The sequence below is a fragment of the Humulus lupulus genome, chromosome 4 (assembly GCF_963169125.1).
Source record: "Humulus lupulus chromosome 4, drHumLupu1.1, whole genome shotgun sequence".
In the NCBI taxonomy this organism is placed as follows: Eukaryota; Viridiplantae; Streptophyta; class Magnoliopsida; order Rosales; family Cannabaceae; genus Humulus; species Humulus lupulus.
Window position 1 is genome coordinate 63,004,427 of NC_084796.1, and position 72,089 is coordinate 63,076,515.

A 72,089-nucleotide genomic window follows, 5' to 3' on the forward strand; every position below is an offset into this window, starting at 1 on the left:
CTAAGATCCAGACTGCTCGGAAGGGATCGCAATCCATGGTTGACTACCTTCAGCAGATGCGTGTGTGGGCTGATATTCTCGCCCTTGCAGGTAGTCCCCATCCCGAATCTCACTTGGTCACTAATGTTCTGAATGGCTTGGATTCAGATTACCTCTCGATCTTGGTTCAAATCGAGGCTCGGCCGTCTGTTAGCTGGCAGAAACTTCAAGATGTGCTCCTCCGCTATGACAACCGTCTTGAATGACTTCAAACCTTACCTTCCCCTAAGCTTCTCAGCACCATCACTGCTAATTTGGCCACCAAAGGGGACTCCTCTTTTCCTCCTAAACGCCATTCCTTGTCCTCTCCTGGCTCGTTTCCCTCTCGGGGTCGATTTTCTTCCTCTGGGAATCCTCGTTCTGATCGTGGTCCTAGTCAGCGCTCTCGATGAAGAGGTGGTAGAGGTCATGGATCTAGACCCGTTTGTCAAGTTTGTGGGAAGCTGGATCACACTGCAGTTGTGTGCTACAATCGATTCAATGAGGCTTATATGAGTCAGATCCAACTATTACTTAGTCTCAACCACATTCTCCTCACACGACCTTTGTTGCATCTCCTGAGGTTATTGACAATGCCGATTGGTATGTAGATAGTGGGGCAAGTGATCATCTTACTTCAAATATGGCCAAATTAACCACATCATCTGGGTATAATGGAAAGGATTCAGTGATTATTGGCAATGGTAAGGCACTACCCATTGCTCATGTTGGTGGTTCTGACTGTTTACACACTTTTTCCTCTAATCCCCTTATCTCAAAAGCATGCTTCATGTCCCACAAATTACAAAAAATCTCATTAGTGTTTCTCAGCTAACCTCTAATAACAATGTACTCATAGAGTTTCATTCTGATTTATGTTGTGTGAAGGACAAGGTGATAGGGGTGATGCTACTCCAAGGTCAACTTAAGGATGGTTTGTACAAGTTTGATGTTCCCACTACCACTTCTCAGTCATTCTCTCCTCCTCATTCCAATGATGGTTCTTAGTGCCTACTTAGTTCAGTACCTAAGAAACGTGTAGCCCAACACTTACGTCTCATTTGTATTGTATTTCCAAAAGTGATGTATGGCATAGAAGATTATGCCACCCTTCTCTTCGTGTTTTAAACCATATTTTACAATGTATTAATGAGAAATCAGTTGTTCATACTCCTGTGCAATTTTGTGATGCTTGTCAATTGGGAAAATCTCATGCACTTCCTTTTAAGTCATCAACAACTAGAGCTTCACCTGCATTAGACTTAATCCATACAGACCTTTGGGGTCCAGCCCCTGTCCTATCCAATACCAAATACAAATTTTATATCCACTTTATTGATGACTTTAGTCATTTCACTTGGATCTATCCTTTGGGAGCCAAATCCGAAGCTCTTGAAACCTTCATTGAATTTAAAGCACTTGTTGAAACTCAGTTTGATAGGAAAATTAAGACCCTCAGATCGGATTGGGGTGGGGAGTATCTCTCCTTCTCTTCATTCTTGCATGAACACGACATTGTTTTTCAGCACTCATGTCCTCACACTTCCGCTCAAAACGGAAGAGCCGAACGCAAGCATAGACACATTGTGGAGATGAGTCTCACCTTGCTTGCTCAAGCCATAATGCCTTTAAAATTTTGGGTTGACACCTTTCAAAATTCTGTCTACTTATTTAATAGACTTCCAAGCTTTGTGTTAGGCAACAAATCTCCCTTTGAAGTGTTGTTTCCCAAACAACCAGACTATGGGTCACTTGGAGTATTTGGTGCAACTTGTTTTCCTTGCCTTCAGTCATACAACACTCATAAATTCCAATTCTGCACCCTTAACTGCCTTAGTTCCACGGGCAGGGTGTACATTTCTTGGCATGTCACCTATAATGAACTTAAGTTCCCTTTTTGCATGGTTTTCTTAACACTCACACCACTGAACTTCAGGCAGACCCTACACACTCAGGGTGGTCCTATCTACCTCATATTGTGCCTGAACCCATCAGCCTGAATGCCACTCATGTTGAGAATGCCACTGCAGCAGCATCACCTGCTGACCACGCCTCTCCTTCTCACACGCAGGTAATCTCTCACACTTCACCTAGTACATCTTGTCCTTCGAACTCTATTTGTGCATCACCAACTGGTTCTCATTCTTCCTCTAGTCGCACTAGTTCCTCTCCTCCACCTGCTCCGCCCAAACCATCTCATCCTATGGTTACCCGCTCGAAGTATGGCATTTACAAGCCCAAAGTTTATCTCGGGCAAGTTGTTTGGACCTCCAGTTGTGATGAACCAACCACTGTGAATGATGCCTTACAAATTGATGGGTGGCGTGTTGCTATGAATGAGGAATTTAGTGCCTTAACAGCCAATGACACGTGGTCCCTTGTTCCTCCTCAACCTCATTACAACTTGGTTGGTAACAAATGGGTCTTTAAGGTCAAAACCAACTTAGATGGTTCTTTCCAGCGCTTCAAGGCACACTTAGTGGCCAAAGGCTTTCACCAACGGCCCGGAATTGATTTTGGAGAGACATTTAGTCCTGTGGTAAAAGCCTCCACCGTTCATATGGTACTCACCATAGTTGTCTCTATGCAGTGGGAAATCCGATAGCTTGACATCAATAATGCCTTCTTAAATGGAAATCTTGAAGAGGATGTTTACATGACCAAAACACAAGGATTTGAAGACCAAGATAAGCCACACCATGTGTGCAAACACCACAAGTCTCTATATGGACTAAAACAGGTGCCTCGTGTGATTCGATAGACTCAAACAGACACTGCTCACTTGGAAGTTCATAAATTCAAAGGCTGATAACTCACTCTTTTTCTACAATCACAACAAGCTAAATTTTTTGATATATGTGGACGACATCATTGTGACAGGGAATAACTCCAAAGTTGTCCATGGTTTTATAGTAGCCCTCAACAAGAGTTTCACCCTCAAAGACCTAGGGCCTTTGAATTTCTTTCTTGACATAGAGATTCACAGAGATGACACCAGTTTGTATCTAACACAGAAAAAATACATTGAAGAGCTTCTGACCAAATTTGATATGAGGAACTTGAAGTCGGTACATACTCCTATGACTGTAGGAAGACCACTATCTCAGACCGATGGAGACCCACTGAAAAATCCAACTCACTACCGCAGTCTCATTGATGCTCTCCAAAACCTCTGCCACACACGGCCAGACATAGCATACTTAGTCAACAAACTGAGTCAATTCCTTCAGAAACCAACCACAACACACTGGAGTGCTGCCAAACAGATTCTGGGATACTTGAAAGGTAGTGCAAACAGTGGTCTTCACATTGCTTATAGTGAGAGACTGAATATAATAGGGTTCTCCGATGCCGATTGGGCTTGCTGCCCAGATGACAGACGTCCAGTGGCTGGTTATTGTGTTTATCTTGGAAATACATTAGTGTCATGGTCATCCAAGAAACAGGCTGTTTAACGCCCAAATCGTGACAACCACTAAGCGGTGGTTGTAGTATAATCGGGCGGTCGATCCACAAAGAGGTAACTTAAACTCAAAAGATTAGTAGAAAATAACACAAAAATTAGTAACAATAAATAAATAAAAAGATGGAAATGAAAAGAGATTTGAGATTTTGATGCTGTCTTTTTGATGAAATGATAAAATGAGATATGTGAAATAAAAGTAAGATGCAATCAAGAGTTTGAGAAATGGAAAGGTTTCAAGAATCATCCATATGCTTGCTTAGTTACTTGGTTACTTGATTTACAAAAAATACACAAGTAAATAGTTCACATCCCAACATTTACTTGGAAAATCTAACATTAAAGTCCATATTCTTTTCTAACAAAAGTCCATTTGAGTTATAAAGTTCTTTACTTTAAAAGCACAATATTAAAAGAACAATAGTAAATAGTTCTGCTCGATATAGTTCGATTATAGCTCGATAGTTTTAGGTTCTGTTGCTCAATTGTGCTCGATGACAACTCGATAAGGGTTCGATTGGACCCTAGAATATTTAGTGTAGTTGTTTTCTCGATATGTGCTTGATAGGAGCTCAATATGGTTCGATGAAGGTTTTGGTTAGGTTTTATGTTCGGTTTAAGAAATTTTAGCTCGATACTAACTCGATAAGAGCTCGACTATGGGCTCGATGGTAACTCGATAGCATTTGATTATAGCTCGATAATGTTCTTTTTTCATGAATTTCTGAAAAATTGACAGTTGACAATTTCAATGTTTTTTTTCTTTCTAACACAGGTTCCATTGTCTACGTTTTTGTATCCTACAATGGTGTTTGGAATTACAAGGGAATAAGTGGATTTTCAAGGACCCTCAATGCATGGTGATACCGATGGAGGATACTGTAACGTACTTGCAACTTCTTGACATATTGCACAAGGAACTTAAAGTTGATAAACAGATGTATGGGTTGAAATTGGAGGTTTCTTACACATGCGGCGACCAACCGTTTTCACTCGTTCATGTTGAAAGTGATCTTGGTGTCCGTGCATTCTTAGGAGTATCATCTAAAGAAAGGTTAGCCTTGTGTGTCACTCCTGTTAAAAAGATTGTCATTGCAGATCCATATTCCACTCCCAGACCTGAGGGAGTAGCCAGTACTTTAGGATGTCCTATTGGTGACCTAAGGGACAACCAACATGAGTACAACCCCTATGTGAATGACGATCCAATAGCTGAACATAATACGGACTTATGATACAATTCAAAGGCATATTATAGTGCAGAAGTGTCGATTGACATGTCTGATGATTTGCAACTAGAACAAGCACAAGAACAGCCAGTTCGTCCTATTGCACGGGCGAACCCACCAAGTCAAGGACGTCGAACACCTGGCACCATCTCTAGTCGTCCTAGTGGAACAAAATATAACTATATAGGGAACGTTCCAATATGTTCAACAGAAGATCACAGAAAATGAAGTGCTCCCATGTTTACAAAAAAAGATATCATGGCTTTTAGTCGTTCTGAATCACCCTCATCCGGTGTATCGTTGGGAGAACTACACCTTGGGAAGACTTTTGAGAACAAGATGGAATTGAAAACCAAAGCGGCTATCTTCGCAATGAAGAATAATTTTGAGTTTATGGTTAAGAAGTTTGGTACTGATGTGTTGTATATCATCTGCAAGGATCTTGATTGTGGTTGGAGAATAAGAGGGAAAAAAGTAGCGCGATCGGAGATGTTTGAGATCACTGTTTATAATAGTGTACATACTTGCTCACTCGAATTGCGACAAAAAGACCACCGTCAAGCAGCACCTTAGGTCATTAGGCACCTTATCAAGAACAAATATGCTACTAATGGCACTAGCTACCCAGCAAACAGTATAAAGAATGATATGAGTTATATGATGGCTTGGAGATGCAGAGAGAAGGAACTTGGTCATGCTCCCATGGCCAGTTTCAAATAATGGGTTACCCTTGTGTTCATGGTGTGGCTGCGGCCATCCTGTGCGGTGTCAACATTTACTCACTGTGTTCCCCATACTACACTGCTAAGATGTGGAGGGAGTCTTACAAAGAAACAATTTACCCAACTGGCAACGAGGATGATTGGGAAGTTCTCGAGAACATAGAGAAAATGCAAGTTGGGGTTCCCGTTGAAAAACAACCAGTTGGTTGACCGAAGAAGAAAAAGGTGGACCATCGAATGGCAAAATCATTCGCAAAGAGCGCAAGTGTAGCATGTGTGGTGGTCTTGGCCACAACAGGGCTACATGCAAAGCTAGGCTACAAACTATTTTTTCCCATTTGGACTTGTTGTATTCATAACCTAGCTTGTTTTCCCTTCTGTTTTCTTTGATTTTTCTTAAAAGTTATGTTAAGCTCGATGTAAACTCGATGAGCTCGATTTAGCTCGATATGAACTCAATAATATGTATGTTAGCTTCTAAACTGACTTCAAATCGTAGCTCTATAATAGTTCGATAATGTTTCAATATAACTTGATAGTAGTTCGATAATGGTTCGATATGACTCGATATTAGTTCGATAACAACTATATAATGGATATGAAAATGATATTGTTCGATTGAAGCTCGATATCAGTTCGATAACAATTCGATATAGCTTGATATTAGTTCGATAATGTTCGATATAGCTCGATAACAACCTACGAAAGTTATACAAAAATGTGAACAAGAAACTGTACCTGTAAAGACCCTACAATCATCAAGGTAACAAATTTTGATACCACAAGTCTGTGGTCCACTTATTCCTAAACACATCTATATTTTCATCGCAGATGGTTTCCAATGGAAGGCTGGCCATGAGATGCTCAATATGCTTGACAACATACACATCACAATCCCCACTGTAAAAGAAAAATGTAAACATTAAGTATGCAATACTATAATTTTAGTTAGAAACAAATATAGTATGAAGATGATGTTTGTTACCTTCTCTTTGACTGAGCGAGCTCGTGTTTCTATTTGCGACGCCGTGTGAACAGATGCGGCCTCTTTCCTACTGCATGAATCTTCAACATCAAGCTATCAGTGAACAGTTTACTCTGCATCAACAGAGAAGGAAGCAAAAAGCACCATGGATTCATAATTTCCTCCTTCTTTGTGTCACTAATCACCGAGTTGTCTGAATCATAAACAGTGAGAGTCCAACTAGAAATAGAAGCCTCAATGGCAAACCAATATTGTTGTTCATAGTTCTGGCACCAATATACATCCTCAACTCCTCCCCAAGATGCCAGAAACTGCTTCTCGATGCCGGTCAACATGGACATAACGTCAGAATCCCACGTGAACTTTGTTTTGCCGACAATTTTCTTGTATTGATCATATCGCCCAAATATCACTTGTGAGAAATAAATGTTCATCACAACTGCATTCTGTCAATATGTATTGGGAAAATAGTTGCGACGCGTACGAAGCATGTGTTATGTCGCATCAATATGCTACAAAGAGAGTACGGTATAAAAAGTTAGCAAAGACCATTATAAATGGCTAAAAAATGATGCATAAATGAATAAATTGAGTTCTCATCGAGAACTATCGAGCTTATTTGGAACTAAACATCGAGCTCATCGAGTCCATATCGAGCCCCATCAAGCTCATATCAAGCTATTCTCAGACGGTAAACAACACCCCTTTTGTAACGACCCAACTTTACTAATAGGGCTTAAGGGCCTTGATTAGTGTGTCGAGAGGGCATAACTAGATTATATGTGATTTAAATGATTAAAAGCACGTTTATATGACTATTTGAATATCTGTGACGCATGACTATGTGTATTAGTATGCATGTAGGCCCTGATTAGGTTAGAATGGCATATTTGTAATTTTGGCCCGTTGAGGGAATAATTGTATATATCTGTGATAAATTTTTGAGACCACATTATTATGTGGATATATTTGTAACTTGTGACTCGAGGCGGTCCTAGTGAGCGGTTTAGCGAAAAAGTCACGGCGGAGATTTATACCCGGCTCGGGGCGAGCCTGGGGGTAATTCTGGGAATTTAGGAAATATACTGGAGTCTATTTTGATGTTGAGGAATATAATTGGTGATTAGTTAGGTGTCGGGAAGTAAGCGGTAAATATTAGAGACATTCGAGGAATTAGCGGGAATTGGACGTAATGACCAAAATGCCCTAAGAATGATTTAATGGCTTAGGATTTATGGGAGGGAAAATTGGTCATTTGAGTTAAAAGCAGGGATAGGTATTAAAATGCTTTATGCTTTAGTGGGATGTGTAGAAAGTGGTAGAAGTCTGAAGTAAGAAGAAAAGAAAGAAGGAGAAAAGAAAGAAGGGAAAAGCAGGAGTTTTCTATCTCACGGTTTGGGGTTTCTTCTTCAATTCTTGGGGTTTTTTGGAGCTAAAATTGAGAGGAGCTCTTGGCTAAGGCTTTGCACTTGAGACCTTGATCAAGTTTGAGAGTTCAGCAGGGGTTAGGCATCCAATTAAGGTAAGGTTTTGAGGTTGTTACTCAGTTTCTGGTTATTAGTGTTAATATGGATTTTGAGCTGAGTTTCGGTGGGAATTCTAGGGAATTGAGGCTGAAGTTTTGAGGAGTGAAAGTTAAGGAAGAGTTGAGGATAGCCTAAGGTTGAACTTCTCTGTTGAAGGTAAGAAGTTCTGAGCTTGATCACTTGAATTTTGTGGTTTCAGTTGTTTTTCTTGTTGAGTTTTTGAGCTCTAAGTTCAACTTTTGTGATTTCTTTGTTTTGAGGTGCATGTGACTGAGTTTTGTATGGTTGGGACTTATGGGGTGAGATATAGATGTTGGTAGGTTTGTTTTGGAGTTTGGTTAAGGTTTGGAAGGATTTTGGAAGGTTTTAGCTCGAGGAAGTTCGAAGAGGAGAAGTCTGGGTATTGTCTGGTTGTGACTAGCACTACACCAAACACCCATTACCATAACACATCATTATAATAGAATTTAAAAAGAGTTATTGTATGTGAAATTTTTTTCAGGCGGCAAGTTAAAATAAAGTACCGCCAAATGACTTAAGTTTTTTCAACCCGTGTACCCATTTCCCCTATACCCATTTCCTCAATCTTTCTTCAGTCTTTCCCTTCTTGGTCTCTCGGTCCCTTCCTGGTCCCTTCAATCTTCAATCTTTCCCTTCCTGGTCTATCTCTCTCAGTCTCTCTCTCGGTCTCTCGGTCTTTCCCGTAGCTTGCTCTTGCAGGTCAGCCCTCTTCGGTTAGTTCTTTTTTGTTTTGTTTTTGTTATTGCAGTGTGGGTTTTGTGTAGAATGTTGCTCTGTTTTATCGAACATTTGTTTCTAATTTGCATTTCTTCTGGCAATGAAGGTCACCGTTAGAGCCTCTTCCTCTCTTTGTACCAAGTTCTCCTTTGCTCTATCAATGGAGGAGCCTCTTCTATTATGAGAAATACCTCAAACCCACCAGCTGTTTCACTCATTCTCAGGTACACAAATTAGGCACCTTTACTGTATTTTTTAACATTCTGTTTTCATGTAGTTTGATACTAGTGCTTCAGCAAAAAACAATTTTTATTAGCTTTGATGCTTTAGTTTTTTAGGTTATTAAGCTTATGGATGAGTTTTCTATCTTTTGAGTACGTATATGAGAAATAAAAATTATGTTTTTTGTTTTTTTAATATCCTCCGTGTTTCACCATCTAACATCTTACCAAGCAAACTAGGATAAAGTTGATACAAATCTTTATTTTATATTTCATAACATGCCTCCTGCTGGTTATCAGAAAATTACTACGGAATTTTAATAGAAATGAATATTTTTTTTAGCAAATCAATCAATTCATTTAATTTTTTTTTTTTGATCAAGAAGGAAAAAACTTCATTGAAACAAAACAGACAAATACAACCCAGGCCAAAGCCTAAAAACCGGAACCAACTAACAGACAAGATCTACCCTCACATTACATACAATTGAAGCTTCTGTAAGAAGAGCTTAAACAGAGGGGAATCTGTCCTGGTATGAACCAAATACAATCTATACTTCACTAGTGTAATAATTTCTTTAGCTATACAATAAGCAGTCAATGAATAACCTTCATGTAAGCATCTATTCTTATTTCTCCAAATACTATAAACCACAACAGCTAGAATCAAGTTTAAAGTGAGAGTAAGACTATTACTAAACCCAGCATGTAAATTGACTGTCCAAGCCGAGTACAAATGGGACCAAGCAGGGAAACCAATCCAGGTGAATATGACCTCCAGCACCTTTAAGGAGAAGCAGCAGTCAAAAAATAGATGCTGGTGGCTCTCCAAATGATCAGCACAAACCAGACACAGTAAGCTAGATAAGTGCATATGAACTTTGGCAAGATTATCTCTGGTCAATAGGTAAGAATTGAGCACCATCCAAAGCATAAATCGATGCTTAGGAAGAATAGACCGATGCCAAATAGTTCTTTTATACTCTGCTATTTCCTGGTTTAAACCACTGATATAGAGTAAGGCTGGTTTAAACTTTCCAGAACAACCAACAGCCAACACCTCATTTTTACTAAACTTATTTCTGAGATGGCACAATTTCCGCCAGTACCAACTAGTGTCCAACTTCAACCCATAGCTCCAAAAATCAGCCCCCTTCAAATAGACGTGTTGCACCCATTTGACCCATAAAGTATCCTGTTTATTCGTGACTGCCCAGATATACTTAGCCAACAAAGCTCTATTCCAACTGGACCCTTCTCTAAGACCGAGGCCTCCAAAAGCCTTGGGACGACACACCTGCTGCCATGAAGCAAAATGAAGCTTACTGCGAGTCCCCGAAGCCCCCCAAAGGAACTGTCTACACAGTTTATCGACCTCCTTAATAATGCTCTGAGGAAGAATGAATACATTCATCCAAAAATTGCATAAACCGAATAGAACAGATTGGATGAGAAGCAGCCTACCTGCATAAGAAAGGTGCTTGCTAGACCAGGAGAAAAGTTTAGTTCTAATTTTTTGAATAATGATCTCACAGTCCGAGTGCTTCCACTTCGTAGGTCTAAGAGGGACCCCTAGGTAATGCAGAGGAAATGATCCTTCAGTGAGATTCAACAGCTGACAAATCCCTTTTTTATCCTCTAAAGGAACTCCTCCAAAGTATATCAAAGACTTCATTAAGTTTAATTGAAGCCCAGAAGCCTCACCAAAAACCCCAAGAGCACACTTAAGAACATTAACAGCCCCAATATTGCCTTTGCAAAACAGAATAATGTCATCGGCAAAACAAAAATTAATCAAATTAATGCTCTTACACAACGGATGATATCGGAAAAGAGGGGATCTGGAAGCCCACTGAATGCTTCTAGTCAAGTATTCCATTATGATCACAAATAAGAGCGGAGACATAGGATCCCCTTGCCATAATCCTCTTTTTCCCTTGAAACTGCCCTGAACCCGGCCATTTAACATCAAGAAGTAGTTAGTATTTCGGACACATTGCATCACCCAACCTATAAACTTCATAGGAAAACAAACCGCCTTCAATAGGTTTTCCAAAAATAACCAATCAACGGTGTCGTACGCCTTGCTTATGTCTATCTTTATAGCACAACGGGGAGAAGTATTCACTCTACCATAATTCTTAATAAGATCTTGAAGAATCATGATATTATGAGCAATGGTCCTACCATGAACAAACGCTCCTTGGTTAGACTGAATAAGAGAAGGAAGCACCAAGGCCAACCGAGAACAAAGCAATTTAGCCATGACCTTATATATAGTCGAACAACAAGCAATGGGCCTGAAATCAGGCACCTTAGCCGGATTAGACACCTTAGGAATCAGAGAGATAGACGTTTCATGAAGTTCCTTAGGTAATTTTCCTGAAGTAAAACCATGATTGACAGCTGAGCATATGTCATGACCAATTTCCTTCCAAAACAGCTTGAAAAACCCTGATCCAAAACCATCAGGTCCAAGAGTTTTGGTGCTAGGAATACTGAAAAAAGCCTTTTTTATTTCCTTGTTAGAGAAAGGAGACATGAGAGACAGTTGTTGATCAATAGACAACTTAGGACCCAAATCAACACAGCACTGATCCACTACACCAGAGGCCGATCTGGGGGATCCTAAATGATTCCTGAAGTGCTCTACAAAATGGTCGATTACCAACTGAAAATCATCAATGAGAACACCATTATCATTTATGTAAGAAACGACAGTATTTTCAGTCTTACGCTTCTTAAGGATAGCATGGAAAAACGCAGAGTTCATATCTCCCTGCCTTATCCAGCTAATCTTACTCCGTTGAGCCAGAAAGCTATGATACATTTTTTCGTGGACATGGAACTCAGAGGCCTTCCTCTTAACCACCTCCTGTAAACTGATATCAAGCGGATTAGCTTGGGCCTGAAATTGGGCATCTTGGAATTCCTTCGAAGCTAGCTGGTAGCAATACCCCACATCACCAATACACTCCCTGTTGAACCTCTTAAGCCTGTGCTTCAATCTAACAAGTCGAACAAAAACAGCTCTAAGACCAGTAGCTTGAACAGGAACCTCCCAGTTACTTAAAACTGTCTGCTTGAACTCAGTGTGGTTAGCCCAGAAATTATAGTACTTAAACAGTTTAATTCCCATAGTCACCACTGGAATATTTGACACAATACAAGAGCAGTGGTCCGAAACAACCTCCCAACTAAACTTAGCCAAAGTCTGAGGGAAAAAGTCTAATCACTCCTCAGTAATGAAAACATGATCTATTTTCGAAAAAATCCGGGCTGTTCCATCTTGATTATTAGTCCAGGTGAAAAAAGACCCTGTAGCTTTGAGACTTTGAACATTAGCTTTCATCTTCCATTCAATAGCATCAGCCAGCTCATGATCAGTAATTGCATTACCCCCCGATCTATCACCACCTGAAAAGGGAGCATTAAAGTCTCCCAACACAATCCAAGCCTTAGCTGAAAGCGAAATACGAGTTAAATCCATCCAAAGGCTTCTTCTCTTCTCTACAGTGTTGAAACCGTAAACAAAAGTAACCCAGAAACATCTCCTATCGCCAACCAGTTGAACTTGACAATGAACATGCTGAGGAGAATCTTCCAACACAGTCAATCTAGCTATCCCCTTTCTCCACAGAATTAATAAACGCCCTTCTATACTCGGACTGGAGTAGAACTCCCAATTAGGAAATCTAGTATCCATAAACTCCCCAACTTTATTCCCTCGTAATTTTGTTTCCAGTAAACCACCAATTCCAATCTTACTACTTCTAACTGTTTCTTGAACTAACTTCTGTTTGTTGACATTATTCAGACCCCTAATATTCCAACTCAGACAAGAACACTTATCCATTAGCTAAAAAACCTCCAGAAGATTCAACCCTCCTACCTTGCACCTGCTCTTAAAGCACATCATATTTATTGTTCCTGTGATGTTGTTCCATAGCCAGTTTAGTAAACTCAGTAGCACCCAATCCATGCTTGCTTAGGGAAGCAGTACACTTAGGGGTATGCCAAATATCATCCAAAACCCTTTCCTTAGCTTGATCCACATTAGCCTCCTCTTGACTAGAAACCTCAGTAGTACCAATGACTGAGACATCCACTCCTTCCCTATTACCCACTTCCTGAGCTGGTTCCTCTGCAATCTTAATCTCTGAAGTAGTTCCCTGTCCTTTAGTAGAATATACCTTAGACCTCACTCCTTTTTCCACCCAAACAGGCTTAACACTCTTGCGGCAATCTGCCATGGAATGTCCAAAACCAGAACAAGTCTTGCATTTGGTAGGCAACCATTCATACTCTATCCCCTGCTCAACAATCTGACCATATTCATTGACGAACTGTAAACTTCGGGGAGGGTCATCTGTTATTTCCATCTCCACTAGGACCCTCGCAAACTGAACCCGAGATCGTTCCCTAGTGAATTTATCAACTAGCAATGGTTTGCCAATCGTGCTCACCAACACACTTAGACACTTGCTTCCCCAATATTGTAATCCCAGGTCTTGAAGACGGACCCAAAGGGGCACCGACTGAATCAGTCTAATGGCACTCAAATCCGTTGTCCAAGGTCTAACAATGACAGGTTTCCTATCGAATTGCAAGATTCCATTATCTAAGACATGATCTCTAGTCGCTTCATCATTAAATTTCACCAAAGTTAACCCCATAGTCATTCTAGAAATTTGGGCAATCCCTAGATGGCCCCAAACTCTCTTTATGAAGCCCTCAAAAACTGCCATTGGAGGATTCGCTCCCATCACCATGCAAATGACTGCAGCAGACCAGTTAGCAGACTGAATCTTAACCTCTTCTATGTCTACTTGTGCCAACTTCTGACCATTCTTGAAAATGGGTTCAGTGAATTCCAATTTCGGCTCAGAGAATGAGAGCTTACTAGACCTGAATTGTTGCCAATGATGTTGAGATTCAGATTGAAAATCATCGTCTCTACCTTTATCATTATCATATGTCCCATTCACATAAGACGTAGATCTAACATCTGGTTCCGAATCTACATCCTCCACTCCGATTTCCTGATCTCTCTGACCCCGATGACGCAAATCGTCGTCCTGCGAAGACCCAAACCCAGGAGTTTCAGAAACCTTCAATCCATCCTGCTCAATCGCAGAAGCCGCACAAACCTCTGGCTCATAGACCTCCGCCTCGTTGGCCACCGGAGGTAATATCTCGACTGGATCTCCATCATGAATGACTGGCTTACGACTCGTCTTTTTCCTCTTCGCCATGGGAGAGAAAAACCCGAACCTCAGCCTTTTCAATTCATTTAATTTTCACTTCTTAAAATTCGTCTGTTTTAATGCAGCCTATTAGAAACCATTAACATTCCAAAAGATCAAATCGTTAGAAGATATATATGAACTAGTTTCTTTATTTTCATAAAATCTCCTTATAGGTGTCAGAGTATAGACAAACATACACACAAGGACTAGGAGAAAATCAAGTAAACAAGCAAGGCATGTATATGATAAACTACAAAAAATTACCCATTGAAAGAAAGAGGAATATGTAGAGTATTTTACCTTTGGGTGAGATTGAGCTTATTAGCTCATCATCATCACCAAGTATATATACTTTGAATGGACAACTTATGCAGTTCTTGGCCTCAAGTGCTGCAATAAAAAGATTTAAGATTGTGAATTAATATATGGACAAAAATAATTGAAAGAAAAATAGTTCTTCTGTATAATAAAGTGTACTTCACTTATCAATCAAGATTTTTTCACCAGTCAATAGAAACTTATCACTGAGACAACTAATATACAAATTCTCTGACAGCTTGAGATTGAAAAATTAAGCATAATACCACCCCTTAACTATATAAAATTATAAATCAATTCCAATAAACCAACTAACTTAAAAATTGAAGAAACACTTTGAAGTTAAAAAAATCTTCCTGTAAGAAATCACAAATAATATCAAAATGAGAAGATGGATGCCTAAAGAAAAAACCATAATGAAAAAAAAAAATTGCTTCAAAGAATGATCTCGCTTTAACAAGCTGCTTGCATTTATCCTCCATCCTCATAATGAGTCACTTTTCTGGTTGTAATTCGATGATAGGATATTCTTTTCTGTATTAGATAATGAATGGCTTCTTACATTGTAATTTGGATGAAACCTTATTGTCTTTCTATTAATATAGAGTCTGTGTTTCTTATATAATAAATGAAAAATTATTTTAGATCAAACAATAAGAATTACAATGAGGCAAAAAGAAAATGAAAAGAAAATTTGCATCTGTCATAAATGTCATAAATGGAAGGTATGACTGGCATTAACTCTGTAATGCTTATGGCTATATATCAATTCTAATTTGTTTACCATTTTCAGAAAGAAAGTAGGATAAGGCACTAGTCAAAACTATTTGGTCCTCTTAATAGACCATGAGAGTTTGATTGAGAGAAAATAACTTATTATACTGTAAAGAAGGCACTAACTTTTTGCAATCCTTGAAGACAAGACACTATGCAGTGTTTTATATGAAAGCCCTTGGCCTCTTACACAATACGTTATGACGGAACATGGAAACAAAAGAATAATTTAAATTTATACTATAAATGATAAGTACCGCCAACGCAGAGACTTACAAAACTAACAAGTTGATATATTAAATAAGCCAGTATTAGGGGAATGTAAGAAAACAGAAGGCATTTCAGCATATAAACCCATCTTTGAAAAGAAATTTTGATCCCTAACTTGTTATGCGTATTAAATCTCCAGTCGATGACATAACCAAACACATTAATATTGACTTGTACAAACACATTTTTACGCAAATATCTTATATTTCATAAATATCTAAAACTCAAGTAAAGGGAAATGGCAGTATGAACGATCAAGAATAATATAAATATTGACCATAAAACTATAAATTGTTGAATACTTGTAATTAGCAGCTTACATGATTAGCAGCTTACATGTTGTAATCTCTGTATTCCTTTTTGAGCTATGGGAAACATCTCCATCCTCCATCCCAATCTGTAGTTTCATAAAACAATACCTGGTCATAATCATATTGGAATAATCTTACTACATCAGGAGTACAGCTGATGGCATCATAGAGCAGAGACTGAAGCTCAAATTTACATAGAACCTTCCAACTGAAAGACATATAGGAAAATAATGTGACATGATATGGTGCTTATGGTTAAACAGTTTGATGACATTTCATGTTGATCAAGAATAATTGAAATTAGAGCATATGCATACAGTCCCTGATTTATTACATGAAGATCTTAAAATAGGTATTTTAAAACACTATTGCTGTCTTATGCCAGCAAAATAGTACAAAATGCCCCATAATAGACCAATTGCAACTGAAATTGTGAAAGGCAAAAAAAAAAAAAAAAAAGTTTATAGCCTCTGCATTTGGTAATGCTTACAGTAGGAAACCTCTGCATTTGCTTTTTAAAGGGACACTCCCGGAGTGTTCCTTAACTAACTAAGAAGCGCATATTTAGTATACTGTTTTACTTTTATGTTCTACAACAGCTATTAAAGAGCATTTTTTCTGTTAATGAAATGATAGGAGTGCAAGACATTTAGACATAAAAAATGATAAATTTAATGCATGTTTCCTTAGAGATTTCTATCCCCAATTTTTCTAATAAGTATTACCAATCATCATGTACTTTGCTGTAGTGATAAAGGTCATGAAAAGTTAATACAAAATAATATGTACCTTTAATCTTAATTTATAGGAATGATGATCTAGACTAAACCCAACTTTGGGTCTTTCTTTTTCTTTTTCTTTTTTTTAAGGGGAACCCAACTTTGGGTCTGCTTTACACTAAACACGTATAAAATTACCAATTATACTCATATGTTGTACCATAACATAAAGTTGTAAGTTTTGGAAATTCAAAATTTCTATCTTCAATCTCCTCAGATTCTGAAAACAGTAAGAAAAATAGAAAGTCCAATATTTCAATGCAATATCACTCTTGTAAAGTTTAAACCCATCCACTGAACAGTTAAGGCGGGAAATCACTATTCCAGTTCATAATTCAATTACAGAAATTGAATCGTCAGCCTTATTCTGATTGGTCATATTCCAACTTTTATTTTTGGTTGTTTGAGCTTGCTTTCCATGTTGTTTAGTTTGTTAGTTTATCATGCATGCTTGTTTAATATCTATTGACAAATTTTAATTTTGTATTAATCTTTTAAGTATTGATTATATTCTTTAGGTTGGGGATTGAATTGACAAAGAGCATTGCAAAGGTAATTTGTAAGAGGTACGGAATTTGTTCTTTTAACTCTTATTATTAATATCTTAAAAATGTTAGAGGAGTTTGAATATCTTAAATATTCATCCATAGAGATTAAAATTGTGTGCTGCGGTGATAACGGAAGGTTGAAAACTTGTGTGTATTAGAGAAGTAGGTTCTGGAAAATTTGTTTGTGTGTTGCAGTGATATAAGGAAGAAAACTTATTGTGTGTTGTTTGAATTTTTTGACTTGGTATTGATAGATGGTTAGGTAAGCTTTTATATGTATAGATTAGATTTTTCATTATATGTATAGATTAAAATTTTCATTTAGTCATATTGTTTTCATTATTTCCATATGTATAGATTAGATTTAATTGCCACAACCCAAGCTAAAATCTTGTCTTTGATCCAAACCCAATTAGTTAGTGGCTACCATTTTAGAATATGATTTTAAATTAAAAACAACACTAGAATCTCTTGAACTATCCTTTTATGCACACTTAACAAAAGTTAAGAAAACAGAAGTAACAAGACCTTTTATTTGGTAACTGATTTCAACAAGCTTCCTTCAAAGTGTTCAATTCTAATGATCTTGCACAAATAGTTCCACTCTTAGAGTCTCAGTATACATAAAGCCTGTCAAAACAAAGTGAGCCATATTAACCATAATAAACCATACACATTAACACCATTTTGCAAAAGAAAAAAATTAGGTTGAGTTCAATTTATAATTTATCTGTTACTCCTCTTATTGTACAAGGTGATTGTTTGATTCATCCACAGCTGCTGAATTAATGCACATTCCATAAATAAATGAGTGATGGTCTGCAACACACACACCTAGAGATAAATCAAATCATATCGAATTTCACTGACACTTAATCCACTAATCTAATCAATGAAAGTAAAACTCAACATTTCAAACTTCCTCTCTACAATTCTAAAACTCACGGAAATCTTACTTCCCAAATTCCCTTCTACAACTAATACATCAATGACTCATAGCTGATAAATTATCTCTATTAATTTTTTAAAGCTTAACACTAAATCCATTAAACCAGATTACTTATTTAAGTTATTTTAGGTTAATTTATAAAGTACAAACTCTTACATTATAGAATGCTTAAAATCACTTCTTTCATGTTGTGGAAATTATCTGTGTAAATACATAAGAATTTACAAAAAATACTCTCATTGATACAAATAATGTAGGCTTATAATTTCGCAAACATACTTAGATATACATAATACAGTCTGTCAAAACAAAGTGAGCAATGAATAAGAATATCAACCACACAAACCATAGACAGTAAAAAAACATTATAATTATGTTATGAGGTGATAATTATTTGATTGAGATAATATTGCTCAAATTAAAAGACAAACTATACATATACCAAAACCCTTTTCCTTAAAAAAGTAAAATGTCTACATGTGCTGAAGCTTTAATGAAAAAATCACACCTACTTTTGAAAATATAGGCACTCTAAAGTCTAAAGTATTATGATATATGTAGAAGAAAAGCAACAAAAATATCTTAAGATGTAAAGAAAATCTAAATTAATTAAAGAATATACATTGGTTAATTAAAGTGTGGTGAAGCTGGATGGTAAATGCAAGCTCAAAAAATTAATTACATTAGCAATATGTTTCCATGTCTATATATATAAAACCAAGTCACAGTCCTGTTCGACAAAAAGGAACGGTAGCTTTGCAATTAGCAAACTAACATAGAAACCAAAACAAGATAAATAAAATAACCAGCCATAAGAATGTTCACAGTGTAGGGATTCTGAAAGAAAATAAAATAAAATGCAGTTAAACGAGTTATCTATTGGTTTCACTGGCCAAATTCAAAATGCAGCTAGATGAAACTAATTAGCATATTAAGCTTCAATCTTGCTATTGAAGAGTTATCCCTTCCAATTTGGGTGGCTAGACATTGAACTTATGATCCTATGACCATTAAAATCCAAGAATTTTATAAAAATAAAAAATTGATCGTTCTGTTTTACAGCTTAGTAAGTCAGAATATTCTCAGAAACAAACTTAATGAATCAATACACAGAACAAACTAAGAGCACCATAAGGCATTTAAACGAGCTCAAAAGATGGTAAACTTGCTTAAAATTTCTTAGGGGTAATCAGGGAATCCGCATCTTAATAACTTCAGTATATTTTCCCTTCTTATATATATTTCCTTTTATTCTAGGTTGTATTTATCAAGAGAGGCTGCCTTATCAATAATCAAAACATAGCAAATGTAACTCTCTTATTTGGACAGGTTTCAAAGTTAGACTGAAACCAAATAAATTTAGGATGTTTATAATTAAGTTAGAGGTAACAAATAAAACCACTAACTAGATGAATCAATAGCACTAAGAAGAAACAGAAGAAATGTTAGTCATAATATACCACAGATAGTACCTAGTCTCAATAGCACCATAAACTAGCAACCTGTCTTTCCAGACTTGTACAAGAATCCCAAAACACAACACTCAGCACAAACACTCAACATTTTGCTACTTTTCCCAGATCCCCATCCAAAGAACTAATAAAATAGAGAGGATGACTCCAAAAAAATTATAATTTTAATCTCATATAATGGCATGGAAGCCAGCTACTAATATATTCAAGAAAAATTATTTATTTGCTATAATTTTTCTTGAATATATTACACATTTTTATTTTTATATATAGGTCATTTGATCGTAAAAAAATCGTGTAACGACATTGTTTCTAAACCATGAATTATAATCTAATGTTTAAGATTAAAATATTCCTTTACTTCTTGAATAAATAAAAATTATTTATTTTTAGGCTTTAAATGATCTTCCTATATATATTGACAATAATAAATAAATACACCCTAAATTATTAGTGAGAATGAGGAGCACTTGTTAATTTAAAACTCATTATAGCAATATTGTATTCCATCTTGTATTACAATTTATTATTGACAAGTCTAAAAAGAGAACTGTTTCAATTTTTTCTATCACTACTAATATAGTAAAAAATAAAAATTTGTTGGAGTACGAAAAAATAAAATGAAAGTTTAGTAATGTTAAACTATTCCAAAATTTTCATTTATCGAAACCCAGCCAGATTTCAAAATTCAAGTACAATGGCAACTACCATACTTTTGCTTTTCAATTACTTTTTACAACTAAGTATATGGTACAATAGTAACATTACCACCTTTCATATGCTGCACAAACTAACGAGCCAGGCATATATTGGAAAATTATCCATGAACTTAACTGTTGTCTTCTTTTACGTCCACACCACATGCCTGAGCGATTCATGCCAAAATGGCAGTTCAACTAAAAAATCCTCAAGATTTTAAAAGAATAGCTAGAAAGCATGATCTGATAAATGTGTAAGCAATATGATCCAAATATTTTAAGCAATTCATTCCTCTCCGGCCTTAGAACGATTCTTCTTCAGCCGCCTCCTCCCCATGTTGCTTGCCCTGATTAACAGCCAAAGTTTAATGTTTTATGACCCATGAAACAGTACTTATTAATCATGGCAGAAACATATTTCAGTACTCCTAAATACTCGATGAAAAGAAACAATCAGACTAGTACAAAATGCTATTTCGAACCAGAAGGTATTTTAAACGATTTGAGTAATGAAACCAGGGATTCAAGTAGTTTTACATTGTGCAAGTATGTAAGAGGGAGCATGAGCACTTACCAGTATCTTTGTGGAATATCACATCATCAGTTGGTACTTTTTTCCCATCATTATTTCGGTTCCAGTGATAGAATGCGTGGGTTCTGTTTTTAATCTCTAATGTAGAATGACCATAACTGGCTTCACGAAATGCAGAATATTCTTTGAAATATAATCCATGGATAATTTAAAATATAATCCATTGAAATATATTCTCTGTACACAGAAGCACTGACACCCTCTCCAACTTCTTCATATAATTTATAATCATTTGCATCAAGCGGGAATCTCTTCTCTGAAATATAATCCATGCTTTATTCTATATAACACTGTTAAGACCCACTTTGCTCCTATATTTCCCAGAGAACATAAAGACGATGTATTCCAAGGAGGTAAGCTTCAATATAATGCACGATTTGTTCCAAATCAGTAGCATTTTCCTTGTGTTCAATACAATATAGCAGATGAATCCAATGACTTCATCAAGACGTTTCTTTATTAATTGAACGCTTATAAAGCAGAATGGATCTTAAAACACTAAATACTAGCTAATAACAGGTCAAAATCAGATCTATAAACCACAAATCTGGAATCAATTATACATTTATATCCATTAACATTAACTTTTCATCGGGTAATTGAACCAGCACTAAACACAATCAGAAAAGGTACGAGACCATAAAGAAATCCCAAACACTCTACAGAGAACTAGAACAAATTTGTAAATTGGAATTAAGTAATTAACTCCACTCTAGAATCTTCAGCAAAAGTGATCATTTAACTCTGAACTAGCAACTCTGCCCCTGAATGAAATTCAATAAAGCTTTAAAAGTCAATAACCCAAATATACTTAAATTCAACCAAGGCATGTTTTCTTTTAAAAGCATGTGTGTGAATGACCTTGTCATGACCCTGATATTACAACCACAAATAATGTGATTGTCTTGTCTAAAAGTTGTTAAACCCAGACAAAAAACAAGATTTTAGTAAGAGAACAACATCAAATACAAATTCATTGGAGATGGATAAAAGTTGGATCCATCTTAACAGGTTAGTAACCAAAATCATATAGTTTATTTTGGATATAAGTTTAAGTGTTAGTGCTTGATTATTGACGTATGCTCTAAAATTGTAGAGCAACGGTGGAATATGAGCAAAAAGCTAGAGGGTTTGTTAAGACAGCCATGACGAATCTTGGATTTCCAGCCAAGATTCTTTGTCCATGCAACAAATGTCACAATCTAAGACATCAACTTTCACACGAAGTTGTCGAACACTATTAGTTTTGTGGGGCATGGACCAATCTTACAAAACATGGTTTCATCATGGGGAAGATCCAGTCCAGCGCAACACGACAAACACAAGTTATGAATATGATTTATTTCGGGCAGCGAGAGGATTTTCAAGTAACGCCAATGATTTTGGTGACGATAACAATGATGTTGATTTTCAGAGTTTATTAGCGGATGCTGAATCTCCATTGTATGAAGGTTGTTCAAAGTATACACAAATTTTGTCTATCGTTGGGCTGTATAATCTAAAAACAAAGCATGGAATCTCAGATGTTGGCTTTAGTGAGATGTTGGAGATGATCAAAGAAATGTTTTCGAAAGATAATCTCTTACTGACATCAATTTATGCAGTTAAAAAGTTTCTAAAGATGTTTGATCTGAGCTATAAGCATATCCATGCTTGTGTCAACGATTGTTGTTTGTATACAAAAGAGAATGCTGATGCCCAAGTATGTCCCACTTGTCAATATCCAAGATGGAAGCAAAACGAACAGGCAAAAGAGATTCTACAAGGGCAGCCTGCAAAGGCATTGAGATATTTTCCTATTATACCAAGGTTTCAAAGGATGTTTAGAAAAGAAGAGACGACTTTAAGCTTAAAATGGCATTCAACCAATAACAGAACAGACGAGAAAATGCGGCACCCGGTAGATTCAGAGGCTTGGGATGCAGTTTATGAGAGATGGCCAGATTTTCAACTTGAACCTAACAACCTTCGATTAGGACTTGCTGCTGATGGGATCAATCCTTACAAAAATATGAGTTCTACGTATAGTTGTTGGCCTATAATGCTCATTGTATATAATCTGCCACCTGCGTTGTGCATGAAGGATGAATTTACTTTTCTATCTATGTTGATTCCTGGACCTAAACAACCCGGGAATGACATAGATGTTTACTTAGAGCCCTTAATTGATGAGTTACTTGAATTATGGAATGGTGTTTATACATATGATATTTCTACAAAGAAGTTTTTTTAATTTAAGGGCCATGTTGCTATGGACCATAAATGATTTTCCAGCTTATGGAAACTTAGCTGGATGTGCGACTAAAGGAAAGTATGGTTGTCCTGTTTGTGGCGAGCACTCAAATGTTGTTTGGTTGAAGCATAGCAAAAAGATGTCATTTTGCAATCATATTCTATTTCTACCACAAGAACACCGTTACAGAAAGAAGAAATATACATCAGCAAGGGCAAGGGAAAGAGCACCACAATGTCCAATTATATTGACAGGTGTTGAAGTAGCTGAGCAGTTAAGCAAAGTCACTAATGACTTTGGAAAGGGAAAAAAGAGGAGTCGTGGTATAGACACAGAACAAATCTGGAAGAAGCATTCTATTTTTTTTAGGCTGCCTTATTGGGAAATATTAGTTGTTCGTCATAACCTTGATGTTATGCATGTTGAAAGAATGTTTGTGAAAGCATACTTAACACATTGCTCGATTGCAAAGGAAAATCTAAAGATCACTACAACTCGAGATTAGATTTGACAGAGATGGGCATTATGCCTCATCTCCATTAGAAACTGTGTAGATGTGGAGAAACAGAAGCTGACAGGACTTAAGTCTCATGATTGTCATGTGATTATGCAACAACTATTGCCTATTGCTATAAGGGGTTTAATGGAAGAAGGTTGTAGAGAGACAATTCTTCGGCTCTCTAAGTTTTTTCATGGATTGTGTCAATGTGTGGTTGATAAGGAGGAAATTATGAAATTGGAACTAGAAGCCTTTGAAATTCTTTGTCAACTAGAAGAATATTTCCCTCCTTCTTTCTTCGATCCAATGATTCACTTGGTTGTTCATTTAGCACGAGAAGTTAGACTTTGTGGTCCGGTGCAATTTCGATGGATGTACCATTTTGAGAGATATATGAAAGTATTGAAAGGATTTGTAGCAAACTATGCACAGCCAGAAGGATGTATTACAAATCGCTATCTTGCTGTTGAATGTGTACACTTTTGTGAAACATTTTTAAAGCAAAATGATAATCAAGATAGTACATTAGTAGAAGAAAATCCACTATCAGCAGCAGAGTGCTTTGAGCTTGACCGATTGAACTTGGCAGTAGCGCATCAGTATGTGTTGCTTAACTGGGATATTGTAGAACAATTTCTCAATGTCCATATGGATGAGCTGAAAGAAAGACACTCAAATCTGAATAACAATCAAACTTTGTTGTGGAGTCGACATTCTGAAGGGTTCCCGTTATGGTTTTATGAAAAGGTTGTATTCTATTGCCAAGATAAAAGTTTACGTTTTGTTTTAGTGTACAAATTTCTTACAAGTATATTTTTATTTTCAGATTTCTAACATGAACAAAGTAGATGACATGTTAGCTCAATTGGCTGAAGGTCCAAGTCGCGGTGTCACTTCCTACAAAGGGTACATGATTAATGGAATTCGATTCCATAAAAAAGGAGCTGAAAAAACAACTCAAAACAGTGGTGTATACTTGGAAGCACATGACAGTGGGCAATTGAATGATAAAGAAGATTATTTTGGTGTTATCAAGGATATAATTATGCTTGATTATCATACTTTTAAGGTGCCATTGTTTTGGTGCGATTGGGCGAATATTCGAATGGGTGTTAAGAAGTCGGAGTTCTATACGCTTGTAAATTTTAATATAGGACAAGCTCAATCCATTAGGGATCCATTTGTATTAGCTTCACAAGTGAAAAAAGCTTTTTATGCAAGGGTGAATGAGTCAAGTAATTGGTATATAACTTTAAAGGATTAAAATAGAGGGTGTTTTGGACTTGAATCCAATGAAGAAAATTGAGTTTCCTGTTGTCTCTTATGTACTTTGAATGAAACAAATATCCTTACAATTTTTGTATGTAATTTTGGTGTATTATTACTCTTTTGTTGAATGAAACAAATGTGCTTTTATTACTCTCTACGGTGAACTTTATGATTTTATTTTAATTTGAATGAAATAATTCTGGTTTTATGGTTTTGGTGTATGTTTATTACTCTTTAGTGATCCGCATTTCTGATTTATATACCATGTTATCTTTCTTTTTATATTGTAGCAATTTCAACTTGAAAAATGAGTACATTACGAAGATCTCCAAAAAAACACCTTCGTCCAGGTGCTTTATGCAATCTTGTGGCCAAAAAGCGAAAAGCATCATTGAAGACTCAAGCTGATTGTGATGATATGTTGCTTGGAAGCCCTGTTTTAAAGAAAAAGAGTGCTCTTCGTAGGTTTTCTGCACCTGTTAGAGTTGTAATTGATTCACCACCTGCTCTTAGTACTAGAGCAGCAACTCGTCGTATGGTATATGATACAGAGCTAGATCCAAATGATGATGTGGAAGACATGGAGATGTCACTTGGAAGTTCAAAAACTAATCGATCTCTTAATTATGAAGTAGATAAGGTAGTTGATAGTATTTGTGAAAAAGGAGTAAGGGAGGAACATGAAGAGATAGCTGATGAGGAAAGGGTTGGTGTAGAATTTGAAGGGGATGTTGCACAATGTGAAGAAGTGCCTGATGCAGAATGTGAAGAAGTGGCTGAGATAGAACTTGAACAACCTCTTAGAAAATCTGTTAGATTACAAAAAACAACTGATGAGGCAAATCAAACTGAGATTGAAGAAATACCTCAAGATGTAGATGCGAATGTAATGAACTTAGCCAAGAAGACAAGGGGAAAAACTCTATTGGCAAATATTACCAAGAGGAACAATGACTTAAGGATAATAAATTGGAATGAAAAAGGGCAACCAGTTGGTACTAACTCAGTGCAATTTTCTTCTTTTGTGGGCGCTCTTGTGCGAGAGGTTGTTCCTTACACTATTTCAGATTGGAGGAAAGTTTCACCAATGATGAGAGATGTTCTTTGGGCATCTATTACAAGTTTTATGAGTGTATTTTTTTATATATATTCAGCTCTACACTTAAACATATAATATGTTATTCTATATTCTATTGTAGGCACAATATGACTTACATGATGATTGGCAAAAAAAGATGTGCTTTGAAATGATGGCAGAACTATGGAGAGCTGGGAAATCTAGACTTGTAAAGGATATTATCAATGCAAAAAATGAGAGTGAACGACTAGCCTTAAAGCCGGATTGCATAAAAAGTGATGTAGAATGGAGAGCATTTGTTGCCAAAAAAATTAGTAAAGAACATTTGGTAAGAAATATGATGTAAGAAGTGATGTTGCTGCCTCTTTTATCTCTGTTGGTGTTAAATTAAATATAGTTATGCCTCTCTTAATTATTTATTAAATAGGATATAAGGGCCAAATATCAAGAGAGAAGAAAGAAAGCTGTTCCACACACCTTAAGTCGAAGAGGATATGCTTGAACAATTGATGATATGGCAATAATTAAGTTTTATACTGTTTGTATTTTTGCTTCCATTATTGTAGCCTCTATTTTATAATCTCTATTGATGTATTGTGTAGAAGAAAGAAAATGAGGATGGTAAAACATCTAGAATCGATGCTTTTCAGAGAGCCCATACCAAGAAGAATGGTGAACTTGTAAACCCAACGGCATCTGATATTTTTGTGAGTATTAGTCATTTAATTTTTGTGAATTTTTACTTATTTTCCATAATGCATACATTAGTTATACTAATTTATATGTAGGGTTCATTGAATGAGATTCTCCTTGAAGACCCAAAATCTGGAACTACAGACAACGCTGATGAGGATGCCTTGACAAAATTGTTTGGTAACCCAAAATCTGGTCGTTTAATCGGACAAGGAAGAGGCGTAACAAGGTCAAAGCTAACTGTTGTTAATATGTGTAATAGCAAGATCTCCATGTTAGAAGAAGAGCAACATAATATGAAGCTCAAAATGACTGAAATGATGAATCTACTTAAAGAACACTTGGTGGTATTTCTATCTTGCACTTATAAATCTTAGTTTTCTTTTCTTCCAATAAAACTTATCTTGGTTTTATATTTAGGTTGGTGGTAAAGTGATACCAAGCGAAGGATAGTCTCGCAATGTACCGCAGTCAAACAATATTCAGTCCCCTAAGGTAAATTATAAAAGTTGTTATTGTTTTAAATTTTCATTTTAGAAGAACAATTACAGAAACTAATATATTGTCTTTAAAATAAATTTGGTAGAGTATTGCACTAGAAAAAAGACATAAATTTACAGAAGGGAAGAATGCTTGCTACTTGCTTGACTGGGCAGATGCAATTGTTGCTGAAGGTCGTTGGGATTCTAGTGATCCAAAGATAACTGTACATGGAAAGCCTCTTGGACCAGACTTTATGCGAGTATGGGTTGATGTTGCTATTGTACTAGAGTCTTACTTATTTTGTCCTAATCATGCGATGCTTACAGTACAAGAAGCAGTTGGTTCCACAGTTGCATGGCCTTCTAAAAAAGTTATTCCAAGAGGTACATTTTCATACTCAAAAAATAACTAATGTCTTATAATTTAGTGTTTGGTTTCTTTGTTTGCTTTGGTGTAGTTGTGAATCTATTATTTTGTATGTGGTGTCCTTTCTTGGATATAATTTCCATAGCATTTTTCTAGAAGTAATTTGTGATGCTAGATAATAACAATAAAATATTTCTTTGTTTATTTTGCAGATATGACAAGCGAAGTATAAAAGGATACTTAAGACTCTTTGAAAGTAGTAACTTTGTTTATTTCTTTGTGTTGAAAGTAGTAACTTTTAGAATCCTTGAATACTTAAAGAATATTTTGTTGTTGGTGACAGTGTTGAATGTTTTAAACTAAATTGTGGATTGTTAATTCAATGTAGAATGTTCTTACTTTTTGTTATTTGAAAATCAAGTTCATTTGATGATGCTAGTATATATTAGAAAGCTAATTTTAATTATATAAAAAAAATATATATATATATAATAGAATAAATTAGTGTTATATAAATAAAATATATAATGAGAATTTAAATATATCTAAATATAACAATAATACGAAAATTCAGTTATAATATATATTACAATAACACTTTTTATGCAAAGAATTATGTTATGCAAACTTCATTATATAACACAAATAATGTGTTATACTAAAGTGTAGTATAACACAAAAAATGTGTTATAGTAAAGGGTAGTATAACACAAAAAAAGTGTTATGCTAAAGTGTAGTATAACACAAAAAAAGTGTTATACTACAGTGTAGTATAGCACAAAAAAAGTGTTATACTAAAGTGTAGTATAACACAAAAAAGTGTTATATAATCGACTATAAATAACATAATTCCACACTTATCTATATATTAAAATAACACAGAAATTGTGTTATCGTCGACAGTACAATAACACATCTGTATAACACTGATAAAGTGTTATGTAAAGTACCCGGACCTACGATAACATAGTCGGTCTTAACACATCAGAAAGTGTTATCGTAGGTTTTGATAACACATTTTCGATGTTATTAAAAGCATTTTTTCTTGTAGTGTAGCGCTGTAGCGCTAGCCTTAGGGTGGTAGAACGCTAGGCTTGGGTGTCTGGGAGCCTGTTGGCTCTGTTTGTAGCGCTGTAGCGCCCACTTTAGGGTGTTGTAGCGCTACCCTGTTCCCAGAAAGGGATTTTTGGGTTATTTCTTAGGGTTTTTGCTCGAGGGCTCGGGGTTTGATTCCACCACCTCGTTTGGTGGAATTAGGGCTTCCCGAGGGCACGGGATTGGTCCCGAGGCTAGGTTTTGGAATTTAAGTTTGGAGTTGGTTCTAACTTGTGACCGTAACTAGGTGTACGCTAGGGCTCAGACGGGATCGTGCTTAAGGGTTGAATTGATCAAAGCTATCAGAATCTAAAGGTAAGAAAACTGCACCCGATTATGTGATTGTGTTGGGACTAAGAGCTCCCTATATCTGTATGATATCATAGATGGTATTATGCCATGGGACATGTGATAAACCACCTAAGAGTGCCGTAAATAATATTTGCGCACAGGGCGCGACTCAGCCACTGGTAGCTGAGGACAACTTAATATTCACCGAGCTCGGTTTAAGCGGGCTAGAGTCAGTGGGATAAATAGAGGGTGCAGCCTAAGGGCGTTAACCCTGGTTATCATGTGTAAATTGATTGTTAATTTGAAATGATGTACTTGGTATGCTGAATACTTGAATAACGTGAATGTTTGGACTGTTGAGTACATGATTATACTGCATATGTTATCTGGTTGTTTGCATAATGATTGTGCTCTGTTGTTATGTTTTCTTGCTGGGCCTTGGCTCACGGGTGCTACGTGGTGCAGGTAAAGGAAAGGTGGACCAGTCCTGAGATGGAGAGCTTTGTGACTGAATGTACATAGTCCGCCAATCGGCCGCCACGGCCGAGGAGTGGTACAGGACGAGAAAAGCCTAATTGTCTATTTTTCCTTAGAGTGGCTAGTAACTGTATTTTAATCCTGAAATTTTGTAAACTGTCTTTTAACTTTACTACTTTTGGGATCCCATGTAAAATGTTTGATTATAAGAAATGAAGCTTTTGGGACCAAAATCTTTTAACCCTAGTTCAACTGTAGTTTCAGTGACACGTTTACAACTAATTGACTTGGTTAGCAAGTCTTGCACCTTTATAAACACACAGTGTAACGGTCTTGGCTATCCAGGGCGTTACAACTTGGTATCAGAGCGTCCTAGGTTTAAGGGTTCTTGAAGACTGGTTGGACATGTACATTCGCCACGAAAGACAAGCTCGACTCAAGGTTTGGTAATTGTGTATACATGATTATATGCTTAAATGAATAGAATGGAATATGACTGTTGATATCTGCTTGATTAATATGGAGCATGAGATACTGATAGGGCCTGGCCCTTGACTATTGCATGATGATATTGAGGCATGCTTATTAGCATTGCTATGCATGTGAATGAAAATATTTGAATACTTGGATAAACTGTTATATCTTGATTGTTTGGGAATGTTTGAGTTCTAATGGTGAATCATGGAAGGATTATTACCCTGTCATCATAGTCGGACCGCTGAGTCATTGATTGCAGATTGACTTGGATAACTATGCGTCCAAGAAAATCTACACGACTAGCCGGCACCAGGTCTGAGACTAGAGATGATGACCAAGGACAGACCCCTCCGCCAGTCCCTGAGAACTGGAAGCAACTTATGGCGGACATGCAAGCGCGGCTACAGAGCTAGGATGGGCATATCCTCATTTTGCGACAACAGGCTCCATCAGGGAGTGCTGCCCCTATTATGCCACCTGCAGTGGTACCAGTGGTACAACCAGTAGAGGTTGGTAACAGGTGGGAGCCATTGTATGAGTGGTTCAGGAAATAGCAGCCCCTGAACTTTGATGGAGGACCTGATCCACTGAAGGCCGAATAATGGATGACCATGATTACTACTATCCTGGATTTCATGAGGGTAGAGGGACATGACAGAGTGGCCTGTGCCACATATATGCTAAGAGAGGATTCTCGTATCTGGTGGGAAGTGGCATCACAGACTAAAGATGTTACTGCTTTGACTTGGGAAAGATTCAAGGACCTATTCAGTCAGAAGTAATATAATGTTGCCATCAGGGCAGCAAAGGTAAATGAGTTCGTGGGGCTAGTTCAGGGCAGCATGAAAGTTACAGAATATGCCCTAAAGTTTGACAGACTTGCGAAGTTCGCATCAGACCTTGTGCCTACTGATGCAGCTAGGCAGGACAAGTTTATTAGAGAGCTTAATGCTATGATAGCCCAAGATGTGAGGATTACAACAGTTCCTGGGGGAGCAACTTATGCCCAGGCTGTAGAGAAGGCTCTTACCACTGAGGAAGCGGAAAATAAGATATGGAGGGAGAGTGCAGCAAGGCGGGAGGGCTGCAGGGCGGTGCCTCCATATTCTAGTTCTGGTAGGGGTAGAGGCCCTAGTGATTTGAAGAGGAAGACCCTGATGCTTTGACCGCTCCTGGTCCTGATAGGAGAGGACGGGGTACTCAGGTTGGCCGTCAGGGAGGCGGTGATTCATGGAGGACTTATCCTGAGTGCAAGAGGTGCAGAAGATGCCATCCGGGTGAGTGTCGGGCTAAGGCCTGTTATGTGTGCGGGGTGGTAGGACACCTTAAGAAGGGCTACCCGTCTGTGAAGAAGGGAGATGCAGGGAAGGTGGACAGCTTGACTCCAGCTCGAGTGTTCACCCTGACGCAGGCGGAGGCCGAGGCTAGTCCCTCGGTAGTGACAGGTCAGCTTTCTAGCGCTGGCTCTCCTTTTACTATATTGATTGACTCTGGTGCTACACATTCGTTTGTTTCTAGTAAGGTGATTGATAGACTCTGTAGACCTAGTGAGTATTGTACTTTAGGGTTTGGGACTATTTTGCCTACAGGAGAACTGGTAGTTTCTAGGAGGTAGATTAGAGCACTGCCAGTGATGGTAGATGGTAGGGAATTGTTAGTAGACTTGATTGAGTTAAGTATGGAGAACTTTGACATGATTTTAGGTATGGATTGGCTGGTTAGATATGGAGCTACTATTGGCTGCAGGAAGAAGATGGTGATCTTTGAGCCAGAGGGCGATGATCCATTTGTCTTTGTGGGAGCAGTGAATGGACCCTGCGTACCCAGGATATCAGCGCTGAGAGCCAAAGATCTGTTACAAGGAGGGTGTATAGGTTTTCTGGCTAGTGTGGTGGATACCACCAGGGTTTCGCCAACAGGACCAGAAGAGACCAGATTGGTTTGCGAGTTCTTGGATGTGTTTCCTGAGGACTTACCTAGGTTGCTGTCACGTAGGGAGATTCAGTTTGTCATTGAGTTGGCGCCAGGGACAGAACCAGTGTCAAGGGCACCATATAGAATGGCACTGACAGAACTGAAGGAATTAAAGATACAACTACATGAGCGTCTGGATTTAGGGTCATCAGGCCTAGCTACTCGCCATGGGGTGATCCAGTTTTATTTGTGAAGAAGAAGGACTGGACTTTGAGAATGTGTATAGACTACAGGGAATTGAACAAGTTGACTATCAAGAATAAGTATCCCCTACCAAGGATTGATGACTTGTTCGATCAGCTGTAGGGTAAGACGGTGTTCTCGAAAATTGATCTTTGATCTGGTTATCACCAGCTGAGGATCAAGGACGAGGACATACCGAAGATGGCCTTCTAAACGAGGTATGGGCACTGTGAGTTTCTGGTCATGTCATTTGGTTTAACCAATGCCCCAGCAGCCTTTATGGACCTAATGAACAGAGTGTTCAAGGACTTTCTAGATCAGTTCGTTATTGAATTCATTGACGACATCTTAGTGTACTCCAATTCAGAGGCAGAGCACGGGATTCATCTTCGATAGGTTTTGCAGAGGTTGAGGGAGCATCAATTGTATGCCAAGTTTAAGAAATGTGAATTTTGGTTACTAGAAGTGACATTCCTTGGACATATTGTCAGAGCAGATGGGATTAAGGTGGATCCATCTAAGGTGGAGGAAGTTAGGGATTGGCCGAGGCCAAGGAATGCCTCGGAGGTGCGAAGTTTTCTTGGTCTAGCGGGTTACTACAGACGGTTTGTTGAAGGCTGCTCGAAGATAGCAGCACCGAGGACAAAATTGACACGGAAGAATTTGAAGTTTATCTGGTCAGACAAGTGTGAGAACAATTTCCAAGAGTTAAAGCGACGACTTATTACCACGCTTGTGTTGAGTCTTTCTTCGGGGGAAGGGAAGTTTGTTGTTTACTGCGATGCGTCAAGGTTGGGTTTAGGCTGTGTGTTGATGCAGAATGAGAAAGTCATAACTTATGCGTCACGACAGCTGAAGGAGTATGAGCAACAGTATCCTACTCATGATTTGGAGTTAGCAACTGTGGTATTCGCACTGAAGGTTTGGTGGCATTATCTATATGGGGAGTAGTGCGAGATATACACTGATCACAAGAGCTTGAAGTACTTTTTCACACAGAAGGACCTGAACATGAGGCAGAGACGTTAGCTAGAGTTGGTGAAAGACTATGATTGTGATATTCTTTACCATCCAGGGAAAGCCAAAGTAGTGGTGGATGCATTGAGCCGGAGAGGCCTAGGTCAGTTGTATAGTTCCACCCAGATCTCGAGAGAGTTAGCTCATGAGATGGTTAGAGCGGGGATATAATCGGTGGTGGGCTGGTTGGCCAATATTACTCTGCAGTCGACCCTGCTAGAGCGGATTAAAGAAGGGAAATTGGTAGACACTCAGTCACAGGAGGTTAGAGAGAATGTCTTAGCGAGAGTAGCAAAGGACTATTCTATTTTTGAGGTTGGTTTGCTTCGGTATCAGGGGAGGATTTGTGTTCCAGCTGATGAGGGGAATCGACGAGAGATACTGGGTGAGTCACATACAACGCCGTACTCACTTCATCCGGGTACCACAGAGATGTACCAAGATCTACAGACATTGTATTGGTGGCCCGGGATGAAGAAGGATGTGGTAGAGTACGTAGCCAGATGTTTAACCTGTCAGCAGGTGAAAGCTGAGCATCAGCGATCAGCAGGGTTGCTTCAGCCTTTGGGTATCCCCGAGTGGAAATGGTAGGATGTTACGATGGATTTTGTGGGAGGTTTACCCAGAACAGTAGGGCTTCATGACTAGATGTGGGTAATAGTGGACAGATTCACTAAGTCAGCCCATTTTCTTCCAGTGAGGTCGACATATACTATGGATCAGTATGCAAAATTGTATGTGAGGGAGATCGTACGTTTCCATGGGGTTCCTAAGTCTATAATGTCATATCGAAATCCTATCTTTACCTCCAAGTTTTGGGGTAGTTTGTAGAAGGCTATGGGGTAGTTTGCAGAAGGCTTATCCCAAGCGTAGGGACGTGGAGTTCTAGGTTGGGGACCACGTGTTTCTCCGAGTTTCACCCCTGCGAGGGGTGAGGAGATTTGGAATGAAGGGCAAGCTAAGCCCTAGGGTCATCAGACCTTTTGAGATCCTAGAAAGGATCGGTCAGGTGGCTTACAGGTTAGCCATGCCACCATCATTGTCAGGAGTCCATGACGTATTCAATGTTATGCTCCAGAAGTACGTCTCAGATGTGACACATGTGTTGAGGTATGAAGACTTGGAGTTGCAGACAGATTTAGCTTATGAGGAGCAACCGGTTCAGATTTTGGATTGAAAAGATAAAGTACTACGAAATAAGGCTATTCCTCTTGTTAAGGTGTTTTGGAGGAATAGTAGGGTCGAGGAGGCTTGAATCAGCGATGGGGGATCAGTATCCCGAGTTGTTCAGGTAAATTTTGAGGACGAAATTCTCATTAGGAGGGGATAGTTGTAACGCCCCAACTTTACTAATAGGGCTTAAGGGCCTTGATTAGTGTGCCGGGAGGGCATAATTGGATTATATGTGATTTAAGTGATTAAAAGCACGTTTATATGACTATTTGAATATCCGTGACGCATGAATATGTGTATTATTATGCATGTAGGCCCTGATTAGGTTAGAAGGGCATATTCATAATTTTGGCCCGTTGAGGGCATAATTGTATATATCTGTGATAAATTGTTGAGACCACATTATTATGTGGATATATTTGTAACTTGTGACTCGAGGTAGTCCTAGTGAGCGATTTAGCGAAAAATTCACGGCGGGGATTTATACCCGGCTCAGGGCGAGCCTGGGGGTATTTATGGGAATTTAGGAAATATACTGGAGTCTATTTTGATGTTGAGGAATATAATTGGTGATTAGTTAGGTGTCAGGAAGTAAGCGGTAAATATTAGAGACATTCGAGGAATTAGCGCGAATTGGGCGTAATGACCAAAAGGCCCTTAGAATGATTTGATGGCTTAGGATTTATGGGAGGGAAAATTGCTCATTTGAGTTAAAAGCAGGGATAGGTATTAAATGATTTATGCCTTAGTGGGATGTGTAGAAAGTGGTAGAAGTCTAAAGTAAGAAGGAAATAAAAAAAAAAAAAAAAAAGAAGGAGAAAAGAAAGAAGGGAAAAGCATGAGCTTTCTCTCACATGGTTTGGGGTTTCTTCTTCAATTCTTGGGGTCTTTTGGAGCTAAAATTGAGAGGAGCTCTTGGCTAAGGCTTTGCACTTGAGACCTTGATCAATTTTGAAAGTTTAGCAGGGGTTAGGCATCCAATTAAGGTAAGGTTTTGAGGTTGTTACTCAGTTTCTGGTTCTTAGTGTTAATATGGATTTTGAGCTTAGTTTTGGTGGGAATTCTAGGGAATTGAGGCTGAAGTTTTGAGGAGTGAAAGCTAAGGAAGAGTGGAGAATAGCCTAAGGTTGAACTTCTCTGTTGAAGGTAAGAAGTTCTGAGCTTGATCACTTGAATTCTGTGGTTTCAGTTGTTTTTCTTGTTGAGTTTTTGAGCTCTAAGTTCAGCTACGGTGATTTCTTTGTTTTGAGGTGCATGTGACTGAGTTTTGTATGGTTGGGACTTATGGGGTGAGATATAGATGTTGGTAGGTTTTTTTTGGAGTTTTGTTAAGGTTTGGAAGGATTTTGGAAGGTTTTAGCTCGAGGAAGTTCGAAGAGGAGAAGTCTGGGTATTGTCTAGCTGTGATTAGCGCTGTAGCGCTAGCCTTAGGGCGCTACAGCGCTAGGCTTGGGTGTCTGGGAGCCTGTTGGCTCTGTTTGTAGGTTGTAGCACCCACTTTAGGGCGCTGTAGTGCTACCCTATTCCCAAAAAGGTATTTTTGGGTTATTTCTTAGGGTTTTTGCCCGGGGGCTCGGGGTCTGATTCCACCACCTCGTTTGGTGGAATTAGGGCTTCCCGAGGGCATGGGATTGGTCCTGAGGCTAGGTTTTGGAATTGAAGTTAGGAGTTGGTTCTAACTTGTGACCATAACTAGGTTTACGATAGGGCTCAAATGGGATCGTGCTTGAGGGTTGAATTGAACTAAGCTATCAGAATCTAAAGCTATCAGCCAATCGGCCGCCACGATCGAGGAGTGGTACAGGAGGAGAAAAGCCTAATTGTCTGTTTTTCCTTAGAGTGGCTAGTAACTGTATTTTAATCCTGAAATTTTGTAAACTGTATTTTAACTTTACTACTTTTGGGATCCCATGTAAAATGTTTGATTATAAGAAATGAAGCTTTTGGGACCAAAATCTTTTAACCCTAGTTCAACTGTAGTTTTAGTGACACGTTCCCAACTAATTGACTTGGTTATCAAGTCTTGCACCTTTATAAACACACAGTGTAATGGTCTTGGCTATCTAGGGCGTTACACCTTTCGATCTACGATCGAGCTCACATCGAGCTAATCTCAAACTGTAAACATAACCCTAATTTAATACCCCTATCGATCTACTATCGAGCTCCATCGAGCTCACTTCAAGCTAATCTCAAACAGTAAGCAAAAAAACTTATGTAGCCTATTGGGCTCTCATCGAGAGCATATCGAGCTAATCTCAAACAATAAACAACAACCTTAGTTCAACACCCCTACGGACCTTCTATCAAGCTCCATCGAGCCCACATCGAGCTAATCTCAAACAGCAAACAACATAACTTGTGTAGCCTATCGAGCTATCATCGAGCTCTCATCGAGCTCATATTGATCTAGGCAACCCCCCATCGAGCTCCTATCGAGTCAATAAAAACAGAACTTGTAAAATTGAAAACAAAACATAATTTCTACCACTATTGATTCATTAGGTATAAATGGCTTACCCCATCATTGAGCCAAGATTGGGGTGTCTTCCACGTCAGAAACCACGCTGGACCATGATTTCCAGTCTTTACATCCCTCGGGTTCTTTGGGGATGCTCCAAGCAACCACTTGGACACTGTCCTATACTGTTTGTGATCTGGCTTCTTGAGAGGGTCCAGCACCTGTGTAGCCTCCTCTTCTGGTGCAGCTGCATCAGTGTGAGGTCTTTTCCTCGTGGGATCAGTGTAGTCCTCAAACCAATCTGGCTTGTGTCTTTGGCGTCTAGTCCTCTGAAATCGAACCCCAGCAACATCCTTAGAGTTGACAATAACGACTCCCGAAGTCGCAGCATCAGGTGTCACAATGATGGTAGGAGGTGTGGTTGGATCATCAACATAGTCCAGAGGAATATCCAGTGACTTTAAGTCTGAATCTTCCTTGGAGCCCCTCGGTTTCTCCTTAATAAACGTCAGGATCTGACTGACTGCATCCAGGATCACTGACTGGTTCTACAAGAGGGCCTCCTGTCGACCCTCAACTTTGTCCAACTGATCAATCAAGTCGGCGAGCCCAGGGGCTGAGGCTGGGGCTGGGGTTGGGGCTGAGGCTGGGACTGGTATTGGGGCTGAGGCTGGGGCAACAGTAGGGGTGGGACCTGTAACCTCCTCCTCCTCTGGGGCAGCATCATCAAATATCTTGGCTGCCTCGGCTTCCTGAGAAACTATCTCCGTGACTTTCTCAAAAGTCGCATCCTCCTCCTCATCAGCCTTCAAGGGATCCAGGCCAAGCCCGGGATAAAGGGGAAGATCTCCCTCTGTCAATGACAAATAATAGTCTTTTTCTGTTGGTCGAGGCTTCAACATCGGAAGCACGATCAACTGCAAACAACATCAAACATTTGGTTAACTAAAATAATCATTAAAGATAAGCATATAGATAAAAAATAATTGTTTAATGTCAATCAAATATAACTTACATTCTTCTACGATAACATCAGTGAGATGACGGACTTGGTGAAATCCTTATTGCTCTGATGCGACCAACTAAGCATCTTCAGGACCATGTTTCCCGTGCTCACAACAAACTCCGTCGCAAGCTACTGGATAGCCTCATATGCCCAGTACTGTAAGGCTGGGGCATAACCATACATACTGTACTTAGACTCTTGTTGCACCTTGGCATCCTTCTTATTGTCATAGCTGGCCTTTTGCTTCACCATGTCCTTCTTACAAGACTGCAATAGCCTCTTGTAAGAGTACTTCCCCCATGGATAGCTGAAGAAGTAGTCGACGTCCTCAACCATATTAAGAATATATTGTCATATGTGCAACTTTCCTTCTATGGCATTCAGAACCCCCTCAACCAACAAACATAGACCAAGCTTGTACACATCTTCCACAACAGTACAAGTCTTGAAAGCATGGTCCACCTGTGAGAGCTTCACTTTCTCAGCATCATTGAAATACTCCTTTATCAACCGGCCGCTGAGATTACGCTCTTCTAACTCTTCTGGTGACGAGAGGTACTGAAATTCAACCCCATCACCAGGGAAAACTCTCCCATGCTGAATCTACAAGACTTTGACCACAAGAAAAAATGCACACCATCTTCGTTGTTTCTAGCAATTTTCCTCAATAGAAGTTGATGCACCAAAAATCCAGAGAAATTAAACTTCGAAGCCAAAAAGAATTGCTTGAAAGGGGATTCCTTAGCCCTTTCTATTAGCTCGAGGTCCACAAACCTAGTCTTAATATGATTTAAAGTGCTACTACCCCGATATGTCACTCGACCAGGAAAGTGATCACTAAACGGAACAAGAAACTTAGGCATCTGCAACATGAAAAAAAATTGGTAAGTGTTGACCCTTGTTTTGGTCAACTTACATGGAGTCAAAATGCTTGATGTGGACAGATATGTTGGAATGAATATAATGACAAAAACAGTAAAGCACACAAGAATTTATAGTGGTTCGGCCCCAGAAACTGGTAATAACCTATGTCCACTTGAGCTATTATTAATATGAGATCTCAAAGGAGTGATCAAAGAACTAGGGTTCTTTGAGTTTCACAGACCTGAGAGAGAAAAACAATACAATCGTTAATCTAATAGCCAAAAAAGTCCCTTCCTTGAGCTATCTTTTTCTATTTATAGGATCAAGGAGGATTACATGAATTTGTTATAGATATTATCTCCTAATTAGTCGGATAATCAGGAATCATAGGAGATAATCTCAGGATTGACTTTGATTCACCCAAGATCATATTGAAATATGCGGAGTGTACGACCATGCTGGTCGTAAGAAAAACTCAACCGTCGCGCCTGTAATGTCTTACTGGTTGATACTCTAACAGAACTCTGCCAGGTGTCAGCCATGTGTTCAGAAATCGCCTGCCACGTCATCCATGCCTGTTTTTTGGATAACATTTGCCCCCCAAGTTTATTTATATCGACCAACAATAAATAAACTTTAAGGAAACGACCCTTCGACTACCCCACCAGATCTGTCAGAGGAGTTCGTGCATCCTTGGGAAAAGTAACCTACCCCTGTCCATTCATGGCTTTTCTGTTCCCAAGTAACCTATTGACGGCTATCACCCTTCCCCATGCTTCGAAAAGAGGAAACTGATGATTACTTCCTCTCTCATGCCATGGACAAAAAATATATATAGCCTTCTCATAGTTTTCTTTTCCTTTTTACTCAAGTTATTTCTTCTTCAAGAAACCCTAAAACCAGAACCTTCAATCTTTCCGAAGGCCATCTTTCAGTGTTTCAAGAACCAGCCGTCCGTTCGTCTTTGCTTGAAGCTCTTCCAAATCTCCATGACCTTTGCTTTGGTAAGTTTCAGAACCTTTATGCTCTCTTATCTTTGCTGTGCATGCCTCTGTGTTTCTGGGTTAAGATGCATGAAGGTAGGGGATTTATTGGGTGATAGTAGATAGGATGATGTTTCTCTATCATTTAGAATTTACGAGTTAGTTTGATAGTTGAGATCACAAATTTAGGACGTAAAACCGAAGTAAAGATTCGATTTTTATGCTAGTTGAAAAACTGAGTTTTTCCCGCCCTTAAAGGAGTTGAAAAAGCTTTTTCAAATTTTTTTTTACTTTCACTTTTTGATCTGCCTTTCAAACAGTTCGTGTGAAAAAATTAGTTTTTTGTTAGAATGCTGTTGTATAAAAGTTTGACTTTTATACACGACCAGCGTTATTCTAAAAAACTTTCTAAATTCTTCATCCACACCTCCCCATTCTTCTGTTCGCAGATTTTAATGCCAGATTTGTGGGGAGGTGAGCGGCCAATCGACGATGATCTTCTTGCACAACTGCTTGAAGGCGAAGAACAGCCGGCCCATCGCGTTCACGAGATTCCATTTTCTAGAGTTTCTTCTTCTAGACCTCAATCATCACCACGTCAAATGGCCCGCTCTAAATCTCCAGGCAAGAAGAAACCAAACCCTGAAAACAATCCAAATCCACCTGCCCAGCCTGATTCACAGGCTAGGGTTCCCTTGACTAGTGGTTGAGAAAACATTGCCCCTGACCCTCGCATTCAGGTCAGGGCTCGCCCTCGGCATTCAAACCTTCCTGATGTCCAGTGGTATCTTTCTCCCACCAGCCAGGTGACTCCCCGGATGCTTGCCAATTAGCTTAGGAAGTATCCTCTTACCAGGGTCAATCTCAAGATCCCAGTTGCTGACTAGAGAGCTAATCTGCCTGGGGGCGTCTACAGCGCTTGGTCAAGGTACCACATAGAGGCGGGGGCTACCCTTCCTCTACATCCATTTTATCAGAGGGTGGCAAACTACTTCGGTGTTGCCCCCTTTCAAATTACCCCAAACAGATATAGAATGCTGGCTGCACTCTACATCCTTTATAAACTCAAAAAATGGCCAGAGCCCACCCCTCATGAGGTCAACTTCCTTTTTGACCTTAAGTCCAACCCTCAACAAAACGGGACGGGCTTTTTTCATCTTTGTCACCAGGAAACAAACTGAACGTTCCTGAGTGACACTACCCATATATCCAATGTGGGGAAATACAACCAGGAGTATTTCCTCACGCCAGACATGATTGCGAACAACTTGGCCTTCGCTCGAGGAGGTAAATGTCCCTTTTCACTGGTCGCTACTTTTCCTTAGAAAATTCTTTTGCACTTCTCTAAAGTATCTTGTGCCTTTTAGGACCATGGTTACGCCCGAACCCAACACCAGACATGGTGTTGAGGTCCAACGCATTGGCCAGGATGGCTGACGTTGAAAAAAGCATTAAGTCCCTGGTCACTGATGAAAACCTGAGGCTGTCTGGCCTCCTAGCTCCTCGTCAGGAAACGAGGGAACTCGTGGTGGCCGACGCCATTGCTGAGGGGCATCCCGAGCAGCAATTCCCAGCGTCCCCTCCTCGAAGGAGGCCAACGGGGGTTACGACCAGGGAACCCACTGGCGTCCCTTCAGCATAGAGGCCTTCTGCGCCCCAAGGGAAGGGGAAACAAAAGGCAACAGAGTCTGTCATAGACTTGGATGAGTCTTCAGAAGAAAACGGTACTATTATTTTTCTTTTAAATAGCTTGCCAATTCCCTATCACTTGTTTGATGGGGACGGCAATTTTACGTATACTCCAAATCTAGGGCCAGACTTCTTCATGCCAGAGAGTGAGTGTATGACTAATAGAGTCAGTAGTGTAGCAACAAGTAGTTGTAGCTCGGGTATTGAACTTTGTGATTTCCTTTACCTCCTTTTTGATATGCCATGATTTTTTTTATCTATTTTTGTCTTACTGTTTGCATGCTTATCTTTTTCTGCAGAGATGGCTTCCCCCAATGTTTTCGACTTATATCAGACTCAAGAGGAAGAGGAGGTCCCCCTGGTCCGACGGATCGGCTAGGAGACACGATGGCGAATCAAGCCAAGCACCCTCGGCCAAGAAGCGTCGAGCAGCTGATCCTCCTAAGGACGGGCCCTCTGGCCAACCTTCTGCTCAAACACCCACCTCTGCTGAGAAGGAGGCAGCACCTGCCACCACCAACCCTCCGCCTGCGGCTCAAAAAGAACAGGCCCAACAAGCCGAACTTCCTGGGTCCCGACTCTTGAGCCGTTCCCTGCGATCAGCTAAAGATCGCCTTGCTCACATCCTGAAGCATGACCGTTGTAGGGAAGCAATGGCTGAGGTTGAGAGCATGGGGGTCGATCATATCCACAACAGGGCTCTTAACGAAGTGGCTAGTGTAAGTACTCTTTCTCTTGGTTTTTATCTTTCCTTCTTATAATATAGCCTAACTTTTATCCTTTGACTGCAGGCCATGCTGACAATGATCGCTGCTCATACTCGTGCTAGCGCTAGCATCGAGCAATCTCGGGCGAAGGTCATCGAGGAGCTTTGGGCCGCAGAGGCTAGGCATGCTGGGGAGTTGGAGGTGGTCACCCAGCAGAAGGATGCTTTGGTGGCAGAATTGGCTGAGAAGCAAGCTTCTCAGGAAACTTTGAGGTAGCAGAGGGATGACTACCTGGAGTCCAGCCGAATCCAATGGCGAGAGGTCAAGAAACTTAGGGAGGAGCATCTCGCTAAGGACGCGACCATTGCTGTTCTCAAAAGCCAGGTGGAACAGCTCAAACTCACTAATGCCAAGGACCTGGAGAGGTACAAGAACGCGACACTTTGATGTTTCTATGATTTTTGGAAACACAACCAAGGTGCCGACTTCAGTTACCTCCCAGAAGACGCTAGGAATGCCAAATTAGCCCGCTGTATTGCTTGGTTGGCTGCTGAAGAGAGAGCTAGAGTGCCTACTTCCCCAAGCATTCAGCCAGCTGCTGGAGCGGAGGGAGGAGAAGCTGCCGGGGACATAGTCGACCAAAGTGCTGAACAAGATCCTCCTGCTCCTAATGCTCCTTGAAGTTTTTATTCTGTTACTTTTGTTTAATTACACGACCCACGAGTCGTGATGTAAAGACTAAATTTTATTTTTAATTTTGCTGCATGGGCAACATATTTTCCTTTTACTTTGAACAATTACATCCAAGCAGTATTGCTTGTGGTGTAAGAGAATTCCTTTTGATATTATAATATTTCTGCTTATTATAACATCTGTTTGCATGACCGAACTTAGCATAGTACTTTGGCTTGATTTTACAAAATATAAATTTTGAAAAATACTCTAAGTACCATAGCATGCTTTCACTCAATTTGTTCATGTGTTTACATACCTCTTGGTATGCTTTGCTATCGATGTACCCTATATGCCCCCCAAGTGACTGAGGAGCTTTAGGTCCTTGGTCACTTTCCTTGACCACGACCTGTACGAACATTACTGCTCGGTAGGAAATGCAACACTTATAATACCGTAAAACAACACACGTAATGAACAAATCCTTGTAAAAAATTTACAAAGGTTGGCAAGAATGACTGGCTGCGCATAGTCCCTTATAATTCTCGTATTAAAATGGACTAAACATGTCTTTATGAGTGATCTTAAAAAGATCTTACACGTATAAGCAATTAGCCATATAACATGGCTAACCTTTTTTCAAAACTTGTAAAAAGTAAAAATTAATACAAGCCAGTCCTTTAAAAAGAACTGTTTATTGATAATACTTGTGCAGGTGTTCTTCGTTCCAATAGCATGGAACGAGATTTCCATTTAAGCGTGCAAGCTTGTAGGTGCCTGGATGAAGGACTTCTTCAATCTGGTAAGGTCCTTCCCAGTTTGGTTCGAGTACTCCAGCAGTTGGGTCGCGGGTGTTTAAGAAAACTCGTCGAAGTACTAGGTCTCCGACTTTGAACTTTCTTTCTTTCACTTTTGAGTTAAAATATTGGGCGACTTTTTGCTGGTACGCAGCTACTCGGAGTTAGGCCTTTTCTCTTTTTTCCTCAAGCGAGTCTAGGGATTCCATCATCAGTTGGCTATTCTGGTCTTGGTCGTATGTGATTCTTCAATGTGAGGGCGGATCTAACTCGACAGGCAACATAGCTTCATACCCGTATGCTAAGGAGAACGGGGTATGACCTGTCGCTGTTCGATGAGAAGTTATATACGACCATAGTACTTCAGGCAACTGTTCTGGCCATGCTCCTTTAGCGTCTTCGAGCCTTTTCTTCAGGGTATCTTTAAGTGTTTTATTCACTGCTTCGACTTGCCCATTTTCTTGTGGATGCACAACTAAAGAAAAGCTTTTGACGATTCCATGCCTTTCGTAGAAGTCTGTGAATAGGTCACTATCAAACTAGGTGCCGTTGTCTGAGACAATTTTTTAGGCAAACCATATCGGCAAACAATGTTCTTGATGAAAAAGTCAAGAACTTTCTTGGTCGTTATGGTAGCGAGGGGCTCATCTTCGGCCCATTTGGTGAAGTAGTCGACTGCTACGACTGCGTATTTTACTCCACCCTTTCCCGTTGGCAAGGATCCAATCAAATCTATACCCCATACTGCAAAAGGCCAAGGACTCTGCATCTGCTTTAACTCATTTGGAGTGGCGCATGGGATCTTGGAGAACCTCTGACATTTATCACATTTTCGCACAAACTCCATCGAGTCCTCGTTCATGGTTGGCCAGAAATAACCCTGCCTCAGAATCTTTTTTGATAAACTCTGCCCCCCAGCGTGATCCCCATAGAAGCCTTCATTTACTTCCCTCATCAGTTCTTTAGCCTTTTCTGGTGTGATACATCTGAGCAGTGGCATGGAGTATCCTCTTCGGTAAAGAACACCATCGACCAGTATATACCTAGCAGCCTGTCTCTGAAGAGTCCTGGCTTTGTTTCTATCTGCCGGTAGTACACCATTCGTGAGATACTCCAAGTACGGTGCCATCCATGTATCTTCTACCCGAATTTCCATATTGGTTTCGTCTGCTCGTATGCTCGGCTCGCATAATCTTTCTACTGGCACTATATTTAAAGTGTCAGCATCTTTTGCACTCGCGAGTTTGGCTAATGCATCTACGTTTGAATTCTGATCTCGGGGAATTTGCTGGAGGGTATACTTCTCGAATTGCGCCAACAAATCTATAGTTTTGTTTAAGTAGGCCACCATTTTGAGACCCCGTGCTTGATACTCCCCTAAGACCTGATTCACTACCAACTGTGAATCACTGTAAATATCAAGCACTTTTATACTCATATCTTTGGCCAACCTTAGCCCTACGAGGAGTGCTTCATATTTGGCCTCATTGTTTGATGCGGTGAAATTGAACCTAATAGCGCAGTGAAATTGATGCCCTTTTGGCGTTATCAATATCACTCCTGCTCCTGCGTGAGATTCGTTGGACGATCCATCTGTGAATAACTTCCACGAAGGAACTTCGACTTGGGGCTCAGACGCACTAGGTTTTTCGCACTGCTCGTCGTCTGGGAGCTCAGTGAATTCAGCGATAAGGTCAGCCAAGACTTGTCCTTTTACTGCTGCTCTCGGTGAATATGTGATATCGAACTGCCCGAGTTCGACTGCCCATTTTAATAAACGCCCAGCCGCCTCTGGCTTTTGCAGAACTTGTCGAAGGGGCTGGTCAATTAAGACTGTGATGGGATGGGCTTGGAAGTAAGGAAAAAACTTCATTGAGGCCAAGATTAAGCAATAGGCTAATCTTTCGATTGGAGGATACCTCAATTCGGCCCCGATTAACCTCTTGCTTACATAGTAAACCGCCTTTTGTATGCCTTCTTCCTCTCGTACTAGTACCGCACTAGCAGCAAATTCGGTGATCGCCAGGTAAATGAACAAAGTTTCTCCGTCTATGGGTTTTGATAAAATAGGAGGCTGTGCCATGTGGGCCTTTTAAGGCTTGGAAAGCCTGTTCGCAGTCTCCGGTCCATTCGAACTTCTTGTTGCCTCTAAGTAGATTAAAGAAAGGGACGCATTTATCCATCGACTTGGAAATGAATCTACTTAGAGCGGCAATTCTTCCAATTAAACTTTGCACATCCTTGATTTTCACCGATGATTTCATGTCAATCAAAGCTTTGATCTTTTCGGGGTTGGCCTCGATTCCTCTTGAATTAACAATGAACCCCAAAAATTTCCCTGATCCTACTTCGAAGGAACATTTGAGAGGATTTAACTTCATCTGATATTCGTTCAGAACATTGAAACACTCTTGTAAATCCTTTACATGTCCTTCTGCCTTTTTTGACTTTACCAGCATGTCGTCCACGTATACCTCCATGTTTACTCCGATCAACTCCTTAAACATGTGGTTAACCAATCACTGGTAAGTCGCACCAGCGTTTTTCAGTCTGAAGGGCATTACTTTATAACAGTATAACCCTGTATCGGTCCGAAAGCTAGTGTGATCCTTGTCAGGGGGATGCATACTAATCTGATTGTATCCTGAGTATGCATCCATGAAAGAGAGGATCTCATGTCCTGTAGTTGCATCGACCATCTGGTCGATCCTTGGGAGTGGGAAGCAATCTTTTGGGCAGGCTTTATTAAGTTCTGTGAAATCCACACAGGTTCGCCATTTGCTGTTAGGCTTGGGAACCAGTACTGGATTAGAGACCCACGATGGATAAAAAGCCACCCTGATGAACCCATTCTCCTTCAGTCTTTCAACTTCCTCTTTTAAGGCTTTCGATCTATCCTTATCGAGCAGCCTTCTTTTCTGTTGCGCGGGTGGAAAACTCTTGTCAACGTTCATGACATGGCTGATAACTGCAAGATCTATCCCAACCATGTATTTGTGTGACCAGGCAAAAACTTTTTGGTTTTTTCTCAAAAATTCCACTAGTGCATGCTTCGTTGTTGCTTCTAAATTTTTCCCGACCTTTACAACTCTAGTCGGGTCTTTTTTGTCAAGTTGGACCTCTTCAAGGTCCTCGACGGGTCCAACATCTTCCTCAAAATCCCCAAAGCGAGGATCTAAATCTCTATCCTCACTTTGGGAAACACCCTATTTGGTGACTCCAACACCAAATTGGGCTTGCGTATCAATGGCCATCTACAACCTTTCTGGGGGAGTTCTCTTCACCGTTCCCTTCTTTGCCTTCGTGACCAAGGCATTGTAGCACTCCCTTGTTTCTCTCTGATTCCCCAACACGTGTTAGAGGGTGGCTTACGTTGGTCGGTAGGTCCTCGTGCATTATCATGCTGTGGGGGCCCCCAGACCGCAGAGCTTATCTTTGAGTTGCTTCTGTTGCCAGAAGGATGCTGCCCTCTGCTCGGGGGGTTTGGCTCTTCGCCCCTATGGCGTCTAGGACTGTGGGGCTGCTGCCTAGCCCTATTCTGCCTTGGCTGCGGGGGAATGTCACGACTAGCCTGGGATGGAGGCTGCGCTTCAAGATCCCTTGGTGGGACATCCTCCTGAGGCATTGGTGGCTGCTCGGGCGTCTGGGGGCTCGAGGGCTGGATCGGCGGGCTAGGATTGGGACCCCTTTGGGGTGGCCCATTTGAAGGTTGATCAGCCTGTGAGGCAGGTACATCCTGATTCCTAGCCAACTGTAGGGCTGCTTCGAGGGCTACCATGGCCTCCCTCTAACGGCGGTCCATCTCCGCCTGTCTTTCACTCAATTCCTGGCATTGTCGCTCAATTTCTTTTTGCTGCCGCGCCATAACTTCAGCAGCACTTTCTTGGCTGGCCCTCAGATTGGCCAGTTCATCCTGCAATACCCTCATGGTATTCCTCATCAAATTCAAAATGTGGCTCATCTTTGGTCACATTTGGAGGAGGAGGCGGTTGAGATGGTGCTGCGCCAGTTGCCTGCCCAGTCTTCTTTGTTGTTTTTGCCATTTATGCTTCAACAATATCGTATCAAGATCTCAATGAAAGCACCAGAATGTTGACCCTTGTTTTGGTCAACTGACACGGAGTCAAAATGCTTGATGTGGACAGATATGTTGGAATGAATATAATGACAAAAACAGTAAAGCACACAAGAATTTATAGTGGTTCGGCCCTAGAAACTGGTAATAACCTACATCCACTTTAGCTATTATTGATATGAGAACTCAAAGGAGTGATCAAAGAACTAGGGTTCTCCGAGTTTCACAGACTTGAGAGAGAAAAACAGTACAATCGTTAATCTAATAGCCAAAAAAGTCCCTTCCTTGAGCTATCTTTTTCTATTTATAGGCTCAAGGAGGATTACATGAATTTGTTACAGATATTCTCTCCTAATTAATCGGATAATCAGGAATCATAGGAGATAATCTTGGGATTGACTTTGATTCACCTAAGATCATATTGAAATATGTGGAGTGTACGACCATGCTGGTCGTAAGAAAAACTCAATCACCGCGCCTGTAATGTCTTACTAGTCGATACTCTAACAGAACTCTGCTAGGTGTCAGCCACGTGTTCAGAAATCGCTTGCCACGTCATCTGTGCCTGTTTTTTTGGATAACAGTAAGAAAACAAAATGTTAAACAAAATCAGGAAAAAAATCAAAAAAATTTCATCAAAAAACTGAAATAAGTTGTCATCGAGCTCTATCGAGCTATAATCGAGCTGTAACATACCCTATCGAGCAACTATCGAGAAACTATCGAGCCTATCAAGCAATATCAACAACCTAAAACTATGAAGACTATCGAGCTAGTGTCGAGCCTATCGAGCTAAGCAAAATCTGCCTGCATAAATTACCATCCAGCCTAATATCGAACCATTATTGAACCTATCGAGCCCTTTTAATCTAATACCACATATCCCTCGAGCCGACTATCGAACCATTATCGAACCTATCGAGCCATTTTAATCTAATACCACAGATCTATCGAGCTCATATCGATCCACCATCGAACCATTTAAACTACCCCTATCGAGCTAGTTTCATATATTACCATAGATAACATCGAGCTTCTATCGAACCTTCATTGAACCTATCGAGCTACTGGTTCAAACCCAGAAAAAACCACAGAAAAACCCAGACCTAAGAACTGCCATACCCATTCCACACCACCAGATTCAAAGGGATCAAAACAAGAATAATCATCACGAAGGTTCAAGAATTTACCTTAATGAGAATATGGGTTCGATTGACGGGTTCGGCATCGTGGGTTTCGAGCTTTGTTGTCGTCGTTGGATCGACAGGTTCGACAGTGGCCGACTTCGGAGAAGAGAAAGAGAGAGGGTGAGATCGATGCCGTGGGTTCCCTTTGCTTTTCAGGGTTTGCTTCGGTTTGGGTTTGGGGATTGAGAGCAAGAGATAGATAGAGAGAGTGTGAGAGAGTTTGTGTAGGAAAAATTTTGGGTGGGAAAAAATGAGAGGGGTATTTTTGGTACTTGGTGAAAGTGTAGCACCAATTTGAAAATTAATTAGTGCTGGTATTATTTAGTAATTATACACACTATTATGCATAAATAGTTAAATTTCCCATGAGAAATAGAGTATTTATGAGCTAGATATTTTTCCATAGTTTCTGAACACTTGAAAGTAGAGCTTTGAATGTGGGTCGGGCAAGGCCGATCCACATTTTCGAGCCTAAGTTTTAAAAATGGGTGAGGCCGGTTCGACCTATCTAAAATTGTGGGTCGGAACCCAACATTGCCAAACTCGGGTCATGACGTGTCCTATACGAGCCTGTTCGTTTTTTTATATTCGGATTGGACCCATTTTCATACCTATTTTCGGCCAATTGATTTTGATTTTATGTTTTCAAATCATTTTTATTATTATTTTTTAAGCATTTTCATTAATTCAATGGCTGAATATTAACTATTACAAGAGGATGAACACTTTGTGGGTAGCCAAGCCACTAAATTTTGGATTCCGAGAAAGATAAGGCTATCTTAACTGAAGCATGAGCCACACCATTAGATAAATGTGGGCTTGAAAACTATTGCTTACTACACAAATATCTTTTAAAACTAAAGAGTTTGACTTGATTTTTGCTGTAATAGCCTGAACCACACAGATGCAATCTGAATCCACCATAATATTGGAATACCTCAGCCGTCTACATAGCAACATCCCTTGTAACATAGCCGAGGCTTCAACAACATGGACCTCAAAACAAGCATGCACCAATATGGATGAACATCAGAGAACACTTTCATCAATCACATAGATTACTACACCAAACCCTATCCAAGGATTCTCCACCTTTAAGGTTGCATCCACATTGATCTTCACTACTCACGGCATCGGCGAAGACCACACCGACGTTGTTTCTTGAGTGCATTTCAGACCGATAGGAAGTGGTGAGGTTGCATTTTGAAACTTCTCCAAATACTGCAATGACCAATCTATAACTATGTTGGAAGCCAACATGACCTTCTCATGCCAATTTTATTCATTCTAAACCATATCCTCCAAATAATAATACTAAGTTTTATATATCCATATTTATTAAAATAAAATTATAATATATTCAGAGCATACATATATAAACAGTATGGAGGAGCATATACACATACTAATTTAAATCAACTTGAGTACTAGAAAATTGTTAAGTTTGAGATATTTGATCTTATTTATATCATATTTGATATTTTTTATCTTAAAAATTGTTCATTTTGACTTTGGAAAAGTTGATTTGCCTTTGAAAACATCACAAAAAAGTTAAATTACAACAACATTAGGATCTTTGCACCAAAAAGAATATAGAAAAAAAATTATAAAGTAGTGCCACCGGCGTTACAAACTTTTCTATGCCATATAGGTGGCGTTGTAGTGCTACTTCAAATTAGGATTGTACATCGGTTGATTTGGTCGAATTATAACATATTTTAACCTGCTTAATGTAAACATCAAGTTGCAACATTCCAATTGTAACTTGCCCAAATAAGAAAGAGAAAAAAATTGAGATTTTTTCATAAATATATATTTTTTTACATTTTTATGACCCCTGATATTTTTTTTTTCAATTTTACTAACTCAAATTTGCAAAAATACGATTTTAAAGTTTCATAATTATAAAAATACGATTTCAACTAAACATCAATCCTACAATAATATAGTGTTGATAAATCAACTATACAACAACCACACATCAATACATTGTTGAAAAGAGCATTACAAATTAATTAGACATCAATCCATTGTATTAACCCAAAATAAACTCAAAAACAACAAAAAAACAACCTCGAAAAAATTATTCGTTCATTTTAAAATGCGTAAAAAATAAACTCAAAATATATCTCAAAACATTTAAACATATACCCAAAATAAACTAAAAACAACTTGAAAAACATTACCATTAAACACAAAAATTATTTTTAAATATATATATTTATATATATGTAAACCCAAAGTATACCTAAAATAAACCAAAAATATTGTCAACTAGAAATTAGTTTAGAATATACCTCAGAATAACAAAACATCAACACATTACAATGCGGTATCAAAAAAGAAACTAAAAAGACACTAGACATCAACACAACACAAATTAAAAAATAACAAAAAAAATAATCTAGAAAAAATTACCAAAAAGTACAAACCTAAGGTATAACCAAAATAAGCTTATGAATCAACTAGATATCAGCTTAAAATATATATTTTAAAAAAAAAACTAAACATATACCTAAAATAAATTAGAAAATTCATTGAAAATCAACCCACACAACAACAGATATTAATTGTGTTCTCATATGTAAATAATTTTTTCTTTTTATAAAATTAGTGAGCATTCATGGAAAGTGTTTGTTTCTTCATATCATAATAAATGTATTCGTGTAGGTATTTTTATACCTTTATCTTTTGTTGCAGAAAAAAAAAATCAAAGTTATTATTGATTTGTTTAAAAGGTGTTGCTTTTTTATATTGTTGGAGGTCATTGGGACTTGGGAGTTCCTTATCAAATAAAAACTATGTTGGTCCACATCAATTACAAACAAAAACAGAGAAAAGAGAAATGAAAAGACTTTGAAATAATAAATATGTATGAGTCACATAATTGTAAACGTGGATGTTATTTGTATACCCTCTCTAGAGTCTTGAACTTTGTAAATCCTAAAATTGACATATTTTATAGAAATATCTTTTTTATTAAAAGATCATTTTTTGTTTCCCCTTTTTGTGCTTTTCCCAAACTTTCCCTTTCTTGTGATTTGTGGAATATTTAAATTCCTTATTTAATTTTATTTTATCACAATTTGATTATAAAGGGAAGTAATATCTTGCAAATATTCAGTACTTACTCAAAGTCATTTATGGAATAATTGTCTGTATATTTTTGTGCAGCTCAAGTTTTTAATTTAGGAAACTGAATCTTTAATGTCATTAATTATTTTTCTATCTTTAGCATGTTTTTGATCTAACATAGGTCTGAGATGTCCCCACCAAAATCGTATATGTCGGATCAGCATCTTCTAAAAAAGGAAATTCTTCATCAACCAAGAATATCTTCAATTATTCTTGCCTTTATTAGGAGATCATTCTCACCCTTTATGAGCACGAAATGGACTCTATAAATAGGTCTCTAAGGCTGTGAGAAAAAGTGAACTCTTAGATGCATAATTTGTGAATGTATTGTAATATTTGTGAGAGTTCTTTCTTTGTATTCAAGATCATAGTATTCACGTGATCTTGTAGAAATATGAGAGTTTAGTTTATGTGGTGCCACATTCACGAGTGAATACACATTGTAATTTGAGCACAACTTTTATAAGTCTTCGGGAGAGGATTTTTACAAGTCTTGCGTCAGGAGGATGCAAGCACTCGCTGGCCATTGAAGGGAGTTCAAGTGGTTGAGCGTTTCAATCAAGACCAGATTAGTGAAGAGAAGTACAACAAAGTTGCGGCAAATCTCAAAAGGGAGTCTTGTTTTGTTTAAGTCAATATTTTGTACTTGTGATTCTTTATTAATTGGTTTTATTCTCTGAGCGTGGCCCCAAGGAGTAGGTTATCCGAAAGGGTTTCTGAACCTTGTAAAAATTCGTTGTGTTCTTTATTGTTTTGCACTGTGTTTTTATTGTGTTCAATTTCTGTCGTGATAAGTTCGGATTCTGTCCCGACAAAACTGCAATTTGTTTAAACAGTTAATTACCATTCCGCACTTTAATTAATTCACATGATTTAATTAATTTGGTAATTACTAAAAACAGAATTTCAATTAGTATCAGAGCGGGTTACTCATTTCTGAGTGTGATCTTGGTTTATTCCGTTTGTTGTTCTTGTTCTTGCAATGTCTTTTTTCACAGAAGGAGGCTCCATAATTCGCCACCCTTTACTCAATGATTCGAACTATCCATATTGGAAAGTTAGAATGAGAGCCTTCATCAAATCTCAAGATGAAAAGACTTGGAGAGCTGTTTTAAGTGGTTGGACTCCTCCAGCAGAAAGCGATGATGTAACTAAGGTAAAATCTGAACTTGATTGGACTGATGTTGAAGATAAACTGTCCAGTTACAATATTAAAGCATTACATGCTATTTTTAATGGTGTTAGTGAAGGTTACATTAAATTGATTTCTTCATGTGTTTCAGCCAAAGATGCTTGGAAAATCCTTCAAACTCAATTCGAAGGAACTGCTGATATCAAGCGTTCTAGGCTTGTTATGCTCACAATAAAATTTGAAAATTTGAAAATGAATAAAAATGAAACCCTCACTGAATTTTATGAGAAATTGTGAGATATTACTAACGAATATTTTGCTCTTGGTGAAAAACTTGAAGAGAATGTTTTGGTTCAAAAAATTGTTAGAGTTCTTCCTAACAGGTTTCAGATGAAGCTAACTGCAATTGAAGAAGCAAAAGATCTGGACAAAATAAAAGTAGAAGAATTGATGGGTTCACTCCGAACTTTTGAACTAAACCAAAAAATTAGACAAAAAGGTAAAACATAAGAAATCAAGGAGAAATCTATTTCCTTGAAATCTTCTAAAGAAAAGAAGGAAAGTTCAGATGATGAGATGGCTCTGTTGACAAAAAAATTTCAAAAATACATAAAGAAATTGGGAAACAAAAAGGATATATCCAGAAACCCAAAAGGTAATTTTTCTAAACCCTTTGAGACTAATAAAAAGGGTATTCAGTGTAGGGAATGTGAAGGATTTGGACACATTCAATCTGAGTGTGCAAATACCTTAAAGAAAAAGAAAGTCATGACAGCCACGTGGAGTGATCAAGACTCTGAACAGAAGTGATGAGGAGGAAAATAGTGTTGCCTTAACCTCTGTTCACAAAGGTATGGTTTTTTCTTCAGTTGATTACAAGGATGTGTTATTCCTTAATAATTCTATTCAGAATAATGAGAATTCTGACATTGAGTCTGATGATTCTGACTTAGATGAGGAGTCATTAAAAGAGTCTTATAAAATAATGTATGATTAATAGTTGAAAGTTTGCTCTGAGAATCGACTAATGGCTAGCAATAATAATAAATTTGTTGAAAAAATTGAAGAACTTGAGATGATTATTGCTTCCAAAAATGATGAAATTAATTCTTTGAGTAAAGAAATTGATCTTCTGCAAAAAGGTGTCAAAATGCTTAATCCTAGATCTGGAATATTGGATGATATTCTCTCTGCAGGAAAAAAGGCTTGTGATTACAGTGGATTAGGATCTAATGGATCTGAATCCTCAAGAAAAACGGTTTTTGTAAAATCCATGAATTATCCGACTATTGTGTCAACTAACCATTTTGCAGGAACAAGTAACTCTGCAGAGCCCACGAAGTTGTCATCTGTTCCAACAGATCTACAACTAAAGAAAATTTCTCCAAAAAGAAACAATTGACAATTTGTACCATTTTGTCATTTTTGCGGGATGAAAAGACACATAAGACCTAAGTGTTTTTCTCTGTTAAATTTGTTTAAAAAGAATTATGTTAAACACTTTGGTAGTATGAATCAATTCTTGACCAAAAGAAATTCAAAATAAAAAACAATACGGGTCAAGAAAGTTAACTCTGTTTGCTTGGCTACCTTTACCTGTCATAAAATGAATGCATCTAGTTCATGGTACTTTGATAGCGGTTGTTCAAGACATATGACAGGTAATGCCAACATACTTACCAACTTCAAATCCTTGAAGTGTGGAGTAGTAACATTTGGGGATGGAATGACAGGAAATATTTTAGGTAAAGGTACTCTAAATATTGAAGGGTTACTGAAACAGAAAAATGTGCTTCTTGTTGATGGGCTGAAAGCCAACTTAATTAGCATAAGCCAAATTTGTGACCAAGGTTTTCTTGTTAATTTTTTGCATGATGAGTGTAATGTTGTAAATCAAAGTGGCGACATTGTTCTCAAAGGTTCTCATTCTTTGGATAATTGTTACACACTCACACAAAAATTTACATGTCATGCGTCTTCATCAAGTTTTAATAATACTGACTTGTGGCATGACAAACTTAGACATATAAATTTCAAAAACTTGAAAAAGATTGCTAATGCAGTTCTCATCCGTGGTATACTCAAGTGGGAAAACAATTAAAAATTTCCCATAAAGCATAATCTGATATTAATACTTCAAATGTGTTTGAATTATTGCATATAGATCTCATGGGTCCTATACAGGTTGAAAGTATTAATGGTAAGAGATACATTTTTGTATGTGTGGATGATTTTTATAGATTTACTTGGGTAGATTTCTTAAGAGAAAAATCAGATACTTTTGAAGCTTTTCAAACACTATGTACAAGACTTAGAGTTGAAAAAAATTGTAACATTGGAAAGATTGTAAGAATACGAAGTGATCATGGTAAGGAGTTTGAAAATTCTGTTTATGATGAATATTGTAAATCTTTTGGAATTTTGCATGAATTTTCTGCTCCCAAAACCCCTGAACAATATGGGGTAGTGGAACGGAAAAATTGTACTTTGCAGGAAATGGCCAGAGTTATGTTAAATAGCAAAAAACTTACAAAGAAATTGTGGGCTGAAGAAATTAATACAACTTGTTACACAATTAATCGTGTTTTTTTGCATCCACTACAAATAAAATTCCTTATGAAATCTGGAAAGGTAGAAAACCCAATGTCAATTATTTTCATGTATTTGGGTGTTTGTGTTATATTCTTAGAGATCGTGAGAATGTGGGAAAATTTGATGCCAAAAGCGATGTGGGAGTTTTTCTTGGATATTCCACTAATAGTAGGGCTTATCGTGTTTATAACATGAGAACCCAAACTATTATGGAATCAGCTAATGTGGTTGTAGATGATTTAAAAGATTTTTCTAAGTACTCCCATGATGAGGAAATTGACAGGCTCATTGATGTTCAACATCATAAAGAAATGGCAGATCTGACAGCACAACCTTCGGAGGCGGCAGCAGCCATTGCTGATGTATCAAACATTGATTCTGTCAAAACAACAACTGGACAAACAGAGAAGGAAAATCCAGTTATTTCCTCTGACTCCGTTCAAAAAGAACCATCAACCAGAGTAAAAAAGAATCACCCTTCTGATCTTATTTTGGGAAATCTTGAAGAGAGTATGGTCACTCGAAATAGGTAAGTAAACTTGGTTCAATTTGTTTGTTTTACTTCTACATTGGAACCAAAAAATGTGAAGGAAGCCTTAAATGATGAATCATAGATCAATGCTATGCAAGAAGAGCTAGATTAATTCACAAGGAATGAGGTATGGATCCTTGTCCCTAGACCGAGTCATACTAATGTTATAGGTACAAAGTGGATATTTAAAAATAAAACTGATGAATTTGGGACCATAATAAGAAATAAAGCTAGACTAGTTACTCAGGGGTACACTCAAGTTGAAGGAATTGATTTTGATGAGACATTTTCCCCTATTGCAAGACTTGAATCCATAAGATTATTACTAGCTATTTCATGTGTTCTTGGTTTTAAATTGTTCCAAATGGATGTAAAATCTGCCTTTTTAAATGGATTTTTGAATGAAGAAGCTTATGTGGAACAACCCAAAGGGTTTGAGGATCCTTACAATCCTAATCATGTTTTTAAATTGCAAAAAGCTTTGTATGGGTTGAAACAAGCCCCACGGGTTGGTATGAGAGACTAACTCATTTTTTGGTCTCAAAGGGGTTCAAGAGAGGGGGAGTATACAAAACACTTTTTATCAAAAATGTTGATGAAAAATATTATGATAGCACAAATTTATGTTGATGATATAGTGTTTGGTTCTACTAATGATTCTCTAGTGCAGGAATTTGTGAAACAAATGCAGGAAGAGTTTGAGATGAGCATGGTAGGAGAACTCAATTTTTTCTTAGGACTTCAAGTGAAGCAGTCAGACGAGGGAATTTTCATTTCACAAAGAAAGTATGCAAGAAATTTAGTGAAAAGATTTGGAATCGATGCATATAAACCTGCTAAAACTCCCATGGGTACTACGGTAATGGGAAGAAAGTTGATCCAACTCTTTACAGGAGTATGATTGGGAGTCTCCTATACTTAACTGCTAGTCGCCCTGACATCAGTTACAATGTTGGAGTGTGTGCTCGTTTCCAAGGGAACCCCATGGAGTCTCATGTGACTGCTGTAACAAGAATTATTCGTTACATTAATAATACTCTTGATTTAGGCATTTGGTACTCCAAAGAAACAAATTCTAACCTTGTGTGTTATAGTGATGCAGATTGGGCAGGAAACACTGATGATCGCAAAAGTACAAGTGGTGGTTGTTTTTACTTAGGAAACAATTTGGTCTCCTGGCATAGTAAAAAAACAAAACTCCATCTCCTTGTCAACAGCCGAAGCTAAGTACATTGCTGCTGGAAGTGGTTGTACTCAACTTTTGTGGATGAAACAAATGTTGGCAGACTATGGGTTTGATATTAAAACTTTAACCATTTTTGTGATAATACAAGTGCTATTATTACCTCCAAAAATCCTATTCAGAACTCTCGCACCAAACATATTGACATTCGTCATCATTTTATTAGGGAACTTATTGAAAACAAAACATTGATTTTAGAATATGTTGAGACTAACAAACAAATTGCAGATATTTTTACTAAAGCTTTAGACAAGGTCAGATTCGATTCCCCCAGTAAATCCTTGTGGGTTTGTTTTATTTGAATTTGCCAATAAATTGATTATCTTGCCTTGCATATGTGTTTGTGTAAATTTCTTGTCTTGTTTGGAAGAAATTTGATGAGCATATTTTTTGTATTTTAAAAATTAATGTTATAAGTCTTATACTTTGTTAGGAATAAAAAACCATATTTGAAAAATTATAGATCACCAAATTTATATTTGATCAAATCATTATGTTTGTATGAGCATTCCTTAATCCAGTTTCTTTTTCAGGCTCCATTTTGGAAAAGAGCTACCAATACTGATGTGAGAAAGCTGATACTGAGTAAGTTGGTACCAGGTAATTAGCAATTATATTGGAGGATACTCTACCAGTGTAAAGGGCAACCATCAATATAAGAGTTATAGCCTCTATTATGGTTACAATTTGAAAAAGGCTACAATTGCCAAATACAGGCAATGACCCTAGCTTTAAAAGACCAAAGAGAAACGCCAAATTGATTACACATGCACACACACATGCCTGTTGACTAGACTGTGTAAGATGGTTGTAAGACTCATGCATATAATGAATTGATTAAAATATGTTTTGTGATTGGTATATTTTTCGAATTATGGTCACTTAGTATTTGAATTATAACTCATTTCTCTAATTTGTGAAAAATATGGTTATCTTGTTTCTTTTGAACAGGACTTGACATTTACATGGACACATATGGTATGGAAATTTACATTCTATTTTTGGCAAATTTTGAAAAAATAATGATAAAATAAAATCTGTTTTGGACCGTGTATAATAAAAAATTGAAAAATTAATTGATGCAATTTATTTGTTTTACCTCAATATATTCTAAAATATTAAAAAAGTTTCCCATTTTGAGGTGTGAAAGAATTTGTTTTTTTAAAAAAGGAAATATGTTGGCATTTATCACATCAAATCTGGTTACCCATTTTTGGTTACCCATTTTTGAACTTGCCTCATTTGTGCACTGAATACTCTATATATTCGGATTCACTTTGGTTGTTTCATACTCAATGTTTTCTTGTTTGTCTCTCTCACTTATAACCAAAGTGTTTAGGTTTTTTTTTTCTTTGTGTGTTTCACTTGTTTCATTCTTAGCAGCCATGAAGACCCGAGGCCGTGGTTCATCTTCCAAATCTGTGAAGTCTCAGCAGGGGACAGTTCTTGAGTCAATTCCCACTGCCACTCCTCCCGTCCCCGCATCAATCCTTGCTGTTTCGCCTCCTACAGGCCGTCGAACTAAAACCACAGCAAGAAAGAAGGTTCTTGCTCTTCTGGGTCCTATGGGATCTACCTTGATTGGGGCTTCAAGTAAAGGAGTTACCTTTCCCAACCTCGATGCTCAACCAAAACAAGCCTCAGCGGTTCCACTCGCTTCTTCCAAAGGTCAAATAAAAGCCAAACCTGCCTTGACTACAAGTCATTCCCAATAAATCTCCACTGAAGTTGTGTCTAATCCATCTGATCATGACTCTGAATCGTCGTTATCTCCTGATGTTTTGACCCCCAAGGTAAAGAGCAAACGCAAGACCAAAGTTGCTGGAACAAAGAAAGGCAAGAAGGCCAAAGTGGCTCCAACAAAAGGTACCAGCTCCAACTCTGATTCATCTCCTTTATCCCGATTTAAATTGAAGGCAAAAATCAACCCACCTCCTTGCACCTCGTCGGAGGATGTTTCTCCTAAAACAGAAGAATCACTGCCTGAGTTGGACCCTTCCTTGATCGAGCTAAATCCTAAAGTTCCTCTTGACGATTTGGTGGAGGAGACTGAATTTGAAGAAGACCCATCAGAAGCCTCACCTGTTGCATCTGAACCAAAGGGCACAACACCATTGGCATTTCCCGAATTGTCTTCCAAACTCACTAAACAAATAGGTGCCCCTGTCCGTACCTCAGGTTCTTTCAAAGCTCATTCTCTTACTTTCTGTTTTAATAATAATGAGAAAAACATGCAATTTTATGAGCATCTTCACTTTATTAGTGAGCATAATTTCATTTTTGCTCCTCATTGTGTTTTGGGGGTCTTACTTACTTTAGAAGAAATGGGTTGGTTACGTTCTTTGTCTGGGTATGATGGGTTTGTGCCTCAGGTTGTTAAGGAATTTTATGCAAATTTGAATGATGAGTTGTTAGACTAGTCTTCTTTTATGTTTCATAAAGTGTATGTTAGGGGACATTGGTATAAGTTTGGTCCTACTGAAATTGCTAAGGCCCTCAATCTCGTTCCTGTTGAGATTGGTGATTCTATTGAGTTTGCAAAGGATCAAGTCTTGTCTGAGTTGGTTGGTCAAGCTATGGTGTGGGAACCAAGCACCTCTCTACGAGTCTCATATCTCACTCACTATTATGGTGCTCTTTTCAAATTTGCAATGTTTAATTGGATGCCTACCACTCATTCCTCGACCATCACTTAAGACATGGCTTTTCTATTGTTCAAAATTGGGACTGGAGTCACCATTGATCTTGCTGCTGTTATTTTTGATCAAATCATGTCCTTGAGTGGTGCCAAATGCAAGGGTCAACACTTGATGTTTCCGCAAGTCATTTACAAACTTTTGGACTCTCAGCGTCCTTGGAAGAAATCCCACGAGACCTTGACTTCTCCTTTGGTTGGTCATACCTACACTATCAAAGATGACCATGCTCCGTCCACAGCTCGAAAGGTCAAAGGCATTAATCTGGCTAGTTCTGGGTCTAGCAATGTTGTGACTGACACTCCTACTGTCCCGAATGATCTCGCTTTTGTCCAGACAGGAATTACAAGTCTCTCTGACCGGTTCACTCTCATGGATGATACTCAGCGCCAAATTCTTGCTTCATTGGCCATTATCAATGCATCCACCACTCCTGCTCCATGACGGTTACCGTTACTTTCGATTTATTTTTATTTCTTTTTATAAACGTAAAAGAACAGTAGTTGTGTCTTTCTTTTGGTTTCGTTTCCTTTGATCTTTGGCATTTTCTTAGACAATGAGGGGGAGAGAGAGTAACTCTATTTTTGGTACTTTGATTATGTTGGTTGACTTGCAGTTGTTCATTGTTTTTGTTAACATTTTTTTGTCTTATGCTTTGGTTATTTTTGGCAGGGGGAGTCATTTTGTGACTCTTGTAAATTTAAGCACTCACTTGTGTTTTGCAGGGATCTTTTAAAAATAGATATGCTTTGTCTATAAAATTGCCAAAGGGGGAGATTGTAAATCCTAAAATTGGCATATTTTATAGAAATATCTTTTTTATTAAAAGATCATTTTTTGTTTCCCCTTATTGTGCTTTTCGGAAACTTTCCCTTTCTTGTGATTTGTGGAATATTTACATTCCTTATGTAATTTTATTTTATCACAATTTGATTATAAAGGGAAGTAATACCTTGCAAATATTCAGTACTTACTCAAAGTCATTTATGGAATATTTGTCTGTATATTTTCGTGCAGCTCAAGTTTTTAATTAAGGAAACTGAATCTTTAATGTCATTAATTATTTTTCTATCTTGAGCATGTTTTCGATCCAACACAGGTCTGAGTTGTCCCCACCAAAATCGTATCTGTCGGACCAGTATCTTCTAGAAAAGGAAATTCTTCATCAATCAAGAATATATTCAATTATTCTTGCCTTTATTAGGAGATTCATTCTCAGCCTTTATGAGCAAGAAATGGACTCTATAAATAGGTCTCTAAGGCTGTGAGAAAAAGTGAACTCATAGATGCACAATTTGTGAGAGTTCCTTCTTTGTATTCAAGATCATAGTATTCACGTGATCTTGTAGAAATATGAGAGTTTAGTTTATGTGGTGAGTTTATACCACGTTCATGAGTGAATACACATTGTAATTTGAACACAACTTTTATAAGTCTTCGAGAGAGGATTTTTACAAGCCTTGCGTCGGGAGGATGCAAGCACTCGTTGGCCATTGAAGGGAGTTCAAGTGGTTGAGCATTTCAAGCAAGTTCAGATTAGTGAAGAGAAGTACAAAAAAGTTGCAGCAAATCTCAAGAGGGAGTCTTATTTTGTTTAAGTCAATATTTTGTACTTGTAATTCTGTATTAATTGGTTTTATTCTCTGGGCGTGGCCCCAAGGAGTAGGTTATCCGAAAGGGTTTCTGAACCTTGTAAAAATTCGTTGTGTTCTTTATTGTTTTGCACTGTCTTTTTATTTTGTTCAGTTTTTGTCGTGACAAGTTCGGATTTTGTCCCGACATAACTGCAATCTGTTTAAACAGTTAATTACCATTCCGCACTTTAATTAGTTCACATGGTGTAATTAATTTGGTAATTACTAAAAACGGAATTTCAAACTTATTGTATATGTACTTTTTTCTCACTCTTTGTTAAGAGTTATCGGTTATGTCTGTGTCTAATTAGGCAGTTATATTTCTCTCCATATATGTAAAGGAACAAATTAAATAATTATAAATATTTAATAACTAATACTTTTGTAATGCCCTACTAATCAGGGACCGTTACGACGTGTGTTTAAAATAGTGTTGGACTCGCTAAACGAGTTATTTGGACTAAAACATGTGATTAAGTAGGGTATTAAAAAATTTGGTCAAAGGAATAAACATTTCCATTAAAAGCTTTAGTCTTTACATGGGATCCCAAAATAGAAGTTTAAAAGTCGTTTACAACTCAAGGATTACAAAATAAGCCGGCCTAAGCAGCAAAACAGGGTCCAACCCTAGTTCCTCTGTGATATCTCAACCATGGCAGTCGAGAAGACTGCAACCGCCCCTAATGCTCTCCAACTCATGGCTAGCCAAGCTTCTTCTTACCCTTACCTGCACAACATAGCACTCGTGAGCCAAGGCTCAGCAAGAAAACTTAATTAAACAGATTCATATAGTCAACAGAATATAAACAGCATGCTTAGCTGTAATAAATGTAACTAAGCAGACACATTATACAAGTATGCGGCCACAGAGTAACATAAGTGCATATCGCACTTCTATTTATTTAAGTGGCATCCGAGCCAGACAATTGCATAATGAACTCCCAAGGTGGCCTAGCCATACACACATAGCGCCGACCACGACTTTGCACCTCCAATCAGGAATAATCATACATATAGTATATTCATCATATAAACAAATGCAGCACATTCTGGTATACTTAATAAGATATTCATAGGCATAATTATAATCATGCTCATCAACAGGGGTCCGAGCCCTAATCATATCTACATTTAATGATTTGTAATGACCCAACTAATTCTAAGACTTTGGACTATTAAAACTACTATACATAGACACTATTTTCGAGAAAACATACATAAGAAACCTTCACAACTTTATTAAAAACTCTAAGGGTCTGATTGGTTCGCGATTAGAAAACTGTATTTTTGAAAAGTGGGATTCTGAAATGAAAATCTGAATTTAGTGACTGAAAACATGTTTCTGAAAATGTGATTGGTTTAATGTCAGTAAACTGTTTTTGAGTTTTAAAAAACTGAATCTGTGATTGAGATTAAATTTGAAAATATAACAGAAACTGAATATGTGATTGGTTTAGCTGAAAGTAAAATTTAATTATATTGATAAATTAAAATTTAATAATATTGCATTAATTAAATTCATAACAATATTGCATTGTCATTAACTTTGATTTTTTTTATATTAAAGTTATATTTTTTTAGGACACGATTGATTAGTGATTTAAAAATTGTATTTTGAAAAAGTATGATTCTGAAAAAAGAATCTAGATTTAGTGTCTGAAAATATGTTTATGAAAATGTGATTGAATGTATTGTCCGTTAACTATTTTTTAGTTTTATAAAATTGAATAATTTTTTGGTAGAAAATCTAAAAATTGAATATGTAATATATATATATTTTATTTTTTGTATAATAATAATTGAAGTGAAAATATTTTTTTATTTATTTGTTGTAATTTTTATTTGATCAATGATTTTTTTTAGCAAATATATTGTAAATTAGAATTAAATTATATTCTGTTATATAATTTTATAATTAATTATTTTACTAAATTTATATAGATAAAAATTTTAAAAAGTAGATTGACTTGTAAAAATGACAAAAGAAAAAAAATCAAGACTATAAGAAAAATAGCAAGAATTTTTTTTTTTTTTTTTAAATAGTAAGATTATACTGAAAACATTAAGGGGCTAATTGGTAGTTAATTCAAAAATATAATTTTAGAAAATTATTTTCAAATCAAATGATTTGAAAATAAAGAAAACAACAATTTGTTGTTTTCTCTTTTGCTGAAGGATTTTAACTTAGTTTTTAAAAATGGTTTTTTTTATTTTCTAAAACAAGTGTGCCAATCAAGTTTTCATTGCTGTTTTCATTTTTTAAAATCTGAAAATGATAAAACTGTTTTTGAATCCCCTACCAATCACACCCTAAAGTAAATGTTGAAATACATAAATGCGGGGTATGGGATCCCATTGTTTGAAAATAAAACATAACTTTAAACTTAAATGAAATTGTTTACAAAGCTAAATGCGAAAAATACATAAAAACATAATAAAAGACTAAAAATAACGCCGTCCTCGAATCGTTCACGCAGCCCATCGAATCCCTTCATCCTTAGTACACAAACCAAGCTGCCAAGAATCCTTCCGCCGCCATAACTATTTTCTTGCATACATAAAAATATAGGAATGAGCCTAATGCCCAGCAAGGAAAATCTACTAACAACATAAACTATATCATAAACATATGCTATAAAACATATATTCTATAAACTACAATGGCCATCATACCTCTTGGGGCTTGTTAACAAAGCAAAAGTCATATGCCCATAGATTTGTGGGGCTTGCTAGCCAAGCAAGTCATATGCCCATGAATTTTTGGGGCTTGCTAGCTAGACAAGTCATATGCACAAGGACTATATACTATACATAACATAACATAACATAAGATAATCATAGCATAAGCATAACATATCATATAAACATATAAAATTCTATCCTATTTTCCTTACAAAAACTGGGATATGAGAACAAGGACGGGATTTGGAACACTCCTAAAACAAACAATAAGAATGGTGAGTATTTCTAAAGATAAGAGATGATAAACAAGAGAACTAAACCACCGAGAAGAAACTTACCAAAAAGAAATCTTAAGTTCAAAGAACTTAAATACCTAACAAAGAATAGAAAACAACGAGTTAGGATTTGAGTAAAGAAAACTAACGGAAAGAAACATACATAAATGAACTTAAGATTAGGAACACCTTTGGATGTACTAGAATCGAACTGCACCTAGATATTGAAAAACACACAATTTATCTTACTTCCCAAGTGTTTATAAAGCTTAAGACGATAAAGCTTATATCCCAACCCAAGTGTTTATCACTCTATAGTAACCCTAGCAGCTTGAAGGCTCTGAACACAGCTTGAAGAATGAGAGAAATGGTTGGGTACTAGTTCCTATTTTAGAGTTCAAGGAGTGAACTACCTCCTTTTAGCTTGAATAAAAATAATGAGTATTAGTTGAATAATATTTGAATATTCGTTCAACAGAGGCTTAAGACTCGGTCAAAACGTTTAGAGGCTAGTCAAGAGGTTAAGGAGTGAATTAAGCTCGGTTTCAAAAACGTTTGAAAATATGGCCCTAGGGACGATATATCTCCCATCATAGGCAATATATCGCCTAAGCTTATGTCCCGAGTGCTCGTTGTTTCGTTTGTGCGAAGTTGACGTGTTTTTCGTATTCCTCGTGTGGTGATATATCGCCTCTATAGCTGCGATATATCGGCATACGTTGAAATGTTCGACACGTATTTGTACTTTTTCAGCTTAATTTGAATTGGTTAATTAGGTTTGACTGAGTCATAATACAGTTTTAAAGCTGCTGGCAGGTCCTAGAGTTATTAAATATTTCTTTTATAAAACTATTCATCAAAAATACTTAATTTCTCAATAAACATGCACACGACAAGTGTCATGATCTTATTAGTTCTATCTAAACCTTATAGTATAATAAATGACATCCTTATAATCACCTATATCAATCAAACTTTATGTTATAATTAATATTCTTAAACTATAGGTTAAACTTATAAAATCTATAAGTGCTGTTACGAGTGTTCAACTAAGTCCCGGCTTGAACCAAAATCCACAGTAATAAACATACTATAACTACTACTAGCTATTACTACTACTACTACTACTATCTAACTAGCTAAGTAAAATTCTGGGACTCTACACGATTGGACCAAGCCCTAATCACATATCAGGTCACGTATCGGGTGCAGTTTTCTTACCACGAGCTTTGTGTGAATAAAGAAACGACCTTGAGCGCTATCCCTGACCCGAGACTTGTGGAAACCCTAGTCACAATACAAGTATACATTCATCAGGAATCAAAAAATCCCGAGTTCCAATCAAGACTCTAATTCTCAGAACTACTGTTCCCAGAAAATGGGACGCTAAAAATGTCCCCCGAGCCCCCAGGTGGGCTCCCAATCCAGATTCCCGAGCCCCCTGGCCTTACCCTTAAATTTAAGCAAAACAACTTTTCGGGGCACCTGGCGCGGTCGTGCCACTCAACTTGAGACCCAAATGGAATTTCAATTCCACTCTTTCTGGGACACTAGCACGGTTGCGCTACAACTTAGCACGATCGTGCTAGGTCACCAAAAACCCAAAAACAGCCCAGAACATAAGTGTTCTTCCCCAATTTGTACCACTCCAATTTCTACGATTCCAAACCCAGAATTCAACCCAAAACGGTATTTCCCACAAGTTTCAGACAATAAAACACTCCATACAACCTAAGTAAACTAATACTTGTTGGAAAAACAATCAGAGTGAACAACGAAATTGGCGTGGTGTAACGCCCTGGAAAGCCAAGACCCTTACACTGTATGTTTATAAAAGTGCTAGACTTGCTAATCAAGTTGTTTAATTAAGAACGTGTTACTGAAACTATAAAGGAACTAGGGTTAAAATGTTTTGGTCTCAAAAGTCACATTTCTCATAAAGAAACATTTCCTGTTTACACGAGATCCCAAAAATATTAAGATTAAAACCATTTACAAAAGATTCAAGAACTAAATACACTATTAGCCATATTAAGGAAAAACAGACAATTAGGCAATCTCTGTCCTGATCCACTCCTCGGCCACAGCTGGCTATGTACATTCAACCCCGCAGCTCTCCATCTCAAGATTGGTCCAACTTGCCTTTTCCTTTACCTGCACCACGTAGCACCCGTGAGCCAAGGCCCAGCGAGAAAACACAACAACAGAGCATAAGCAATCAACAGACAATCCAATATCTCATATTGCGTTACATATTCTCAACCATATAAACATTCAGAATAACCAAGTATTCAGCATACTAAACATATCAACTCATATCATATATCAGTTCACAAATGATAACTAGGGTTAGCGCCCTTAGGCCGCACCCTTCGTTATCCCACTGACTCCAGCCCGCTTAAATCGAGCTCAGTGAATATTAAGCTATCCTCGGCTACCAGTCGCCAAGCCGCGCCCTGTGCGCAAATATTGTGTACGGCACCCTTAGGCCGCTATCACATGTCCCATGGCATAATGCCATCATTGACATTACACAAATATTGGGAGCACTTAGTCCCATCACATACATATAACCGGGTGCAGTTTTCTTACCTTTAGATTCGCTAGCTTTGTTCACTTAATTCCTTGAGCACGATCCCTCTCGAGCCTTAGCGCTCACCTAATCACAACCATAGATCAAAGTCATCACCAAACCTCAAATCCAAAACCTAGCCTCGGGACCAATCCCGAGCCCCCGGGAAGTCCTAGTTCCACCAAACAAGGTGGTGGAATCGAACCCCGAACCCTTGGTCAAAAACCCTTGAAGATAACCCTAAAACCCCTTTCTAGAAACAGGGCAGCGCTACAACGCTACAAGCAGAACCAAAATCCCCCAGAAAGCATGGCCTAGCGTTACAGCGCCCAAAGGCTAGCGCTATAGCGCTAGTCACAGATAGGCAACACCTCATTTTCCCTTCCTGCAATTTCCTCGAGCCAAACTTAACCAAAACTTCTCCAAATATTCACCAAACTCAAAAACAAGCTTATTAACACACTCCACTCATCCCAAGCATCCCAAATACTCAAAACCCAAGCACATGCATCCCCAATCTCAAAATTCACCATAGTTGACCCTAAACTCAGAAACTCAGCAGAAACTAGTCAAGACATCAAAGTTTAAAGCTCAGAATTTATACCTTTGATGGAAATTCGATTTCAAGTTAGCCTCTAGACCTCCTTAGCTTGTTCTTCCTCAATTCCTTGGCTTGAGTTCCCCTAAAATTCCCATCAACTTAGCTTAGTTACCATAATTCAAGCTAGCCAAACCAGAAACTGAAAACTCCAAAGGCTTACCTCAAGTATTGGTGTGTTCCTGCTAACCCCTTGCCAACCCTTCAAGCTTAGCTTAGTATTCTTGTTACTCAGCTTAACCTAGCTCCCTTCTGAGTTTTGCTCCAAGAAGAATGAAGAGAAATGGTGAGAGAACCACAAACCGACCCTAAGAAAACTACTCTGTTTTCCTTCCTTTTCCTTCTTTTCTTTCTTTCCTCAGCCTTCTACCTTTTTCTAGAATTCCCACTAAGTATAAAGCCTCAGCATACCTATCCCTTGCAAGCCAAATGACCATAATGCCCTCCCTTTTAATTTTAACCCTTTAAGTGCATCTAGGGCGTTTTGGTCATTTCACCCCAATTCCCGCTAATTCCTCGAGTGTCTCTAATATTTTCCGCTTACCTCCCGATACCTAATTAATCACCAATTATATTCCTTATTATCAAAATTAACCTCAATATATTCTCTAAATTCCCATTTATACCCCCAGGCTCGGCCCGAGCCAGGTATAAATCCCCGCCGTGACTTTTTCACTTATCTACTCACTAAGATCATCTCGAATCACAAATCACAGATATATCCACATAATAATGTGGTCTCAACAATTATCACATATATATATATAAAGTTATGCCCGCAACGGGCCAAAATTACGATTATGCCCTTCTAACCTAATCAGGGCCTACATGCATACTAATACACATAGTCATGCATCGCAAATATTCAAATAGTCATATAACATGCTTTAAATTATTAAATCACATATATTCCAATTGTGCCCTCCTGGCACACTAATCTAGGCCCTTAAGCCTCATTAGTAAATTTGGGTCGTTACACGTGGTGTGCCCAGTGTATAAACACAAAAATTTTCCATCTCTCATATAGACGATTTATATGTTCAAGAAAACATCCATACATAAACATTAATATACAATATATATCATATGCACATACATACAAATATTCAAGAATTAAAATATTTACCTCTTGAAGTCTATCAAGTGTCCTTGAGTCTTTTCGTATATATATCGATCTTCCTATCCAATGCTTTGAATACTCAAACCACGATCTTCTGGAGTGTTCTCTACACCCCCAAGATGTGTGTGGGCACATAGAGAACATGGGTTTGTAATTTAGAAATCACAAGTATATCTCAACACATGAGAACTTGGATTATGGTTTGAGAAGGATTAGAATAAAAGAAGAAGATGATGACAATTTCTTGTGTGACAAATTCTGAAACATTTTTGGAATCTTCACTCTCTTGTTTTTCTTCTTCTTCTTATTACACAATATATATAGATGATATATTACTTTATTATTCCTAATCATAATAGTAATATATTAATAATATCATAATGATGATAGAAATTGATTTAGGTAATTATCAAACTTACCAAATTTGAAAATATCTATTTTTAAATTATTAATTAAATAAATAAAAACAATATTGATACATTATCAGGACACTGCTACACGCATGGCACAGTCCCTAGACTGTATCATGCGTGAATATCAGTATTCACTTTTTAAGGATATTGCATTTTTCTTTTCTTTATTTATGTAATTAAAATCAATCATTCCACAAAATATAGTATTATCTTTTTAAGGAAAAGATCACAACAATATTTAAAATTTTAAATTTTAAATTCAAAATTCAAATTCAAATTGATGATCATCATTATCATCATATTTTTAAAATTCAATAGATCAAAAACTATTTTTGACTTACCAATATTATTTTCTCCCACTCAAACAAAATAATTAATTTAAAAAATTAATTAATTAATTTATATATATATTTCGAAATTCTATATTTAAATAAATAAATATATTTTCAAAAATTTAATAATTAATTCTAAATTAACTATTATACCTCAATTATCATATAATTGAATATTTTACTTGAAGAATAAAATTCTTCTCAAATTTTCAAATTACAAATTTACCCTTGTATCAACTCTTACCTTAATATGGTGTTAATAGAGCCACCCTGGGAACCTATGGACCTATAATATCAAACTCCAATAAATATTAGATTATTAATCAAATCTCTTTGATTAAATAATCATTTTTATTAATCTCATGATTACTCCACTATAAATATGATATTGAACTCTTGATAATTATAGACATATATTTACAGAGTACTTTATTAAAGAATAAAGTGTCCATTAATATAATCCTTGTATAAAATGTTAATCCTTTATTAATGGTTCATAATTAAAAGGGAATAAAATTACCATTTTACCCTTTTTACTATATTTTGTTCTCAGTGTACCGTTGACTTTACTAGTGAAGGTTGTATCACAACAAGTTTGCGACGTGAGCGCTCATAACTTTTGCGGTTCCAAAAGTCAACCTAATAGGTAACCATTATTCCATCTATAAGAAGGTATAGATTCCATATCTGTTAAATATGTCCCCAACCATATATATTATTGAGTCCCCAAAACAATTGTTCTTAGCCTAATCATTCTGACAAACCTTAACGCATGAATCAAAGGATCAGATGACATATATAGGAGTTCATAGCAACCTCAGGATTAAGATCATCATGTATATGATCATCGTTTGATATTTTGATTAATACTATGAAACGATGTTTAAACAAGTATTAACAAATCATATCTGGTCCAGTTCTATATATCACTATATATAAAGCACCTTCACTAAAGTGTCCTACTACACTAGTGACTCGGATCTAGGTCACCTGTATTCATAATACTAGCAAACCGTACTAGTAGTAATTAATCTAAAGATTCCATAACTTTATTTTACAGCGAACTGTTTCAAGTTTATTAACTTAATCTCGATCCTCTCATACCAATATGAGATTGAGACCACATAGATAAACTTTGGAATTTTCTGATATTTACTTAATATTATCAACATAATATCGAACATAGTCTATATATATAATAATTCAATTATTTATTTTATTTAAAACATTTGTTACCTACAATTGCTTTAAGGGCACTGTTCTCAACAATAATAGCATCAAATCATCATAAAAACACACCAAAATCCCATTAAGACTATTTAGAATCTTAAAGTCTAACCTTAACCTCATAATTTGAAAATTCACCAAGGAATCTTACCTCTAATTCTTGATTCACAATCTTCTATACCAAAACGAATCCCTAGCATCTGCTCTCTCGCTTGCTTGCAACCACTTCCTCCAAACTTCCTCAATTTTCAATGAAAATTGCCTTTGTGCCTTGAAGTTTTTGGAGCTTTTGAGAGTTATCAAAAAGAAGAGAAGTAGAGAGCTTGAAACGTGAGTCCCACTCCCCAAAGGCTGCTGCCCACTTGACTAGCTAATGTGGTCAGATGACCACATTGCCCCTTGCCTCACTCAATCTCAAAGTTTACTTTCAAGGGCAACTTAGTCTTTTGGCATAATTATCGTTAATCTCAAATTACCCCATATATTCCTAAATAAATCTATCAAACCAAATATTGACCAATTAATTCCCGTTACTCAATAAATCCCGATAATTTACAAAATTATCGAAATACCCCTAAGCTCACCCCGAGCCGGGTATTTACCCAATTGTGACTTTTCCGCTAACTTGCTCACTAGGATCGCCTCGTGCCGGACAACTCAAATATATCCACATAATAATGTGGTCACAAAATCACATATATTTATAATTATACCCTCAACAGGTCAAAATTTCTAAAATGCCCTTTTAATAAGAAATGGGCCTACATGCATATTTAAAACATTTAACACATGCAAGCATAATCATATCATAATACAATTCACACAATAACATGTTCATAACACATACATAGATAATTAACTCAATTATTGCCTTTCTGGCCCCCTAATCATAACACTAAGCCTTATTAGGGAAATTGAGACATTACAACTTTAGACTTAGTCTCCATGCATGTTGACACGTACATAAGATAAGAGATGACATATTTACCACATTTTAGTGTTTTGACTAGTCAACAAAACTAACTAATATTATATATAATATATATTGTACATGAAAGCATTCAATTATAAAACGAAGTGAGTGTCGTAGCTTCATATATGCTTCTACATAAACGAAGTCGTACCCATAGGATAGGCTGAACTTGTAGCTCCATGGAAGAAAATTAGATCAAGATCCCTGAGCTTTTAGACCACCATGATAACTACTACCAAGCATTGATGTTGCAGAACCAAGCAATCAACCACTATCTTCTACGGCAGCACAAGCTACTATTTCGCCATCTCCAGTCCCGATT

General features: G+C 37.7%; 2 long non-coding RNA genes across 2 annotated transcripts; both read left to right on the top strand.

Annotated features, from left to right (window-relative positions):
- Positions 1-26,496: 26,496 nt before the first annotated feature.
- Positions 26,497-27,103, top strand: LOC133828997 (uncharacterized). The gene is made up of 3 exons (XR_009891442.1): positions 26,497-26,648; positions 26,730-26,978; positions 27,055-27,103. It is a non-coding gene; the product is annotated as an uncharacterized LOC133828997 (long non-coding RNA).
- A 226-nt stretch (positions 27,104-27,329) lies between these two features.
- Positions 27,330-27,861, top strand: LOC133828998 (uncharacterized). The gene is made up of 2 exons (XR_009891443.1): positions 27,330-27,500; positions 27,696-27,861. It is a non-coding gene; the product is annotated as an uncharacterized LOC133828998 (long non-coding RNA).
- Positions 27,862-72,089: the final 44,228 nt, after the last annotated feature.